Here is a 64,390-nt window from a genome sequence, read left to right on the forward strand (position 1 = left end):
TTATAACAGGGTGTACATGTGCAGCTCCGGTTCAGTCTGACATATGTATGTATGTATATTTATATAGGTGCATATTGAGATATCTCTCTGTATATTTCAAAAGAGAGCATTCAAACCTGAATTTTCCAGATCTTAAAAACAGCACTGTTTTTAGGAACTGGATACCCCGCTCATCTAATATACATCTAGCAGCCATTTTCTTTTTCACTCACCATGATTAGACTTCAAACACAGCATTTTATCTTCATCAGCCTTGATTTGCTGCTATCATAGCACCTCTATGTATTTGCTATAAAAGATCAGTTGAAGGCAGACAAGCTAAAAGCATGTTTAAATGAGAATAATTTTTGGTGTCCCTAGTATTCTCTATTTAATTTTCTGCATTCATTTCTTTGATATATACAGTTATTTACTTACCTTCTCAATGCACTTCAGGACACTTGGAGCTGTGTACCATAAAAGAGAAAAAAATATCTTGTAACTATAATCATGACAGTCCGTGCCAGAGCCAGAGGCTGAAGGAGGTCTAGCTTCCCTTCTTAACTGAAGATGAAATAAACCTCACTAGCTCTTTCTGTGTGTGCTTAGCTCATCGTTTCCTTTTTTCTAGGAAGAAAGGTCTTCTCTTCAGAGACTTTGGAGCAGAGAGGACTCATATGCTTTCCTAAAACCCATGAAGAAATTGTTTATTTGCTGCTTTATTGCTTTATTTGATGCTTTATTGCTGAACCAATGTCTACTGGACTCTTTCCGTTCATCGATTTTTTTTTTTTTTTTGATTTAGGCTGGGAGAATATTTCTGCTGAATAATGAATTTGACAAAAAATGTAGTTTAGAACAAACAACTTCCAAAATTGACTTACCACTGTTTACGTGGTAAACAGTGTTGGCTGGAAAAGAAACAGGAAATATTTGTAAGAACCTAGCTGAGACATTCCATGTTTTTCTTCAGAAACGCTATCTTTGTTTCACATATGGCATATTTTTTTTCAAAGGCTGCAAAGAGGGGTTTGGGTTGGTTAGACTCTGTAGTCAAAGTCTTTTTGTTTGTTTGTTTTGAGATTGGTCACTGAAACAAAGGATTATACAAAAGTTTATTCCTCTTTTTCCATCCTATCTTCTCTATCCGTATCATCTCTGCTTGCTTTTTGCTGCCTGCCTTCATAATTTTAAATCCCCCTCTCTGGCACTGATTCAGCTGAACAGACTCTAAACTATTAATCTCTGCATTTATTGTAAGCAAAAGATGCTGTCAATGGCTGGCAGCAACCTCTTACATGAAAGCTTATGCAAAATATAACAGACAGGTATGCTGCTGTGCTTTCATGTATTGATCTCAAAACACACTATAAAGGAGACTAGAAGTAAAATCTGTAGCCTGTGTGAGATTTGCCAGTAGGCCAAGGGGTTTTTTCCTATTCCCTATGAGGAGGGAACAGTGAAGAGTCAAAAGGGACTGCTGTATCTCATCCGTAACAGACCCTTCAAAGAGTAACCCTTTCACCTGCAGCAAACGTTGCTGCCTGCTAAATCTATAGTATATCTCACATCTCTATGAGCCATTGGGACTCCTTCCGATTGAAGCAAACCAAGTCATTGGGGTTGCATTTGCTGGTCTGTTCCTCATCCTGGCACATATATATACACACATACATACATGGGAGGATGTGCCCATCTCAGACTAGCTCCCATCCTTGTTTTCCTGGCTGGTGCCCAGTCCTGAGAGCTCTCATTGAGCACAAAGACCAGCCTCCACCTCCCCTTGAGTTGGCGGCATGGCCAGGGCGGCTGTGGGTGGCAAGGCTGGCACACAAACTGGGACCGCTCTCCCTTCCCACCTGTCACACTCCTGGCAAGACCCAACCGTTCAGCAGAGGCCAGCTGGTCGCTCCGGCAGGGTGCTGGAGATGGGACCACAAGACCAGCTCCCTGCAAGATATGGATGTGGCGTGTGCTGCCGAGCGCAAGCAAGCTTTGAAGATGGTGGTCCTGTTGGGATTGGCTGGTCGCAGCTGGCTTGTCTTCTGGTTTTGTTCTCCAATAAGGTTAGCTCCCGGAAAATCTGCCTACTTGACCTGTCTGTCTTCCTGAATCTCTTCTGAATTGCCTCATTTCCTCTCTGGTAGTGTGAGAGAGGTGGCCTCAAATCTCTCTTCCCATTGTGCTTTTAAGTGACTTTCCATTTATTTAATCTATCACTAAAATTCAATGCAAAGACTTCCTTTCAGAAAAAAAAGAAAAAAAAATCAAGGAACAGAGCACTCCTTTCCTTTTGTGATGTTGCCTGATTTTATCAACCATGGCCAGATACTTTGTTTTGCCATTACAAGTCAGGAACTCAAACGCCCAAACCAAACACATACAGGAGTTTCCCTGTATTGACATTGTTCTGCTTTTGAGGGGATTTTTTTTTTCATCTGCACAGCAGGACTAAGTGGCATAATGGTGGATAGTGGAAATAAACTCTTGAGCAGTGGAAGGGCCATCATTAACGCTGACAAAAGTAGCTCGTGAGGCTGAGCCATGATCAAATAAATGAGAATTGGTAGAAGAAGAAATGTTTGTGAACAATTTATGAATGTGAGGCCCAAGTTATCACTTTTGGGAATCAATTAACGTTGTGATACTCTGTATATAAATAGGCTCAAACTGAGTATTCCCCTTTGATTCAAGCAGGGGATGCTCTTGTCCTGAATTGTTAATTCTGTTTGCATGGGGCAAGGCACTTCCCCTAATTTTCCTCTAGTGTTTAACTCCATGACTCACTGTCATGGCCCCCCACCCTGTATAGCGCCTTCACCCCAACACCTCTCCATCCAAAGTGCCTGGCATGCCAACCTCACTCCTAAAAGGACAAAGATACAAAGAAACAAAAGAAAATGGGTTTGGACTGTTCATTTCAAGAGGGAATTTGTTGTGTTATTCTTTCCGGCTCCAGAGCCAAAATGTACACTGACTACTAGGACCCTACTTTCACCTTCATCAATTAATTAATCTTTCCATATTGGCAGCTGAACAACACTTCCTGAACAGAAAAATAAATGCTAATTTCCAAAGGTAGTTAACAGTCACTGAATGAGACCAAAGGGCTTTCATCAAAATTACCAATCAGCTCAAATTTGAAGAGATTCTCTCCTCCTCATTGCTTCTTCATCTCATTCAGCCAGTCCTGCTGAATTAGTGCCTAATAGAGTCTCAGACATATTCATATCCTGTCAAATTCCCATCCTCCCAAAGAACTGTCCTTTTCAAATGTTAATATAGAGGGCGTATGATGTGCAATCGTTGCTATTTTGGATTGAACAGCTGGCTGCATCGCACCAGGGGTAGCTGTGGGAACTTAAGTAAGGGATGTGAGCGTGTGTGTAAGCGCATGTGTGCATGTATTGGTAAACGCCTACTCTTCAACAAATGATACCCTGTCTCTTAAATAATGTTTTTCTAATGGCTCCTTGCAAGCTCATTTTTAGCTCATCACAGCTCCTGGAGAAGAAAGCGCTACAGCTTTACAACACACAAGAATATGTTCAAATCCCCAAGAGCCAGTTTTGCAACCCTTTTCTCAATCAAGGCCCTGCTCAGCAGATGATTGGGACCATCGTCAGCATGGGAGCACTGGTGACCCTCAGCAGAAGCTAAGTGTTTACAAAAGTCTCTTCAGGCTCTCCTCACCGTAGCCAAATGCTGGATAGCTTCAGGGATTGCTTGCTATTACAGATATTCTCAACAGTGGACAACTCACACACATCAGGGTGCATCTGTATACAGACATGTCTTCTCAGTACAGATCAGGCAATGCAGTCTGAGAAGAGATAGTAGAAGGCCTCCCATATCATGGTGGAAAAAAAGGTTCTTCTTGTTTTGTTAATTATTTTAGGCCTGAGTCAAAGATCCATGGGGTTAGTATGGAGATTTCCATTGGCTCCAGCAAGCTAGGTACTATAATCCTGTCAACCTCGCGTGATGTTGTGGTCATGTTCAACAAGCAGAATTTCTACTGAATCTTTTTTGCCTGCTGTATCAAGGCCCTTCTGGAGACAGCACTAGATGGGCTCAGAGCATGACCTCAGTTAACAATATATACTACATGAAAGCTAATAATTCTGGTTAAAGCATATTCAAAATAGGATGCTTGAAGCAAAACTAATGCATTATTCACTGCTTATTGGGAATACAAGAACACAGAGATAGACATCTGAGCCTTGGGCCTTTTCTGAGATGTACTGTACACTGGCTTAGTGTGCTTATAGCATTACAGAGCTCTCATGGCCATAGATTTTTCATTACTAACGCTATTTAAAATCCTGCCCAGTGATCAAATAAAGAACAAAAAATGTATGAGTGTTCAGCTTTACTTTCTAGTCATATACAGCAATAAGAGATGTTTACAATGCCATATTCATTTCCTTCTTGTAAAATAAGCCCTCTCTACCTGGAAATTAAATCAAACAAGTATTTGGGAAAAGTCACAGGGTGAAAAAAGTGCAATAAATGCCAAGTTCTTGTAGGTAGCTCAAGACAGTTCTGAACAAAGGGCCAACCTGATCAATTCCGAGACAAAATGCAGACCCTGTTAACATAACTCTTCTCAATATAGAATTAAAGACAGTAAGAGGAGAAAAATATGGTATTTTGTATACTTGCAATGCATAAACACAGATCTTTGTAAAAGATTTCAACAGGCATCGTTACAACAGCGTGTAGAAAACCACATTGGGATTCATCTGGTTGTATGTAGATAGCCTGAATCAGGTACCTGAATCTGAACTAATTGCCTTTTATTCCTTTTATGGTCAACAGGGAAACAAAGACACTTTGAGGGAGTGATTTATCTCTTCCTAAAGTAGATGCCCAAGAAAGGTCAAATGAACTGCATCCTAAAAGTGCCTATTTCTCTCCACTGACCATAAAGGATGAAAAGAATGACTAGCTCAGATGCAAATTAATACATGGCAGACATTACACCCTGTGGGTGGGTGAGGAGATGGAGGACATTAAAATGTATCCCTGGATCCCCATCTGACACAGTGAAAAGAATCATAAAATAAAGATAGAGAACTGTTCTTCCCCAAGGATAGATTTCCAGATTTTCATCAGATGAGAATTTTTGTTCTGAAGTATTTTTCTGTACACCAGCTGAAACAGTATTGTATGTCTAGGCCTGCCCTATGGTATCATATCAGTCACATAAGCAAACTTACTTTGCAATTGCTTCTACAAAGGATCTCACACAATTTTGGACATCAGCACTTCCAACAGGCAAGCCTGATTAACAGCATTGCCGAAGGCTTGCTGGATCCAGAAGCAGCTTGACTAGATCCCAGTGGTAGTTTTACAAGGTATGTCTTGCCTAAATAGTTTTGAGGTCAAGTTCTGATCTTGGCTGATCTTTAAGTGCAACTGCAAGTTGGCTTCAATAGTGTATTTTCTATGCAGCAATCTCTCTTTAAGATGTTAACAACACCTCTTGAGGGATTGACACAGGTCCCACTTATTCCCTGCTGGAAAACAGACTGAACTATAAAAGCAACGCAATTATATGCACTACTTTTATTCAAAATTCTCACTAGCTTCCCCATGATTTATCCTTTTAAAAAGCTACACACTAATGAGGCTGGTTTGCCTGTGATACCATTGTTCATCTCAATGATTGCTTTCAGGATAATCAAATTATGATATGATTTCTAAGGAACATTCATGCGTTCCATTGAAAAGAGAAATAATTGTGAGAGGAACCATTACCTGAAATCAGGGTCCTTGACTTCAATAGCCTTGAGCTTGTATTTTCAAGGTTGAACCCCGAAACAATGTCTTAAAAGCCAGCACTTCACTTTCACATGATCTCAGAAAAAGGCATTTTTAAAATATGAAAGGAAAGACAAAATACAGTCACATATGCGAGCATGTAATCTTATCATAAGGTAAGTTTAAACGTACAGTTACACCAGGCTGATACTCACTAGATCAAAAATCAGAAGGTACTTTGGTCACATTACCAGCAACAAAGCCATGCTGGATGATTTATTATAATGTCACTAAGACCTCTTGATATATTTAGAAAGTGGTAATGGTAAAGGTTATAATTCCTTTGAGGGACAATAGTGATGAAATAAACCATGAGGGTCAAGTGGATTATGACCTCATGAAAACTCGAGTAATGGAGACGGCACTTGGTAAACTTCCTTATAATAGATAATGCCTTACAGAATTTTAAAGCTGGTTAGTACTCAGTTCAGCCCTGCTATGGGCTTCCAGCTGTCTAGCTGTTATTAGAGAAAATCTGGAATTACTGCTGTCACTACAAATCTTGCTTCTGCTCCGAATTTCCATTTTACATACTACGAGCCCTCTTGCGATGCTCTGAAGTTCACCACAGAGAGTACACAGGCACCTGCCTGTGAATACGCTCTATCTAAAATTTATAGCATAGGTGCTTATACAGAATTTGTGAATCCAATTTAGAGTTTGTAATGCATCCTGGATTGTTATATTAATAATCACACCAGACAGCATTTATTTTGCTGCTGCATAGTATTGTCATGGGATCAAAGTATTTCTGAGATCGCGCAATAGGGAAAGATGAATGATACAGCTGACTGTTTTACCTGCTTTGCAAAAGGAAATACTAATAGTTGCTGGTTTGCTTATCTGCATAGGCAATATATAAAGTGCATGCAAATTCTGCATAAACAATTACGTTTACCATCCGACCTTACAATGCAGTGTATTTATACGGGAGTTCACTGGTGACGTATGCTTGAATGCCAATGTAGAAACCTAACGGCAAATGGTGACCACCTTTATGTGCCTAAGTATGTTCTAGTTCACGAGTGCTATAAAGCAGTAAATGGGATCATTCCTATAGTGATTTGTGTCCATGAGTCACTCGACTAAGGCTACTCATGAACATAGTTTGGGCTCCTTCATTTGCATTCGTACTGTAGCTTGCCTCATGCTCTCATCCTACCCGAACAGAGCAAGCCTTTCTTCTTGTGCTATATCAAAATTTAAGCTATTAAACTGGCAGGTTCTGAAGAAATTGTGTGGATAAAACAGGCATACTGAGGCATACCTGTAGAGTTTCATAAACAAATAAAAAAATCCTCTCCTAGTAACATAGAGAAGTGCTTGAGGCCACACACTCTCCGCTTCAAAGACAGCGGGAAAGAAGGAGAAACAAGAAGATGACCTAATGCTTACCCACTTGTGTAATAGCATTGATGATGGCAGGCCTGTGAGAGCATCAGTCTGAGATGTGAACAGGACAATCAGCTGTCATTGACAGGGGTATTTTTGATTGATTTTAAATTAAGGTCACTGTCCTCAGGCCAGAGCTAGATTTAATTATTTCTGGCACGTTTTAGAAAGATGAGAGAAACTTGTTTGCAACCGTCTCTTCAGTGACTCAATGTGTACTGAAGGTTTTTTCAGCGGGCTTTGACACCTCAAACTTCCATAACGTGCAGTGCATCTGTACAACCTTGCCATGTTCCCACTGAAATTAGCAGTGATCTCCTTTAAAAATGTAAATTTGAATAACAGGCTTTTACTACTAAGAATCTGTGACAAATGTCATCTTCTCCACTCTTGCCAACAGTGTGCATAGGGTACAACAGCTTGTCCATAGCCAGGCATATACCAGTCTATAATTGATAAATCACCTAGTGAAATATCAGTCCACGTATCACTTAATAAATACATGTAACAACATCCTTTCCGGTTGTTGACTGAAGGCTGTAATGCAGTCTAAACACTCTTGTGACAGCTGGCAATCCAGCCTCATTCTTCCAAACCAGAACATTTTCACGCTCTCAAATTCAACAGTCCAGATACACTGTTTCAAATACACTGTTTTATTCTTGAGAGACCACCTCTTCCTAGCAGATCTGGACACTGTCCTACACAGTCCAATTGGTTGCAAATGTTCCCAGCTGCCCCTCTATATATTTACAAGACTCCTCCATTTACTTCCACTGTCATCTTCCAGGTATTCACTTACCCTTTTTAGCAAGTGATGGACACCAAAAAATTAACCCAGATATGATGTTAACTCAAAGAGCTGCATTCACCCCTGATGAGTACACAGTGGCTATTAATGGATAAAGGGAAGAGCATAAGAACAGAGCAAGCCCAGCCTTGAACACTTGTGACCCAGGAAACTCTTTACAAGCGGTAGTTTAGCAGCCATCAGTGGATTTCCCTTCTGTACGTTTGTCCAGGCTCTTGTTAGACACACATAACTTTTAGCCTTCAGAGCATCCTATGGCAAGGAGCTCCACAGTTGTATCTCAAGTGAATTACGGTCATTTGAACCTCCATCCACTTAGCCTCATTTAGCAACCTCTGCTTCTTGTACTGGAAGGCACAGCGCTGCATCTCTATTCTCCACCCATGAGAAGGGATCATCTCCATCTCCAGCATGATTTTAGGGACCTCTATCATACCTCTCCTCAATCGTCTCTTTCCCAAGCTGCACATGCCTAATTAGAAAGCCTTTTCATACCATTAGGTATTATTGATAGCCTCCTCTGTATTGTTTCCAGCTCTACCATGCCCCTTGTGAGATGGCGAGATGAGAGCTACAGCGATGTTCAGGATGCAGATGCACGATGGATTGATAGCAGAGCATAAATTCTCTGTTTTCTTCTGCATTGCTTTGCTCACAGTTCCTAACATCTGACTCACTCGTTTGGCCATGGCTGAGCACAGAGCTGATGTTTTCCAAACTGTGCTTGCTCGTGGCTCCTCAACCTGGGAAAAGTGACCATCACAATCTTTCTATGCTAATGAGCAAAAAAGAAATGACCAACTGCATCTACATTTTGTGCTGTTGGAAAAAAAATCAGGAGAGCAACAGAAGTAGATATTAAATCCTGAGATGCTGCACAATACGCAGGCAGCTTGACCTAAATTCCTATGAGGAATGAGGAAGCCACGCATTTTGGGCATTTGAAACAAAACTAGGCAAATGACCATAAATTATACTACATGGGACATTCCTACTCTCTTTGGGAAGACAGATTAGGCAGATGACCTACTAAGTTTTTTTTTTTTTCCTCTAATTCCTACAATGTCACGAGTGCATGTGCTTTAGTATTTCTTAAATCATAATCTGTTTGATCCAGAACCAGTCAAAGGTTTTGAAATGCACATTAAACCGCAAAAGGAAATCTTGAGCAGTTTGTTAATATCTACAGAAATCCAGATGGAATTACAATCATCTTTTATGTACAATTGAGGGCATATTATGTAATACTAGACATGGATTTAGTTTAATGCACCACACCTTCCAATAAGCTGCTGGCAAGGCCAATAGCAATTTGATATCTACGAAACACTGTGTGCCATTGACAAAACCATTTTAAAACTGACAGTCCGTGGCTAAAGGCTCGGATGTTCGGGCTCTTTTGGGAAAACCAAGGACGAGAGGGTGAAAACAACAAATGGAGAAACAGGGTGGAAAAGTCCAGAGAAAGAAAAACAAGAAAGAGGGGGAAGTCAAAAAAAACAACAACAACAAAAAAAAAAAAAAAAAAGAAGAGGGAGAAGTCAAAAACAAAACAAAACAAAAACCCTAATGAGAAACATGGTCCATTTGAGGATACTGGGAATACAGAGGGGACAGAAGGTCAAAACTTCAAGAAAGACACAGAGTAAAATCCATGAGATTTATTAGAAAGGACGAAGTTCCAGCTGCAGTCTCCTCCCAGGTGTTTAGTTGGGTTGTTACCGCAGATGCTGGGGCTGGTACCCGCGACCCTTGCCGAGGTACAGCCTGCCCCAATGCTGGGCCGGCCACTGTGGTGGCTGGGCCCCCTCCAGCCCCCTGCCCAGGGACTGCTTGCCAGCTGCCCCTGACTTTCTCTTGCAGCAGCCTCCTGTCTTACAGCCCCAACAACTCCCTGCAGCGCTGGAACCTTCACACACACCCCTTCACGCACACAACCCCTTGAGGAGACCCCCTCACGCACAGCCCCTTGCACACCCCGCTCACCCTCCATCCGCACAGAGGGGCCCTCTCTCCCCCAACACACAGGCCACACAACCCTCTCACACACACCTCATGCATCACCCCGCCAGGAACAACCCTCCCCACTGGCAACCCTGCGCACACACTCCCTCACAAACACACGCTGTCACCCTTATGCTCAGACACACAACGTACCCCTTCACACACACACTCGTACACAGACCACTCACATGCACAGGGAGGTCGCACCTCCCACACTTCTCTCGTGCACACACACTCCTGACAGACACCACACACTCCTCACACACCCACTCCCCGCACACAGCCCCACCACACCTCCCTCGCATACACCCTGCACACACGTGTGCCAAACAGCCTCTTCATCCTCTCACACACACATGCACATACACCCAGACACCTCCCTGCAGGCACCCCCACACACTGCCAGGCGCACAGCCCCACACTCCCCTGCACCCCCACACACGCACACAGAGACAAGCACCCCCCCGACGCACACACACACACACACACACACACAGAGACATCCCTCCACACACCCCCTACCCCCACACACCGGCACCCACTACTGCTCTACACACGCGGCCAGACACCCCCGCCCCCACGGGTACACATACAGGCACACACATCCACACGAGTACCCCTCAGACACCCCACTCGCACACACCGCTCCTCGCACACATGCACACACACCACACGCACACGTTGACACACGCACAACACACACACAACACAGGCACACGCTGACACACGCACACACACAACACATGCACAACACGCGCACACACACACATGTGCACACATACACCACGCACACACACAACACACACATATGTACACATCCCCCCACACACCCCTCCAACACGCACACACACAACACACGCACACCACAGGCGCACGCACACACACACCACACGCACCCCGCACACCACACGCACGCACACGCACCCCCCACGCACACCACACGCACACACACGCACACACATCTCACACGCATATACACGCGCACACACCCCACACGCACCCCACACACACGCACGCACACCCCACACGCATACACGCGCATACACGCACACGCACGTACACGCACACACACACCGCACACGCACCCCCGCGCGGCGCCTCTAACGGCTGCCCCCGGCGCGCGCGGCCGTTGCGGGCGGGGCGCGCGGCCGCCTGACACTTCTCCCCCGGCCCCGCCCCGCCGCCATGTGCGGCCCGGGGGGGCGGGGGCGCCGCGCCCGCCCCGCCCGCAGCGCGCCCCGCCCCGCCCCGCCCCTCCCGCCGGCGCGGGGAGCGGAGCGGAGCCGGGAGCGGCGCCGGGCCGGGCGGGCGGCTCGTCCCAGCGCGGGGCGGCGGCGGCCGGCGCTGACAGCGCGGGCGGCGGCTGCGCTCTGGCCTCGGCAGCGGCGACAGCGGCCGTCCATGGAGCCCAGCTAGGGACTCCCGCACCCTCCACCGGCGGCCCGAGGTAGGTGCGGGCGGGGTGGCCGCGCCCGCGCAGCAGGGGACGGGGTTGGTGTCGGCGGAGCCGCGGCGGCATCGTCGTCCTGGCGCGGCCGGGAGCGCGCCCGCGGGCGCCAGTGCCGTCACCGCCCGCCGAGCCGCCGTGACAGGTCGGCCGGGGCCGGCGGGAGCCCCGCGGGCTGCGCGGCGCTGCGCGCAGCGGGGCCGCCCCATTGTTCCCCGCGGCGCCGCCGTGCGCTCCCCGCCGCGCAACGGCCCCCGCGCAACGGCCGCTGCCCAACGGCCGCTGCCCAACGGCCGCCGCTTTGTGCGGCGCCCGCGGGCGTCCCGGGAGCCGTTAGGGAGAGGGCTCCCGGGAGCAGCTCCTGGAAGGACGCGCGGGGCTCCGCGCTGCGGGTCCCGCTCCCCGCCTTGCCGGGGCCGAAGCGCAGGACGGCGGCGGCTGCTGCGCGGCGCTTGCAGCCCGCGAGCGTCCTGGTTAACAGCGGTTCAAGTGCCGGGCTCGGGGAGCCGAAGGGAGGCCTGGAGGGAGATTAAAAATTTATGGTGTATTTAAAGGCTGACAGTAATATGATTATTTGGGTGCCTCTCCGTGGCGGTTAGTGAGGGGCCAGGACGACGCAGGTACGCGCGCGTTGGGACATTATGGGGGTCAGAGATTATGTTTTGCAGTGGTGCGGGTCCTGCATGGAGGTTGCCGCTAAGATGAGCTGTCACCTGTGCTTTTGGTCCCTTCGTGAGGAGAGGTAGTTGCCATTTCGGGGGGTGAGGTGGCTGTGGCTCCAGTATCCCTCCCTCCGCACCAGGGCTCTGGGTGTGCGTTGTGCTGGGTGTTTTTTCGCTCAAGTTCTGCGACTGTCAGATGCTGCAGGATGCAAGTGCTGCGTGCAGGAGTTGCAGTGCAGTGATTCAGCTCTCCACCTCCTCCCCCCCTGTTCTTTTTAGGAGATTGGTTTTGCTTAGCTTTTCCTGCTGTTGTTTACACTGGTCTCCTCTGATGCTGCTCTCATTGGGATTCTTTGCCTTTAAAGAATAATTAAAATGCAAGATGCAAAATATGCATGTTGTCCAGTGGGGATTATTGTTTAAAAGGGCAGAGTACCTGATTACCAAAGAATTCTTCATGTCTCGTCCATTAAAACATAATGCATAAATATCCATTTTTATACTAGTAACCTGTCATGTCATTTATCACTAGTGAATTGACTTAACATTTGAAACAAAGGTTTCTTCACATTAAATATGCTACTGAACGGAGCATTCCAGGCATAACATTAGTATGGGAAGGAAAATCTGCACACTCCCATTTTTATTTATATGTGTGATTTTTGGAAAAGCTTTTTTTTCCCTTTTCATGACCATAGGAGCCATTATCTGATTAATTGGCTATAACTTCAGTGAGGACTTGGTCCATGCATGTTTTCCTGCATGATCCTGCTAGGGCTGTGCATTCGATCTGTGCATGCTCACTCTTCTCCCTTGGAGCCTCTGATCAATTTTGTAGCATTTCTGCAGGAGGCTCCAATAGGAGTCTCACTGAGACAGTAAAATCTATTTCACATTGCGATATGATTGAAGCCAAACTTGAAGGGGGAGGAGGGAGGGCTAGCAGCGAGTCGGCTGGAGGGTGATGCTGAGTTTCCATGTGTGTGTAAAATTCTGGAGGACCTCCAGGAGCGAGCACTATCTGGGCCTGGCCGTGCATCTCCGGGAGGATGGTTTTTGCAGCGTCCTGCTAGCTTGCTAGGAGGAACGCAAGCGATGACGAGCATTTGCAGCATGCGGGGACTGCACCATGAGCCGGGGCTGAGGACGGAGCCAGGCGGGCTAGTCGTGCGGGAGGCACGGCACGCGCGGGGCGAGCAGGTAGCAGCGGACGTGCTGCAGCCCCGGGCAGCTGGCGTTCACCAGGAGCCGCGCTGGAAACCCACAGCCGAGGAGAGCCTGCAGCGGCGTGAGCTGCAGGGGGAAAAACGCGCTCGCCTGTAACAAAGAGGGCTGGCGCATCTCCCGCCTCGGGAACGGCTTTTGAGAAAATTTGGCTGCTGCCTCTGCCACAAATTTATGGTGTAGGTTTGGGCAAATCATTTAACCATTCGCTGCCCACCTGCTCCTTGTCTTTGCCTGTGAGCTGCTGAAGGCTCATGTTTGCAGCGCTGTTGGTCCAGGCACAAACTCTAATCCTTTGCCTTGCCCAATTGCCCTGAACGTAGGGGTCCGAGGTAGGTGGTACCTCATTTAGCTGGTCTGAGGGGATGAGGTTTGAAATTCAGATGCTTGAGCCAATAACACAGATGCAGCAGCCTCACCACAATTCCTCAATCTCTAATCCGATCTTTCTTCTAATCCACTCGTTCTGTGCTGCTAATCAAATCTCCATGCATGGCTCGAGTGATGTTTTGCTCTGTGCTTGCTGTCCTGCCGGGTTGACTACATCAAGCGGGGGAAGTTGGGGAAACGAGGGTGGGCCGAATGTCATCTGCTCTTCAGGATGCAGTCTGGCATTTGATGTTTGTAAAATCCATGGCACAAGGGAGGCCTGGTGTGACTTACAAATACAAATCATGACTAGAGGGCGAATTATACCAATGTTACAGAAAAATGGCCAGGAAAATAATGGTGCTGCTGGCATTTCTGTGTAGCCAGTTGTGTGCAAGTCAACAGGGAACGGAGGTGGAAGGGTGCAGCTCCCTTGGCACAACACAGGATTCTTATTTTAGCATGGAAGACAGCCAAAGATAAGCAGTGGTTGTCATCTGGCTGGTCAGAGGATTTAACAAAAGAAAAGCTTTGTGTAAATGGAAATATTTTCATGTAGGTACTAAGAGGAAAAGCAGATAACCTTGCAAGTGATGGGCTGGCCATTTAAAGCTAGTGGTACAAGATTTCTCCCATAAAAAAGCAGAATGATCCTAATTAAGCCCAGACCCTGTTAAATGACACACGGCTTTATTTATTTCAGATGTTTCTAGGTCCCAGAGATGGGGCCAAATGTGAAGAGTTTGATGTGGCAGAGAGTTTAACCCCAATTACTTCTACATAAATCACGTGATTGTTACAGTAGCTAAGTACATGCGATGGTTGCCTCGAAGCTACTCATGAAAAATATATTTTAAAAAAATCCATTAAAAATATTTACTGAATAAAGAATAACCACCCTTCCTGCACGTGAACCTACTTGTTTGCTGTGGCTCTCCTGTTCAGCCTGTGAGACCCAGAAGCCTCTGCTTTGCACAGCCGGGTTGCAGAGGCTTTGGGGAGGCCGGTTAACTTTCTTTTTACAGGCAGAAGAATCAGACTGTAGGAGCTGCACTGGCTCAGTGTGCCCGCCGGTCTGTGTGCTGAAATGGTGGCTTTGTGGAGCAGGCAGCGAGAGAAAGAAGCAAAATGGGAGCTGACAAATATCCCTGTTATGAAGCTGGGATGGATACATGATTTATGGGGGTACTTGCTTTTTTATTTTTAGTAAAAGGACTCAGTTGACAATGTGTGATGCTAGCTGTGAATTGCTTTCTTTTGAGATCATGCTGCACTGGGTCTTGCCTCCAGAAACAGCATCTACAGAATAGCAATACAGTAAAGTACTTGGTAGTATTGCTTAGATTTACTATGTAGTCTACAATAATAACTTCAGGAGGAAGAAAAATTCTCCCTCCTCCCCATCCCCCCAGCTCTTATTTTTTTTCTTTCTCTCTTTCTCTCTTTTATTTTTATCAATTTATTTATTTTTTTTCTTAAAGCCCTTGTTCCAAATCATCCCAGAAGATTCTACTTCCAAAAAGGAGGTAGCCTTATGGGAACTCCTAGGCTAGGGAGAATCATTAACCTTTCCCAACTCTCCTCAGGAGTTTCCATTCCACTGATTTTCAATTTTGTCCTACTTCTCAGGGCACTGAACAGCTTGGTAATGTGGCTACTCTTGCAGGAGCTTCTCTATCAACAACATTTGAATGTTGCTTGTTAGATCTGACTTTCTTTTTTCAAGCAGGTCCATCCATACTCTCCATTAATGTGTGGCAGCTGGATAAAGACACTGTAATGTGGGTTGGGGGCGTTTAGGGATCATCTGTGGGTTTTTGCAGAGCTTCACAGGGGCGAGCGTAGTGGAAGCTTCTTACCTCTGTCATGTGGGGCGCAGGCTGCCGTGGGAGACACCAGCGCTCGAGTGCTGGCTTTGAGCTGGAGTAACTGGAGCCTGCCAGACTGCGTGTACTGCTTCCAGCATTTTTTTTTTGCTGGTTAGTAGTGGATGTAGTTGTTTGGAAAACTCCTTCCTGAGGCATCAAGTTGAGGCTAAATGTTCTCAGGAATTAACCTAAGATCCTGGAATGGCTTTGTGTTGCCTTGGGGTCTCCATGACATGAGCAGTCTCTTGGCTCTGTGGCTCTCTGATCCCTGTACTTGCCACTTCTTGCTGCTTCTTGTGCCACTTCCAAAGCGCGCTGTGACAAACGCGCTCGAGTGCCACTACGGCAGGAGAAGGAGGCCCAACTACTTGGGTAAATTGCAAGCTGAGCTGGGGATGGGCAAGCTCGGCACGGCAAGCTCAGCACAGCAAGTACAGCGATCTCTGAATGAGCTCCTGGGTGAGCCATGTCCGTAGCTTTTCCCGCAAGTCTGTGGCAAAAGTGGCCCAGAAATGGTCATCAGGGGTGTAAGAATTTGTCAGGTGGCGTTACTATCTTGGAGCCAGTCCTTGGATGTAAACGCTAATGGCCACGGAGGCGAGGGAGGTTTGGTGCTACGCCTGCCTGAGTTTCAGGGGCCTGATGAAGTTGGGAACGCCTCTGAACATCCCACACTGCAGCTCCAAACTCAGCCCAGTTCTGGAGAGCAGTCTCTACTCCAGCATTTATGTTTGCTTCAAGTTTTTCTTTTTTTTTGTTTGGTTTGTTTTTATTGTGACATGAAAACAAAGAGGTCAGAGAAACTCAGTGGCCGCCAGGAGGGCCGGGAGAGCAATGGCTCTCACGTGATCTGCTGAACAGCATGGTCTTCATAGCACAGCCAAGCTGTTTGGATGAGTGGAGGTCTTGCATTCCAGGGAAAAATAATTCATTAATAGCCAGAGATAATCACTTCGCTCTGAAAAGCTACTCCAGCTGCATTACACCAACTGTTCTTTTTCAGCCTCTGCATCCGTAATGACAGTGGTGGCTAATTTCTGTTTTTGTGTTTTTCCAACTGCAACGTCCTACTTTTTCTGCGTTTCTGAGTAATAGTAGTCATTGCATAGCTACTTGTCACCTTTCAGAGCAAAAAACTTAAATATACAGGTTATTTCATGACTGCTTTAAACAACAGCAACTTTTTATAGCTTGGCAGTTATCTATATATGCTTAGTAAAAAAGCTATTTAACTAGAGCAGTGTTACTTAACTTACGGTCCATGGCTATCAGAAGATGATGAGTAAAACAGTTGCAAAAAGTATGACAACCACATACATGCATTCACTTACCAACAACGGCAGACAAAAAATTGTAATGGTATCAGGAAGGGTAAACTAAGAAATATGTACACACTTGGTAGATTATTTTTTTGATTGTATGTGAAAATATATGTGACAGTAATGCATAAAATAGTGCTTGGACTTAAAAAAAAATCAGGTGGTGTTTTGATTTAAAAAAAAGAAAAAAAAATGAGTAGCATTGAACTAAATGATCCGGTAGAGCAGTGAGAGTGGGACATACAGAAAATTAAGTAAAACTTGAAGTGTTTTTTTGGTGTGTGTGTGTGTGTGTAGGGTGCACATCTTTCTGGTTGCTGATGGTGGATTACTTGCTCTAGAGCTGAATCCACAAAAGGCTACCACAAAGCAAACAGGAAGGGCAACCCTTCTGTAGGCAGGATTTTCCCAGTGTCAGTCAGTTTGTTGCTCTTTGGCGTTGTGTGTGCAAGATCCATTAGAAGGGGTGTTGTTCTTCACTGAGCTGGTGGTACCTGGCTCTTTATCTTGTGTTTCACCTAGCCTTTCTGCCCAAGCATCCAGTTGTTCTAAAGAAGACTAGTTGGCCCACGTAGGGTCATGCTGGTGCTAAAGAAATGGTAGGCTAAAGAAAGCAGTTGTAAGGAGTTAAGGCCTAATGCATGGAGGGAACGCATCTGCCTTTTGTTTGGGTTTGCTATTTAGGTCCCTGGGGGCTGCTTTTGGTTGCAGTCATGGGTCTACCCACACGTGTTTAGTCACTGAGACGTCACTTGTCTTTTAGGATACGTTTTGGCTACCACCATAACTTTTCCTTTTCTACAAGATGTTACTAAGTTGATGGGCTCTTCTACACACGAATGCTGGCAGGTGCTACAGGAGAGTAGATGGCTGCGTGCTCGTGGATCTTCCCATTCACAGCATGAACCTCAGAGCTCTGCAGTGACTGTTATGAGGGAATGTAATAGTCCCCTACACCCAATTCAAGAGACTGTTGCCTCTGAAACAGTCATGTTGAAATGCCAGGTCAGTGCCACTGATCAGGAGTAGGCTCCAGATATCTTGGATGAGTGTCCATGAATAGAGAGGCTTGTTGACACCCCTGCTTAGCACGTGTTTTCTGGTGGAGCCAAAGAACTCTTTACTTTGAAGCGTAAAGACTAAAGTAGTTGGGAACTTGGTATTTAAGAAAAAATTCTTGAGAAAAAGTGCCGCTGAATTTCCAGTGAGCTAAGGTTTTCAAACTAGAAGCTTATTATTTTCAAAACAGAAGTTTTTTGATTTTTTTTTTTAAGTTTCCAGTTTTGAATCTATTGCTATCTTTGGTTAAAAAATACAAAGTGGTCAGAGGCAAAAGAGATGTCCTTTAAGTCAGGGTTAATTAAACCAGAATCTTGTCTTTTTGTATTTTCATATTTGTATATATTTTGATTTCTTCATGTTTTCCTGTTCTATTTAAGGCTGTTACTTTAAGGAAGTCTAAACAAGATTTCCTGTCAGGAACAGTTTAGATATAGCTGATCCTGCCTTGGGGCAGAGGATGCATTAGGCAACTTCTCAAGGTCCTTTTCAGGACCTTTGCAAGGATTTCAGGCAGTTGTGGAACAAAAGGATTCACAGTAAGTCGTGCTGCTTATGCTGATAGGGTTTTGTTGTAACATTTTAACACAGCTATTTGCAAAAGAAATAATAGCTAACTGTAGGGTAGTTACTGCTGCTTGATATGACAAATGCGAGAGAGGAAAACAACTGATGTTACATTTTTAGGCTAACATCATGATATGGCTATGATTAATTTTTCCAGAGCTTTGTGGGTTTTTTTATATATATCTGTTTAAGTGTATTAACATTTTTAAAGGTCAAAGGTAAGCTTTAAAATGGATGCCAAATGAAAATGGATGGGAGGAAAATGACATTTAGCTCATGTTATTGCATATTGTTTGAATTCGACCAAAGGCAAAAACAAAACAAAGACACCCCCCAACACACAGATGCAGACACACACACATGCACACATATATGTATATACACACAGACTCGTATATACACACACACCACCCGACTTCCCTGCATACCTGGTCCAGCCAAAGCTAATTCATGCAGGGAAAACATCATCCTGGCAAAATCAGTAGTCAGATATCTGTATTTCCAGGCAGTTTAAGTACCTCTTTGCAAAGTCTCTCTCGTTTGACTAGTGTTAGTGGACTTTGTAAATAAATGTAGCTAAAATATTTATATTAGGAAAACATGGCTAATGTGAACCATAACCACATTATCATTTCCTGCCCTTGCTGTGTTTGAGATTATGGTTTTGTCAGGGAAGGAACTGTGCCCTCATTTGTATTCATACAGTTTCTGGCACACTGAGTCCTTCAGAAAACAAAAAATAAAATATAATGGAAATGATTCCTTTGCTTTCAGTGGGAACAGTGGCCAGCTGGAGCAGAAAGTGAGGCAGCAGAGGAACCACTCTTTGAATGCACTAATGGGCAACAGCTCCGATTTTTTGAAGAAAACAGTATAGCTTGCGAGAAGGACCCTATCTGGAGGTTTATGGGGATTTTTTTTGTTTGTTCATTTTTTGGGGATATTATTTCACAAGGCAGATGCACTTCCCTTGCTGCATGTTATTTACCAACCTGCTGTTTCAATAAAATAAATCTCCATCAAATGGTTCTCCCCACCGCTGGCTGGTGGTGTATCAGCCAGACAGTGGCCAAGGTGAAGATGGAGCCTGCCTCCCGCAGGCTGCCTCCTGCAGCAACGTGCAGCTCCTTCGACCCTGTATCTTATAGCCAAACACCTCCGTACAGCCTGTAGGCTACAGAGGCTTTGCCATGCTGGGAAGAGCCGTACCGTGCCAGAGCCCATTCTAATATCAGCATGTTTGAAGACAACTGTGAGTTGCAAGAGGTCCAAACCAATACCTTTTCCTAAACCAGTAAGCTGGGAGTCCTCACATACTCAGGTTTGCCAAGGCCTTTCCAAGCAGCCTCAGAGCCTCCCTGCCGTTGCCCTTCCTCAGACGTGCTTATACCTCAATCCCCACCTGAAATCCTGCTCAAGTGGTCGCTTCAAAAGGGAAAACTTTGCAGTGCAAACAGCGGAATCCCTTTTATCGGGATAAAGGCAATGTCTCTGAGAGGAGACCATGCATCCTACAGTGCACTGGCTGCTGCAGTCAAACATCACCGTGAATTTGGTGGGTGTTTTGGGTTTTTTTTTGTTTCTTTTTTTTTCCTCCAGTAACTTTCCTCAAATCAGTACTGTCTCTTTCCGATAAAGGGGCCAATTGATAGCTTCATTAGCTTTTTCTTTTTTCTTTTTTTTTTTTTTTCCTTAACTGAGGTGATGTTTTGGCCAGTCTAACTGGGCCAGTATAATTTTGATTTGTCAGCTCTGGCTGTACAGTTGAGAACGGAGCAAAGGTAGTGCTGTTATTCTGCTAGTTGTGCCGACAAAGTCATTTTGGCAAGCAGTCCGCTGCTCCAGAGCCTGGGGAATCGGTGGAAAGATTCCCTTTGAATTCCATGGGTCTGCATTTGACATCAAAAACGCTGAAACGCTGGAAGTGATGCCTTAGAGAGAGAGAAAGTTGCAGTTCTTGCTCTTTGCCCATAAACAAAGGCCTGAGATGTGTCTGAGATTAGAATAGGGAATGGTCAAACTCTTCCCCCCTCCCCAGCAAACAGTAAGTTCTCCTGAGAATCCATGCCTGGGAGCTGAAAACACTTGCTGAATGTTCCAACAAAAAGGAGGAAAAAAAATGTAGAATGCTGAAACATTTTGTTTTAGTGTGAAAATGTCTTTCATTTCAAAATAGCTTCTTTTTTTTTCTTTCCTTTTTTTTTTTTTTCCTTCTTCTCTCAAGGCATCACTGTCCTCAGAGCGGAACAAACAAAATAGTTTTATTTTTTTCCTTCTACCAAAAGGGAAAATAAAAATAGTTCTTGAAATGCTCAACCCAAACATTTCTTCTTAATTTTTTCAGTCTGGCCACCAGAGCAAATAATTTCGTTATTTGCATAGCTCTAATTGCAGTGATTAAACAAACACAGCAAACGTTGACCCTTCACAGAGCCTCATCAGAACCCCACAGCCAACGTAGTCAGTGTGTTTTTTCTTTTTTTTTTCTCTCTCTTTTTTAGCAAAGCAGGAAAGAAGGAGATTGGATTGGTTTTGAGCTAGAGTAGGGAAAAAATGAACGTTTTTTTTTTCCTAACTGATATACTTACAGTTCAGAGCAAGAATAATTTTACACATTTTCTTGCCAGCAGATTCAAGGATATCACCATATTGTGGCTCAGATACCGTTTAAAGGCAATCAGATTTGGAATATCTTACTCATGTGTTACTCAGTTAAACGGCAACCTCTGAGGCTGTTAGTAGAGTAAAATGTGGGATTGATACTCTGTTAGAAATAGCGATAATAACAAAAATGATCGAGAAACAAATGTTTAAATGTTGTTTTTCTTGGTTAGAAAGGTGATAGTGACCCTAAAACAGGGGTAAGTAAAATATATCTGGCTCCAGTTTCATCAAATAGGAATAAACAATTTTTTGGACATTTTTTAATGACATTTATTTATAGCAGGTAGAGCACAGGCGGCTGCTATTTCTCAGCATGCTGGAAGAATGTTCTCCAGATGGTGCTTACTGTTTATGCTTTTATTCAGTTCACTTGAACACAGCAGCACTCTACACAAAACATGGAAAATTGGAAAATAAAAACAATTATGTTTTTACAAAGTGCCATGTTATTTGCTGAAATGTCTTATTTGACTGATGAGAGATGCTTCAGGGCAGCGTGGGGGATCACGCCTTTCACAACAACACTGAGCCACAGTCACCACGTGGGTACCAGGCATCTCCCCGGCAAGGGAAACGATCTCGATCCTCTCCCAGAAGGTGGGTTTTAGCACAACTGCTAACATTGCCCTCCTCTGCCTCCCTTTTCCTTTGGAGGGATTGGTGTGAATTTAGCAAAGGGGATGCGATAACAGGATTTTGGTTGAATTTTCTCTGACTGTGCAGCATCAAGGTGGGAACTGGGGTTGGAAAGAAGTGCGACAAAGCACTTCGTTTTTGCCGTGTTTTCCTTCAGCTTTGAATTTCAGTGAAAAATGAAGAATGAAGGCCTTTGATGTTCTACTGAAAGCCGTGACAAAACTGTATGAACTGCTGCCTGAAAGGGCAGGCATGGTCCATGATTTCTGTGTTACAGTAATGAATATGTATAGCTGAATAATATCCGAATGGTGCTCGTACTCTTGTAGTCTTTTGTTTTGCCCCTTCTGCAGAACTACCTGCACAAACTGTTTTCATGCTGGAAGCCTTTAACGTAAACAGCTCAGAAGCTTTTATTATTATTATTAAAATACTTAGAAAAAAAAAAAGGAAACTCTGATTTCTCTCCAGTTCTTTAAATAACACTCCCAAATTATCAGCGCAGATTCTGGCAAACAGGGAAAAAAAGTAATTCAGTAAATATTTCTGTTTTTTTCTAAAAAAAACCTACACTTCACAAAAACCTTATCAATTTAAACCTTCAAATTGGATGCGATGGTTATTTCTTTGTAAACATAGGCTTTCAGTTTTCACCAAAATCTAGCTTAAAGGCAGCAGTACTTTAGGTGAAATTAATTTTCTTAGGGAATTAATGTATAAACAGTCGTTCAACCAGTTTTCAGGATTTCTTAGCTAAATAGCAGGGCAGGGCTGCACAGAGCTTCGATTTTTCTCTGCTGCCCGTTACCCAAGAGACGGCCCTTTTCCAACCAGAATTCTTGCTACATCAGCTACATGCTGTTTATCTTTCGTTGCTCCCTTGGCAGTTATTATTTCTTAATGTGTTAATTGTAGTTCCTGGACCCTAGTGTGTGAGCATGTGTAATATTTGCTGTAATGATGTGGACACATTCTGTATTCCAGGAATCTCGGAGAGAAAATGTTATATATGTTCTGGGCACAGTACAACCAGTAAGAGGAACAAATTGCAAGAATCGAAGAGCATAAAAAGAATAAAATGGATAATTGGGAAGAGTCCTTTTTTTCTTTTTGTGCTTGCTCAGTTAGGATCCCTTCTCCTACTCTTGGTTTCTGTGATATATATACATTTTTAATTAAAACTTGAATTATGTCACTTGCTTTCCACCTTTTAACAATATTTCACAATGAATTCATTCCTAATAGCAAGTAGTCAGGGGCAAGGAATGACTTTGCTGAGCAATGAGGACTGTTAATTATTAAAAAGAAACCTATGGATTTAAAACAAATTAGAACTCATTAAGCCTACGTCTGTTTCCACACAGACATGAAAAAGCATGTGGAAAATTGCGGTTCCCAGCACATATTTCCCTAGCAGGGAGGCTCCCGGGCTAGCAAGGGCTCCCCTCACTGCTTGGGTTTGCGGTCGGGATGGACTATCTCGGACCCACCAGGACGAGTTGCTCAGCCCGTGACTCTCCTGCGCCTTCTCGCCTTCCTTCTGGTTGGCCTCATCCGTGGGGCGGCTGCCCTTGATGCCAAGCCCGTGCGCACCAAGAGGTCCGTCTCGTTCCTGGGAACGGGTGTTGGTGGGGGCCGATGCCTGGATGGTGCAGGTGTAAGAGCGAGCGATCCAGCCAGAAGGATCAGCTGGCCCAGGTCTAGAGGGAGAGGAGCCTCAGGAAATGCCTCTCTCAGGAGGTACCGTGGGGCTCGCTTGCCATGGCCAGGTGGACAAGCCTAGTAGGTTGCATCTATTTGCTGCCACTTACATGAGTTTGTTCTTTATGTGACACAGATGTGACTGTGGCCCTTAAGTTGTCTGTAGCTACAGGCTTCTTGTGGGACTTTTACAGGAAATAATGTGTGTTGAATTGGTTGCTGGGAACCAAATACTTAAATATATGTAACCACATAAAATTTTATGTAATTTTATGAAATTATTTAAGGAGGCAATGGATGAGTTTGTCCTCAGGAAAATCTTAATAAGGAGAGTGAAAGATGACCTATAGGCAACGTCCGGGAGTTTCACTGTACATTCACAGACATGCCATATATAGGGCTTCTTGTCTTGCTCAGATGTCCCCCAGTTTTTCTCTAACCTTACTGAGAGTGACACACTTGTACTGGGAGAAGAAACAGCCCTTCTGCTGCAAAGGAATCGGCAATAGCATTTTGGCGTCTGTGCAACAGTTTAAAATGAATTATTCAACACATAGATTGTGTTATTTGAACACCTAGCGGATCTCTGCCCGTTCTCTGCTCGTTCTCTGCCCGGATCTCTGCTCTCAGTCCATGGTGGAATTATCATTGACAGTGGTGGGAACCGAGCACATGGACTGGGGATAGATTTTGGCCCGCAGCCTGGAACGGTGTTTGACTGCACCCTTGCAGAATAAGATTGAAATAGTGTGTTTTGCCACCAGCAAAGACAGTGTCAATCTGTTCCTTCTTTTAGTGTATTTAAAACAAGTGCTCAAAAAAGATCTTAAAAAATGCAGCAACGATTAATAGCTGTGACTGTTGAGGTTTTGTTCTGAAGAGCAAAGCTTGCCTGTAATTTTGATGAAATCAATATATTATGTACGAATCTCTAGAAACACTAAGCATCTTTTATCCACCAGACCTGGAGCATAAACATGCATCACATCCAGGCCATTATCTAGATTTTGCCAAGTTCAGAGGCTTGAAATGTGGTAGTCACCAATTTGTATCAGAGAAGAAAATTCACTGAGTGAGATCCACTAGGTAATCAGCACCTTGTTCAGAAGAATAAGATAAACTGCTATAAGAACATATTTTGGGGAACTGCAAGAGAGGACACATAAGAAGTACAGCAAATACTACAGTAAAAACAGGATATGTTCAAGCCAGCTGTTCAGGACAGGAGACGGACATTTGTCTTTCATTTAGCTTCCTAGTTCAGCAAAGTGATCTGAATTAAGGCAATATATGTGTTGTAAGATCCAACTGTTAACTTCTAGGATGCATGTTCCCTGTAGTGGCATTTCAAATATAAATGCAGAATGCAGTATGAAAAATGTTCTGTTCTATGGGCTATTTCCATGTCATTGCATTCCATTAAAGGCTATGATATAGCCCTCCACTGATGTTTATTTAGAGCAAAAATTTGGGAGCACTTAAATAGCATTGCAGTGTGCAGCCAAATCATCTACCCATCATTGTCAATGCTCTTCAAAACACTGACTTTAAGAAGCAGAAAAGCCTTCACCAATTTTTAATGTTACCTTGCATTTATGTCTGGTAAATAATGTTCTACAATGTAAGTGCTGTACATATTATACAGGTAACTATAAAACAAATGATTGGTGTACATTAAAGTATACATTAAATCTTACACAGGAGAGCATATCTATTGAGAAAAGACACATAAGCACATAATGAAAGTTAAGCAAATTCTTATGTCCCACTGAAGTCAGTAGAATTTAAACACAGAGTTAGGTCTTTGTAGAATAAGGGCATATGTTCTGTTCATAACACAATAGCTGGAGGGCTGGTCCTAGAGGTTCTTGAATCCTTGTGTGTGTGTATAACTTTATTATCAGATTCCCCAGTGCTTTGCAATTAGCTGAAGGAAGACAGATCTTGATAAATACCATGTAGCCTTTGATATTCAGGTACCATTCCTCAGGGAAAGGTGGGAAGTTGCTTCCTCCATTATTTGACAGTGGGAGTTCTGCAGTTAATATTTCTCAAGGTGTGAGATGCTGTTTGGATTCATGCTCGTTATGCAGTCAGCACCATAAGCGTGTATACGTACGTGTGATATTTTTATAGGAACTAAATTTGTTTTTGCTTTTTATATGGCTGCCATTACCAGAGTGTCTGAACCTTCTTACCATCTTTGATTACACACCATCACTATGCTCCCCTGAGGCAGAAAGATACTATCCCCATTTGGGAGGGAGTAAGAAGACACACAGAGAGATGCTAAGCCTGGTATTAAAAGTTATTTTCATGTGCAAATATGTGGAGACACCTCTGAGGGGATATTTCGAAGTCTCCTGTCTGCCTGTTTTGGACCCTGTTTACCATCACAAGCCTTGTTCAGAGGGGCTCGCTCGACCTCACGCGAGCTGTGCGTGATGGAGGACGTGAACGTTCATCTCTGCGCTAGAGCTGGAAAGAGCAGAATATATCTTGCCAGTGTATGTGTGAGGTGGAGAAGGGATATGCAGTAGACTTCAGGAAAAGCAAAGAACATGGTAAATAGTTAGGTGAAGAATGCAACGTGTTTCTTATTGTCCTTTGATTGGAAGGGTGGGTGTCATTTGTGTGTATCCGTTAATTAGTGATGCAGTTGCTCCATGCTAGTACCAATAAAACCTTAACAGTATATGATACCATACCATATGATACCATCCTGTGATTTCTCCCCCTCCCCCCTTTTTTTTTTCACGTCCTCTTGTGAATATGCGCGTATGCAAGTGGAACTGCATATTGTATACAATACGTATATTTATATATATGCACTGTGGGTGATTACGTACAAAGGCATTATAAAATCCTTGGCAGCTACCTCCTACATTATTTTCAGCCTCTTTCAAAGTATTTAAAAAAGGATCTCTGATGTACAGTGCTTTCTGACATGTACAAAATAATCAATATTGTTTTTCTTTATTTTGCTGAAACATGTTAATCCTTAAAATGGCTTCTGAAAAGTCATTCCGAGATACATTTAGTGACTGCAGTTTGATGGGTTAGCAGCAACAACGCCAGAAAAAGCTCTCCTTCATTTCCTGTATATGCACGTTGCACTTTTCCTGTCTGGTGCACGCTCATAAAGCAGGATTGCTGGTACGGACCATAGCTGCAGTACTGCAGAAAGTCAATAAAGAGCTGACCACCTCACCTCTATCGAAAGCGGTTGAGGAGACCTGCCTCATCTGCCTCATTAAAGCCTGCTTGGCTCCTGCAGAGAAACATAGCTGGAAACTCTGAAGAGAAGGAATAAAAGGGGAGGCAGCAATTGCAGTGAGTATTCTATGTGTAGGTCTTGCGGTAAGGCTAAAGAGTGTTTATTATAAAATAAGCCAAAAAAGGCAGATTCATTAAAACATTGTATTAAATATAGGCATCTTATTTGAACTTCTGACTCTCCCGCATACAGTATGACACAGAGATAAGATGATTAGTTATTGCAGCAATGAGTAGATTTAAGTAGCTCCCTAATGGATTTGTATTTTAAATTTAATATAGATAATGCATATATATATGTGTGTGTGTGCGTGTGTGTGTGTATTTAATCTCTGCAAGAAAAGGTATGTTGTAGGAGTAGATATAAGAAGTAGAGTTTATTCTGCAAAATGTATTTTTGTGTTTGTTTGAAAGGATGCTTACTATTTTTTTATCTTATGTAGAAGTAATTGATTGAACGTTTGCCAAGCTTTCCGTAGTATCCATCAGAAAAAACCCTCCCCATTTTCACAGGGCCCACTAACTTTTTCTCACCTGAAAATGAAAAAAGAAGGAATTTTAACAGAAAGATCGTTGCTTTAGCTTAATATTGTAAGATTTCAGAGATTGAATTTTCTGATAGTAATGAAATGAACCCTGAGTTGCACCATGAATTTGATTGTAGTTAATTCAATTTTTGAGATGTTCAACAAAGCTAGCCCATTAGCTTTAACGTCACATACTTTGGGTTTGCATGAGGTGATATTTATGTGTATTACATACTTCTATATGTGTGCATATATCTATACGCATGAAATGTAAATCTCTCTTTTGCAGTTCAGTTGTTTGTAACAATTGCTGCCAACGAGTAGTTGCTAACTACAGAACTGCTGGAAATGGTATTCAGGGTGATGCTGGCCATTAATCCCACTTTGTTTATTGCTTTGGTGGAACACGCTTAGGTTGCCTTTTCACAAGGGAGAATAACGCTGAACATCTCGGCAGAGACGTGCCCACTGTCCTGCAGCTTTAGCCAGTCCTCACTGATCTTAATGAGACTGGTCATATGAATAGGAGCAACTTGTGTCAGAAAGGATTTTTTGGCTGAAGCTCACAGTTTGTTTTTATCTGATTCGCCTCTGTGGACTCGAGAGCAAAATGCTGCTGTTGGTGTTTGCCAAGAAGCAATGGCTGTGCTGGGGGAAGATTCTACAGGATGGTCGCAGCATTTTGCCTTTTCTCTTTGCACAAGTTAATCGTTGGTGGAAGGCAGACCTATATTATTTTATTCCTATATTGGTATCTAGATATATATACCTGTCATTCACCATTGTACGCTACATATGTGGGTGTATCTTTGTGTGTGCATGCATATTTATGTACAGCTAGTACATACATATGAAAGCAGCTTTGGATAAGACTGCATCTTATGATGTCAGGAAGCTAACAGCGCAAGGCAGCAGATACCCACTGATTGTGCGGGGAAAAACAGAAAGCAGCTTCTGAAGCTGTGAGAAGAGCAGTCACCATGGGAGAAAAATGAGGAGGATGCAGTTCCCAGCAGAGGGGATTAGGAGAGCCGTAGGAGGCGGAGATGCACAGCAGGGCCATGCAAGTCGGCAGCGATACGGGAAGTTTTCCAGGCAGTGGGCAAAGGTTGAGCTGCAAAGCAGATAACTGCCGTGAGAGTTGATCGTGGGAGGTCCCGTATGCGGGGGAGTGCGGAGTCTCAGTAAAGCCAGGGAGTACATGACATAGCAATGCGTAGGAGGGAGAGTGCCCATAGATGGGAAGAAGGTTGGACACACGGCTGGAGGCGAGGCGTTTGGTCTGGATTCATGCCACAGAAATAAGAGCCAGGCACTGGAGTGAGGAGCCAAGTGGCCATGGTGCTGCGGGAGACGCTGTCGTTGCCGAGAACCTGCCAGGAGGGCCCTTCCACGGCCCGGGGAGGCACCTGGGTGTCCACGCTCCTCTGTTAGGTGCTTCTGGCTGCCACTAAGCAAACGGCTCCTGGAGTGAGCTCTGCACAGGAGCAAAGCCATGGCACACACCAGTCACATCCCAAAATGCAGCTGTGAAGCTGGTGGGAATTAGACTAACCAGCTCAGTCATGGATCAAGGGAACGCCATTAGAGTGAAGAAGTGCTGACCTTCTTAGCTGAGAAGAAACCAAGGGTGGCATGCAGCCCCTACCAGGGCCCATTAAAACACATGCCTGGTAGAGTTGCCCCACGAAACCAGCAACAGGAGCAAGGGAGAGGGGAGAGATGGGGATAAATGTGTTATATCTCCACCCATAGGCTTCTCTCTGCCAGCCCGTGCCCAGTGGAGTCGAAATGTGGCAGGTGAGGGGATGGTGCAGCGAGCAGCCCTGTGCAGGAGCTGCATCTCCTTCTGCACCTTCCCTGGGGCGGCAGCTCCCCACACGGCAGAGCTCGGGCAGGGACTTCCCCCATGCTGGAAGGGCTGGTAAGGCTCTGTACTGCAGATAAAGAGGGTAACAAGAGGCACAATGTCGGATTTCTCAGATGATGCTAGCTAGAAAGGAAACAATTTTACACATCAGCAATTTTTTTATGATTAATAATATTATCCTGCCTTAATTGAAAAATGGGCTGGGGCCCTTATGAAAACATTAAGCTGCAGAAATTAGTATCTAACCTCTTAATGATAAATGTTTATTTTTAGGTGCTGTGTATTACTGTTGGTGCTTTTGGAAATGATAGTGCAACGTATTGTAATAAAAACATTGTCCTGTGTTGTTTGTAGTTGTGCGGCACCATTCTGTCTGGCTGACTTGACTTTAACAGCCTGAATGCTTGGGTAGAACCAGTGTGAGGATGCAGAAATCCTTTTAAAAGGAATTTATGTACAAACAGGCGAATGATGCGTGGGCTCCAAGCTCTGCTATCAGTTGTTATTTCTGAGCGGCATTCGCAGCGAGTTAGTGCCAGACGCGGCATTAGCGACCGTCAACCTCGGTGCCTTAGTGGAAAGTCAGCAATAAAATAAGAGAGGGCTCCTGTTTGTGTGATTTTTAAACATCAATGAATCATTCTGTATAGTAACCCAGTTGCTGTTGAGATGATCTTGTTAAAGGGTCTTTGTGAGCCACTTTCTCTACCCAAACAAAGCTGGAGAGACAGAAAAAGACGATGCCAGAGGACGGGGAGATTTGTTATGGCTGTCAGAAAGCTCGTGGCTCTGCGCTGCCAAGGTTCACCAGACGGCACAGAGCCACCAAGGGCTGTCGCGTCCGATGCCCTTGCACCCAGCACAGCCCGGCAGCCCCCAGGGCACTTCTGGTTTGGGCTTAGAGATCTACTACCCATTTCACATGTCTGGCCCTGGATCCTCGTCTGGGTCACAGCAGCACCAGAGACCTGGACGTAAAGACCATGGGGAGATCTGGGCCCCTAGCATAGGCAATCAGCAACAAAACAAGATAAATCAAATTGCTTTGAGGATGCTCTGCTTGCATCATCCACTTTGCACGTAGTGCTTGGATGCCCATGGCTTCAGCAGCAAGTGGAGCCCCTGTTCCGTACGAGACGATGTAAATGTAAGAGCTGTCCGGGTAGTTTGTTAAAGTACAAACACTTTATTCCCCCAGCCTAGAGCTGTTAAGTACTTTCATCAGTTTAAATACTGCTAACCTAAACATTTGAATATTGAGAGTCAAATCTCCCTGGAAACCTCACAGTGAAAAATAAACGTGTTTGGAAGCAGTGATGCTTTCAAATTTCTCTGGCAGCCTAGGTGTGGGAAACCTCTCCTCCTCCTTCCAGCAGAGCTGCCGCTTTCGCGTGGTCGGTCAGCCCCAAGAGCGAGGCCTTTTGGAGGAAAACACTGTGTGGGACTCAGGGCTGCTGGCCGGGCCTTGCCTTCACCCGTGCTCAGCTGGCCAGGAGAGACTGAGTGACAGAAAAGCAGCGTCTTCCTCCGTGAACGACCTGCCCCAGCGCAAGCTGCTCACAAGAGCTCAGCCACGGCTGTCCTCCCGCTCACCTCCGTCCCAAGGACAGCCTCAGCTGCCGTCCTTGTGCCTGCTCTGCCCCGAAGGGAAGCCTGCCGCCTTTCCCGTCTTGCTGATGAAGCCACATTGCGATGGGGGCAGAGAGGTGAGGGCGAGGAGGCCCGGGCGCTTTCCTGCGGCTGTGCCAGGATCCTGATCTGTCGCTGACGTCTGCGTAGACTGGCCCTTGTGCACCTTCACACCCTTTCTCCAGTGTGTCTAAATCTGTAGCAAGGGGCTGCCTTTCCTTTGTATTTTGGCCAGTGCTGCTGTTAAAACAGACAATAAGGAAGTCTGCGTTAGCATGCTTCCTTCCATGCCTCCCTCCGCTTCCCCCTCCTGCCCCATCCTCTTCGTCCCTGGAGGAAATGCTCATCTCTGCCAAGATCCTGGCTTGCAAAAGTAAACAATATGAAATTACAATAAAATGTTTTGATTTGCTGGATCTGATGTTCAGGAGCGGCACAACCTGGAATATTACATTAAAAAAATAAAAAAGTATCTAGATAGCCAGCGTGAGGCAAAATAATCCTTCATTTTGAGTGTTTCAGACCCAAGGTAGCAGAGATGAAGAATGAGGGATTTCTGTTCCAAATCTTAAGGTTCTTAGGAGGTTTATATGGCAGCATCTGTCAACAGCTTTCTGTCTGGTTACTGCCAGTGCTTGGCCATTGCCTAATCATTGCCAATGTTTGGGGCTTTGCCTGTGTGCATATAGATGCCGCTGTTGCTCAATATCCTAATGCTTGGTCATAGCACAGGGAAGGGCCCAGGAATGAAATATGTGAGCTGAAATTTGTTTCCTCATGCGTCCTTCCAATAATTCAGGCTAAGGTGAGCCTGAGTGGAGGTGTAATCCCAGGAGATGAGCTTTCTTGGACACTTGCCAATTTAGCAAGCTGGGTAATCTGCACTGTCATCAAGATTTGCGGATTAGCTTTAGTGAAGCTAGTTGGCTTTGACATTTCATTAGGGAAGTTTTCAGTAGTTTCTCATCCCTGGTCTTTAGGCTACAAATATGGATGATGTGGCTTTGTCATCCATGCTCCTTTTAACATTCGTGCAAGTCAATGCTCTCTATCCATTGAGGATTTTTTAATTCATTGCTTGTTTATGAAAGACTAACCGGGTCAAAGACTAGTTTTGTAAAGGAATTGCTTTTCCCAATGATAACCAGTAAATTTTCATCTGGGTAGTGTAAGTTACCAAACTGTTATCTCTCAAAGAAAGGATAAAAGCAAACAATTTATCCTATAATCTGCAAATATTTTGAAAAGTGAACCAGGTTATCAATAAAATGGCTTTTAGGACACTTGTTTAAAAATCAAAATGGTAAATTTAGAGGAAAGAAAGAACTGTGCAAATGAGAAGGGAATATGTATGAGTGACAGCGTCGTAAATTGTCTGGAGGGTTCAAGGAACTGGGGAAGGACACTGTGTCCTAAAGTCACTTGTTCACAGAGACGTCTCTGCTGATAAGAGCCAGTGGTTGTTTGTGGTGACAGTGATCAAGGAGGACACGGTAAAGGATCACCCGGCGAGCTCCTGCAGCGCTTTTCAGAAATCTGGATGTGGCCTGGTTTATTTATCATACCTAGAAGTGCTTTAACTTTTTGTCCTGCTGTAGGGTATGGACGTGTGTCCTTGGAGTTTCTTTTTGCAGTTTCCGTAGTTCTCTCAATCCTCTCCCAGTCTTCTTTTCATGAACGTATCCACGCACCCTTTCTTCTCCAGACACTGTCCTGTCCTCAGCTAAGAGAAAGCGTGTCCCAGACATGCCCCCTGGACGCTTGCCATGCATTGCCATGGGACATAAGTAGGGCAAGCCCAGTACTGAGGAAAGGGAGACAAATGACTTACCGATCAGCGTGTCACCAGCAGTGCTCTGTGGTCCCCACTCCTCTCACATACTTGGGTGGTTACTGATTCCAGTGCAGGGCTGCAGACTTCATGCAGGGTAACTATGGCTCAAGGCCAGCCTTATGCACTCCCCTTCCTAGGTCCATGTGCACCTCAGAGCTGGCCTGGTTAGCTCGTGTCCCATTGGCTGTAGTCCTAAACAGTTTTGTGGTTTTTCATGTTAAATGGTTCTGTCTGCATTTAGTTCTCCGAGGTATTGCTGAGCCTGGAAAACACTGGGACCTTGGCCCTCTGCAGTGGCCATTGGGAAGCAGAAATGAGTGTTATGTTCCCTGCAATGTGGGGGATGGAGAGGAAGGTAGAGAGGCCATGAGTTTTGGACAAAGCCAAGAGGAGTAGTTATGCAAGGTGAAGGTGGCAGCGGGGACTGCAGGCTCCAGCTTGCAGTGGTGCCTGGGTGAGGGAGCTCCCCTTTGCTCTTTGGCCCCTTTGCCTCCTGGCTTCTCCCTCCTCTCCTTTGCTGGTGCTGACGTACCTCCTTTGCTTTCCATCAGCATCCTCTCCCATGGACACTGTAGGTAACTGCACAGATTCTGCTACCTGTGTTCTGAGTTACAACCCTGCTTGTGCTTCTGGTGCAAAGCCTGCAGAACGGTGAGTGAGAAGGAAAATATAGTAATTACTTACTGTGCTCCACTCGGAGAGAGAGAGAAAAAAAAAGAAATGGAACTAACACACACAAGTGTTAGACTGAATGTTTTGGGGTTTCAGTGATTTATCCATCACTTGCAAACTCTCTGTGGAGTAACACCTTCATATGTCTGGCATAACAAACAGTTGAACTAAGCCTCTATTGAGCACTTCTGCTTGAATTTATTTTTGTGAGAGTAGAGCATACAGTTAGCAGAAATACATCATATGTAAAAGGTCAACCACTTTGCAAAATCAGAGATCTCAATTTGGAATGCAGCAATGTTGTTTTTAGTCCGTATTCTTGGGACCTGAAAGATGGAAGAGAATACAAGGGTGTGTATAAGTGTGCACGCATATGCGTGCATATACATGGATATATGCAAACATGCTGTTCCTGTAGAAAGTAAGTATCACTGTTTCGTTTTCTGAATATTGATCTGAAAATAGCTTTCTGAGAGCCAGTATCTGCACTGTTCTATTTACCAGCACAATGAAATCAGACAACCTTCCAGTCCCTAAATCACAGTACAGTATTCGCCGTTCCCATTTCTGTGGTTATACTGAGCAAGCAGCAATATCCAAAAGAATTTATTATACCAAAGCAGTAAATCTGTATTGACTCTTCTTTGGCTGTTTCAGGTTCTTGTTAATTTGGGCTTGAGAATGGTTTTGTTTGATTTTTTTAGACTTAGTTGTTCAATTAGTTTATTTCTCAGGCTAGAGCCCTACTGTTAAATTACATCCACCCTTGTTCATAAATCTTGGGACGTTTGCCTTCATATTTACTGGCTTCACATTTTCTAGTGGTTTTTGCTATTTTGTTCAGTTGAGAATTTGAGGCACAAAGTAGCTATAAGTAGGCCACAGGAAATTGTGGCTTCAAGGCAATGATAAGAAGTTTCTTAATGGCTTAGTAAATGACAACGTGCATCTGAAGTTGGTCTTCAGTCAGCTCCAGACAGGTTGTCACTTATGCGTGGCTTCAGTGATTTCTTTCCTTCTAGAAGACCAAATGCAAGGGGATTTGTATGTTGAAGTGACCATAAGCATATTTTTCTTCAAGAGCCTTCTATATTGTCCTCAGTGAGAGCTCAGTTTCTGTAATTTTAGCCAAGAGCAGTTTTGTAATCATGTTGTGGAGATCCCATGGTATCTCCACATAGCAACTTGCTTCTGTTGGCCAGCTACGTCCCTCAGGCCCTGAATCCAGAGTGAGATCTTCGTACCCCAACACTGGGGAGCCCATGTAAAAGCTCTCCATAAAAAGGAGACCTCTGCATGATCTGGGCTTTTGCAATGTGACCAGGACACACTGCTGGGATTATTTTGTGGCTCTGTTTCTCCAGCTTTCAAAGTTCTGGAAATATATCACTTTATCAGTTGTGGTCAGAAATATTTTTTATCTGCATTTGGCTACTTTTAGAAAGACCAGTAGACATCCCTTAGTCAATCTGCTTTTGCAGGCTAACTGCACTGCACAGATGACTACCTTTTTATTGCCACTCCATCTGTATCCCTAGCTGTACCAAGCTGAGCTTCCCTCACCTTACGCCTTCAGTCAGCAGCTTTAGGATTCCTGAGTTCTCCCCCTGCTCCTTTCCTGCAGCAGTTGTGCATTTTTTTTCTCAGTCTTTGATGCCCCAAAACTGCTTATGTGTTGGACCTTGCACCAGCTTCTCTTTCTGCAGCAGATGCCACAGCAGGTCCCCAAATCTCCCTGCCACTGCCAGGCCTCCGTGTACTACCACTTCCTCCCATTACAGCGACTCTTGGGAGTAAATCATGAAGAGCGTCAACATAGCGACCTTTCCTGGGAGGATGTGCAAGGGATGAGGTGAATGGTAGTGTTCTGCCAGAAGGCGTTTGGTGACTGCTATCAAGTGGTCCTTTGATCTAGAGACAACGCAGAGGTCCTTGAAGCTCTGCAATACAGATGTCATGAGCTCTGCATCCTGTCCTCCTTCCTTCTCCTTCTGCCCCGGTTTCATTTCTTGCAGATTGATCTTAATAGGACTGGTGATTTAGCTGCTTACAAATAAATCTGTGTTTATTAATACGGGTCTCTAAAGTTATTGCATGAAGATCCCATCAAGTTGACTGGGGGCATTCACAACCTGCTTGACCTGATGTTAGCACGGAATGCATTTTCCTTTAAGGACAAGTAACAGCCATCTGAGATGCTCGAGGAAAAGGTAGTCATGCTTCTGTGCACAAAGCCCAAACCTATATTTAATTATGTCTTACAGCTGTGTTTTTAAGCAAAGGAGTTCCAGTGATTTCAGATCATCTGAAGAGTCATATGGCAGCCTGATCTTATAAATATGCTAAGCAATATTTGTGTTCAGAAACTTGTTTTCATTGATCAGCTCTGTCCTGAAAATAGTTTGTTAGTTTTTTTTTCTTTTTTTTTGCTTATTTTATGCCCAAATTTACTCCCTGATGGAAACTGTGCCTATCACATGTTTAAAACAGATTTTCTTTGCTGGGTGTATAGAGCAAGGTAAAGGAAGTGATAAATCTCTAAAATCAGTATGATAAAATAAAGCTGCCCTAACTAAGGGGCCAGAGACTGTGTCTATTACTCATTCAGTGTCTTCATCTCTGACTGCTCCATTGGCTGCAAGACGCTGCTGCTTCAGTACGACAATGTGCCAGAAGTCAGCTGCTTATAAACAAGCAGGAATGCCGAAAGCTAAACAAGGTGGGGATCACCAAATCCAGTAAATAGGTGCAGTATTGTCCATCAGCCACAGATAGATTTGGGGAACTGAATATATGTATATATATATATATGTTTTTTATATATATGTATGTATGTATTTCCACAACTGAAGAAACACTTGCCATATATGAAAAACCTTAATTAAAAACTGAAGGTTTTATGATGAAGCATTTATGATGTTTCTTTCCAGTAATTTGAGGGAAATCTGTCATCCCTGCTATCTCTTTTTGTTGGGGGAAAGGTTTCTGGATTCGTGTTTACTGCGCTCTCTGTTAGCATCGCACTGGTAACGGGATCAAGGCACCAGCTACACATTCACAGAATCACAGAATCCCTTCCTGCACTGTGTTGCCGCTGCGTGGAGCTGGGAACAGTTAGCCAGACATGACAGTAACAGGACTCCTGTAACTTGCGTTTTTGTGACACCGGTGCCCTGGTAATTGCCGCCCGATGGACATTTTTCTGGAACGAAATTGCGGGCTGGGCGAGGGTGGACGCTGAGCGTCCCACGCAGCCGCCCAGGGCCCTCGCAGCCGCAGCCTCAGGGCCTGGCGGCAGCTCCACACAGCAGCACACCCTGGGCACTGCAGGTCCGCAGCTGCAAGTGGCAGCTCCTGCCTTGCCCGCCCTCCTCCTCCGACCAGAGGAACAGGCAGAGGGGAGGAAAGCTTTTGTTTCTGGGGGATGAGCTCCTCTGGAAGCGGCTAGCGGCTCCGCACGGAAGCCGCCTGCTCGCAGGTGGTGCCGGCTGCACTGCAGATCGGCCTCCGCTGGGTGCTGAGGTGCGAGGCTTTGGAGTCCGTTCATCTTTTCTGGGTCACTTCCGTATTGGCTGCCTGCTGCCGTGATGCTATGGGCCGCTGCTCTCATGTCACAAGCGCACTTGGAGACTGTCATCACGCAGGGCCTTTCAACCCCCTACGTCATTTCCTGCACGAACGGCAGCTTGCCTCCCGCCACTCCCCCAAAATGACCTTTTTTTTCTTTCTTTCTTTTTTTTTTTTTTTTTTAGTATTTTCAAAAAAACATCCAGGAAAGACAGAAATGCATGAAGACTATTTAGTTGCCTTTCCAGTGTTCTGAATATCCCTCATTTCTTTTGTCTAGAAAGAACCAAATTGTTTTTTAATGGAAAATGTGAGAGTATTGGAGTAGAGCTAGCAAAACAGGTTTGCTTCTCTTCGGCTTCCCATGGTGAATGCTACATGGCAAAGACATACTGCCTCTCTGGGCAATCTGGAATATAAGCAGCTGTGCTCCAGCATGCCAAGTGCACCAACATCATCAGAAAACAAAATCTTTTATGGCTTCTGGTTTTGAATGTTATCATGTAAAAAAAAGCATCCTTGTTTCTGGTGCTGAAATTACCAATTACACTAAGTTGTTCGTGACAGAGACACCAAAAAATACCCTAAACTGCTTTCAGATGAAATCTGCATAGAAATCCATTTTAGTCTTGAATCAGTTCAAAAACTTAAGAGTGAAAATGTTCATATTTTTATCCACCAAGCAATATAGTTCTTTTTGTTTTAATTAAAGAAATTTTTCCTTTGCACCAGGCTGATGTTAAACTGGATTCAGTAAATCTTCTTACGCTGTAAGTAGCAGTGACCCAGATAAACACGTTTAAAAAAATGCAGCTACTAACTAGAGTAGGCTTGCCTTGTAAGCTGCAGCAAGGGAAAGTCTAAAATAATTCTACAGATTTGCATGGCTAGAACTTAGTATTGGGTCATTACGAGGAGATTCCTAGGGTAAATTAATGCTTTTAAATTGCATATGCAAATCTGCATGAGGAGAATGTTACTTAACTTGGAGGAAGGCACTTGCACACTACAAAGATGCCTATGGGGGGGGGGGATGCTGTCTGCATCTGTCCTTTTTGCAGCATAAAAAAAGGCCTTTTAGAAAAAAGAGGGGGAAATTGTGTGTTTAAGAATGTATTATAATGCATATTGAAGTCATATAGGCAACTGCAGAAGTTGCATTTCCTTTCTTCTCGGGCCTGAGTTTGCAACTTTAGAGGTGATTTAAAGTAGTCATCGGGAGCTGGTCCCAGGCCAACCCACTCAGGGGCTGCTCCCCATCCTTATCCAAGGCCCAGAGGAGACACCGGCTCTCACACCTGTTCATTCAGCTGCTTGACGCCGTGATCCAAACGCAGCCTTATGGGGTGCTCTTCCAGGGTTCCTCTGGCTGTAAGAGAACGCTCTTCCTCTCCGACCCTCTTTCTGCCCTTTCTTTGTGCGTATTCACAACGTCCAGGACACTTGGGTAGCAACTTTGCTTGGCCTTTGGAGCATACTTAGTCAAACTATCTCTTTAAGCTCTGGTTGCATATAACTGCTACTCGGAGAATGAATGCTTTGGCAAAAATCTCCACACTGTAAATATTATCCTGATCATAACTGGCATTTAAGAAAGAAAAACCCAGGCCTTGGTATTTTGTTGGCTGGGGGTTGTTAATGCTCGTGCACTCCGCTCACCGCGGGCTTGGCACCCGGCTCCGGAGGGTCCCCGCACATGATGGGGCTCTGTGTTTGTGGGAAGGGCTGCATGGCATCTCTCACACTCTATAACTTGCTCAAGCACGGACGTTCCCATCCATTTGGTTTTGTGAATTTTTAGACCAAACCGTCAGCTCTGTTTACGCAAAGAAGAAATATGCGCTATCAGGACCAAGCTGATAATAAACAACCCTTAATTAGAGTGCGAGCCATCGCAGGGCCTAATCCCTCAGTGCCTGTTTAGACAATTAAACCCAAACAGTGAGGCTGCTGCGCCCTGCCTGCCGCGTCCTGCCACGCAGAGCTGCCCAGAGCTGCCCCTCGCGCGGCCGTCGGCGCATGGCCCAAAGCTGTCGCACTGCTGCCATCCCCGCCCCACGCGCTGCCTCCCGCCTGCTGCGCCTCTGCTGCCTCGGCGTGCCTGCTTCCCTTAACGCTCTGGCCTCCACTTTATGGGGAAAAGCACGTGCCGGACCAAACCGTCAGCCGAGGGTGATTTGTATCAGATGAGGGTCCCGATCCTTGGATTCAAAGGATGTTTCAGGATTTGGGTTTTCTCTCTGATTTCCCTGTAGCTTAATTCAACCTGTTCAAAATTGCCAAGGGAGAGGAGACACTATGGAAAGACAGACCCTTGTCATTATTTTAATGACCTTCCTTAGGGTGCACTGTGCAAGTTCAGCTTTGATCATGATTATCAGGACAGAGAAGGGTTTACCAGGCATTTATAGTACTGGGCTACTTTGGAATCTTTAGAGGATTTTTTTCCCCCATTTAATTAGTTTTTGGTAGTAGCGTGCTCTCCTGCTTACCCTAGTTAGCATTAAGCCATAAAATTACTAATGTCAGGCAAAGAGTCGATACAGCCTATTGATTTTTCTTGCTTTGGCCACATGCTGCAGCAGCATTTCCGCTGAGCACTGAAGCCGCCTGGCAGTGGCGAGGTGGGTATGGGAGAAGTCTCCAAGGCCATGTGCCCTGTGAAGACTGGCTGGCCACATGGCCTTGCCAGTGTGCAGACGAGTCCTACACCCAGCCACCAGCCGTAATGCCTTAAAAAACATTACTAAAGTTAGTGTGCCCAAAGTATTTTCTGAAAAGTATACCCAGTAGTGATCTCCCTGTAGCTACTTGTGCCATCGTTGTATGAGGGAGCCAAAGAAACTTAGGGTGGTCATTATGGGCTAGGCCCGTTGGGAAAATGATGGTTCTCCACTTTGGTCACAGCAGCTCCAGCTCGCTCGGTGTCTCGTCAGAAAGCTCCTCTCGGGGCTTACAGCTTTTGTGTCTCCTGTGGCACCCTGCCTTCCTAACGAAGACCGTTGCAATGGGCCGGGTCAGCAGGGTCTGTGCAATTTCTCAGACAATGCAGTTGTGCTGCCTTTCTTGGGAAGATTCAGATGGGGTCTCGAAGGGCTTGCGTTTTAGCCAGTGGACAACAAACGGTCCAACTTGGTTTGAGTTTTGCTCGTCAGGGGTTTATTCAGGTCAGCCAATGGTTTGTCAAAGTAGCGTGTCCGCCAACACAAGAAGCAGCAACTTTCCCTGCATTCATAGCCTCCTGTGCTTGTCGGAGCCCTGCAGTAAAAACAGAGGTTTTCTTGGTTGCCTACTTAGTTTGCTTGGCTTTTTTTTTTGCAATCCTTGTTGCAAAATGGCTTGTTCTTGCTGTGCCTTTTGTATTTCAGACTTTGGATTTCTTTTAGCCATAACATTAGCCAAAGATGCTGTCAGAGGGAGCGGGTCACCACTGCTGTGCCCAGGGAGCCACTGTGATCCTGGGCGTTTGCGGGAGGCTGGGGCAGGAGCTGAGCCTCATTGCAGGCAGCGAGGGTGACACTGGTCGCTTCGAAGGGGCACTGCTGAAGGCTGGGCTTTGCAAAATGTCAGGAACCTGGCTAACAAACCACTGCCACCAAAAAGCTCTTCCCAAAATGTCCTCATGGCTGCTGGTTTTGCCCTTCACAGCTTACCCCGGGTAGGTGCTGGTGCTCAACCTGGAAGGGACATTGCCCGGGAGAAGAAAAGCCTTGGGTAGCTTGGGCTGAGCAAGTCAGCTGAAGCAGCTCCATGAAGGTCCTGTCCATGTTAGAGCGGAGAGGATGGAGGGGGGACTGCACAGCTTGCAGGAAGGCCAAGTGGCATCAGTGCCCCCCTTTGCCAACAGCAACTTCTGCAGTTAGCACAGTTGCTTTCTGTAACTCCACTCTAAAATATATCGACTGTTTTGTACTTCACAGGCACTCCTGCTGTTTTTATCTGCAGGAAAGGTATGATTTTTATAGCTGAGCATGCCTTCCAACACACAGATTTGCCTGAGGCAAGACAAGCGAGTGCGGTTTCCTAGGGCTTATACAGGCTGTGGACAGGTTTTATTCCCTGCAATTATTATGTAATTAAAACTACTTCCTCTTTGTTTTGCTAATCTCCCTAGCGCCGCTGCGTTTTGCTCAGCTTATAGGTAGACAGTTGCTGCCACAATGTTTGCCGCGGTCCGTGCCCTGGTAGGAGTTGGCTGTGCTTTTGCTACCCGAACTTCGGAGCCTGGGAATGAGGGAAAAAGGCCCGAGCACGTTGCTGTTTCTCTCCCAGTTGGCTTGGGATGGGAGCACCCTGGAATGAGATGCATTTTATGAGGCGAGGGAGGGTTTGAAATGGTTAAACCAGGGCACTGAAATGTAGCCAGAACTCCCCACCCCCAATACTGTAGGAGGCAAAGCTTAGCTCCAGCCACAAGAACGGCATGTCAGGAAAATATGTCGTTGCCTGCAACGGAATATACACAAAGTGCAAGAGACAAAAGTGCCCTCGTAGCCACTCACTCACAACTGCCTCACAGAAGGGCTTCTATGGAACTGACCTTCCTTTCAGCCTTTTCTTATACAGCTCCTGGATTTGTATTAATGTGTAAGACAAGAGAATACAGCCTCAGGTCTTACTCTGTTGTTGTTAGGAGGACAAGCCAGGACATGGTACCGCCAAGGAGACGGTTATTTGTGTGCTATTTCTTTGACTTTGCTGAGGGAAGGATGCTCTTCGGCAGTAGGGTAGCGCCTTACATTTTCGTAAGAGACAAACAGATCCGCTGCTTGTGCCAGGTGGCCTGAAGAGTAAGAAAGGAGCAGGGGGTTTTTTGCTGTCAGAATCACACCAATTTGTACCAGCTTATAGGTATTTTTTATCTGTTAATTTTGTTATTATTTTGTATTTTCTTTTTTTTTGTTGTTGTTACTGTTAAATGAATAGAGCTGTGCCATCAGCTTCCTTGGTTTATAGTCTACAGTCCGTGTACCAAAATCCATGTATTTATTGGTCTGTGGAAAACTGAAAATGTAAGGAATTAGCACAGAGCTTAAATTCTTTGTGCTCTTTTGCACATTTTCATGCAGATGTGAGCCCTGAATTTCATGGATGTACAACAACTGTACTTCTCTGGGAGAGCCAAGCCATAATCACACCACTGAACATGTTTCTGAACTACTTCTTAAGGCTGAGCTGAATAGCCAAATACAAAATCCAGCAGTCAGATTTATTGGAGTGGCCCGGTGACATTTCCCAGAGGACTTACAATCTATGATGATGGATTACACTGATCCATTAATGTAGTAGTCTCATCTGGGAAAGATGTAATTGTCGTTCTGTATCCTGCAGTTTCCATAAGTTTTTCAGACCACGTAATAGCACACATCACAATGGGAATTGCTTGTGAAGAATGTTGCAGTAAATATGTCAGGGATGCAGTATCGTACGGTGAGGTACTTCTGCGCCGGTGCCACGCAGCCATCATTAAGACGGGGGAGTGATAATAACAAAATTTGGTATGCTGCGTTCATAATGATGTATGTGGTCCCCAAAGGTTCGGCTGGAAGAGTGTGGGTTGTACTGATTTTGTTTCCTCTCACAATGCATGGCTGCAAATATTCTCATGTTGACTGGTTCATAGCGTCGGGAAAATAGTATTTGCTTTTACCTGCAATAACAGTGTTATTTCTACAGCACCAGTTGTCCTACCAACATTTCCTGAAATAACCTTTTTTATGAATTGTCAAAGTCTGTATCTGTGGTTACACAGAGCATTACTTCCCAGTTATATATTCTGAGCAGAGTGTAGAATAAGCACACGGTTGTGCAGCATCTAAGCCCGGACCAGGATATCCTGGCCTTTGAGTGGAGGCAACTCAAATGCGTTTGAGTTGGCTGGAAGGTTTCTATTAGTAGAGCATTAAATTTTGGACGATAATGTTCACGCTTAGGAAGCCTGTAAATGCTTCGGCAGCAAAGAAACACGGTAAGGCTTGGGGCCTGAAAAAGTTAGGGTGTACTCTAAAAGATAAAATAAAAATAAAATAAAATAAAATAAAATAAAATAAAATAAAATAAAATAAAATAAAATAAAATAAAATAAAATAAAATAAAATGTAGGAGCAGGCATACTGAAGGAACAGAACTGCAAATAGTGGCAAAAAATAGAGTGAAAGGGAAAACAGCTCCATAAGCCCTCTGTAGAGGCGGGGTTGTGTATGTGTACACCCTACTCACAACCGGTAACCAGTGTATATTGCAGCAGTCGCTGGAGTCCTGGCCGATGTCTCGGCTTTGTGCTAATCCCAGGCCAAAACAGTCTCTGCTCAGAAGAGCTCACAGTCGAGCAGAGAAGGGAAGAGGTGCTGGAGAGGGGGTACTTGGACACTGTGGTACATTTGCACCTGCTGCCTTTGTAGGTAACCTGGCTGCGGAGCTGAACAGGGGATAGGAGCTCGAGGGCAGGCAGGTCTAGCAGGACAGATTTTCAGCATTTCCCTTTGCTAATGTATTATTTGTGGTGAGAGTCATCTATATTGCACAGTTAAGCTTCTAGGAGACTTCTTCTAAGCTTCTAGGAGAGCAAAATTGGTCTCCGTGGGTGAAAATGTGTGGAAAAGTTGTGAGGTATTCTCATAAGATCCGTGAGCACTGTAATGCTGCGCTTCACACTGGCGTTATCTTGAATTCAGTCAAAAGGCTGACATCTCGTGCATCGCAGCACCACAGCAAGAGTGGGTCATTGGTCTGCCTCTCAAAATGAGACCTAGAGACGCTCTGTACAGCAGGCAGTGATGAAAGTGAGCTCGTGGAGGCATATCAAATTAAAAGAAAAAAATGCTGCATTTTTTTGTCATGTTATAGGGATCCTAAATTTGTCTTGCTCTTTTAAATCGAATCACAGCAGCTGCTTACGAATTTTGCCATGATGAAAATGCAGGGATTGAAAGCTTTTCCATCCTCACAATTTTTTAGATAAAATGATGCAAGAATGGGGCAGGTTTGAAGTTTAATGTGGACATACTCTGTACTGACGATCAGTGCCACCACATAGCTGATGAAACATTGAACTTGGTTTGCCAAAGTGATGAGATGGGGGAATCAGTTTAATAAATCTGAGGCTGTGGATATAAAATGCGATCTCCAGTTAGCTGAAAGGCAGTTTGGTTACTAATGTCAGTGGGAAAGGATGCAAGTATTAAATAGCCACATTTTGTGCCAGAGAGGGAGGAAGTGTCTACCGTTCGGCTCTCCAAATCACACCTGATCCTCCTGTGTCTTATTAGCTGCTGCTGTGTGTGCTTGCCTGAGCCCTCAAGCTGCGGCAGGGTCAAGCCTCGGCCGTCCTGGCTGCCTACAGTGAGGCGGGTGGCACAAGCCACATACATGGAGCTAATCGTCTGCCCAGCCTCATCTGTGGGCCCACTTGTTCACATTTGAGGTGGCTAAAGCATGAGCTGTGAGCCGGGTGGTGCAAGCTCTTCCTCGATTTTGCTTTGCTTCTGATTATTTATCTCTTCAAGCAGGAAGGTATATTAGGTTATGTGAAGGTTTGGATTTGGGTTGTTTTAAGATCAGTTACAGAGGTGTGTCAAGATTTGCTGTTCTAACCTCCATGACTTGAAGATACAGTCAAATGGGGTTTTGCTTGTTCTTCCTGTGCATCTGAAGAGGGTCTATAAAGCAAGAAGAGCTTAGAGGCAATCCGCCCAGCAGTGCCGAGGCTATCCTTATTCCAGCCTTGTCCTCGCCAAGAGAAAGGGCCCTTTAGCTTGAGTTGCAGGCTGGTCATGAGGAGGGGCCGTGGAAAGGCTTGCAGTGTTTACCCTGCCCCTCGGCCAAGCTGAGAGCTGGCGTCAGTGCTGGGTCTGTTGATCTGTGCGTGGTGCCAGCGGCATCTCTGCAAAGTTCGTGGGGTTTTGGCTGGGGAAGGGATTTTACCCCTCTGGGAGTGCCAGGACTGCTCTGTGTAGAAGCCAGCTGAAGCTGTTGAAGCTACTGGTGAAACTGGGCCTGGTCACATGTTTTGCCAAAGTGCTGCAACAGTTCAATTAAGTTTGCCACCACGAACTCATCAGCTGAGACTGGGTAACTGCTCTGGGAGGGGAGCTTGTCCCCTGTAGTGCGGAGTGAAACGGGTTCGCGCAAGCAGGGGCAAGAGGGAGCGAGCGGGGGACAAAGCGCCTTTGTGGAGTTGGTGCAAACGCTCATCTGGATATTGGGAAAGATCAAATGGATTTCAGTGGAAATGTCTGGGAGTCTGGGATCAGTGAAATGGGTCAGGAGAAAGGAGTGAGCCGAATGTTTCTGTGCTGAGAATAAACCTCCGTCATGGAGCTAATGAGGCTTTGAAGTCATTTAACTGACATGAAACTTTGAAATTCTTTGTAAGAACGGCAGTGCTTTAAGGACTGTTTAATAAAGCCCTTGACTGGAAGAGAAGCAAATATTTTATCAGGCTGACATTGAGTGCTTTTTGTTTCAGGTTTGGGGGGAAGTGGGACTGGCAATTACATTTAATTGGTGTCCCTTTCCTCCTGTTATCATTGGTGTATCGATTGCTGGGAAAACAAAATACATGTTTTCTAAAACTGACTGTAAAGTAACGGCTCTTTTGTTTGTTTTCTTTAGCTCTGTGTTCTCAAAACAGCTCATTTTGCTTTGCTTTACTGGCAAATCTAATGTTTTGATTGAAAACGATACTAAATAATCAGTTAAATGGGATATTTAATGGCAGGAAAAAACTGTTTAAAATATTTTTTTCCCATAGGAAAATCATACAGTTTTCTTTTGAAGCCTCAGCAGGCTTTCAGTGCTAGCGTGAGCCTTGCTGCGAGCTCAGTGGAAAAGCAAACCCGCAGGCACAACCACACGTGTGAAAACCATGGAGGTCAAGGTGTAGCGGCTGCAAGGTGCTCCCCAGCCTGCCAGTGCAGGGCTTAGGAACAGCAGGAGCTGGGATGTGCTGCAGAAACAAGGAACCTGAGCGACTGGGAGTAGCAAGATTAATCTGCAGTAATTTCAAAGTCGTGGTGTTTTTATAGCACCTGTTTATGTGCAGTACCACAGACCACGTGAGCAGCAGCTGTTGGGAGAGCGGGAGAGCTTCCGTTGGCCGCCTCATCCAGGTAGGAGCACCAGTGGCAAACAGAGCAGTGGGAGGGAGGATGCGGTGGCGGCGGCGGAGCGGTGTGCACCACCTCCACTGTAGGGCCAGATACATGTCAGGGTGTCCCCTGGAAATGTAGTTTGTGCAAGGTTTTCAGACTGGGTATAAAAATTCACTACAGGTGGAAATTTATCGGGCAAGTGCTCGGTTCCTTCCTGTGCATTTATAGTCTGCTGTGTATATTTTGCCCCTGGGAGTAAAGACACCGGTTTCAGATCTGTGTCAGGATTAAAAAAAAAAAAAATGGCTTGATTTGTTTTTAAATGAGAAGGGAGTGAGTTCTCTCCTCCTCAGAATGGATTGTGAACCACGGGCTGCTGACAACAGCAATATAGTTAGCAAATACATTACTGCGAGGCAGCTCTTTGCGGGTGGTTAGCCTGTGCGATGGGCCGGCCGCCTTAGTGCTTCTCAGCTGGGCTGTTCAGAAGATGGAGGTACCATCAGCCAGTCCAACTGCCGCACTGGGAAAGTGCTCGTCCTTTGTGTCTAAGAAGCATGTACATACCGTCAGTGCCCTTCTATATGTGCCGATTCGTGATGCCCTAATGATTTCCTTTCCCCTGGGGATTAATGGCCTGGATGGGAGCCTTAGCACAAGTAGGTTTGCCTCCTGCAAGGATCCATGATGCCACCACGGCCCTGGGAATATAAAAGGGAACCTGTTGCCTTAAGGGCGTCCTCATTCCCACCACAGCTTCTGAGGCTGTCTGGGGAGATGCTCTGGTTTTACTGCCCCTCAGCAGCCGCTGTCTCATGTAACGCAGCTTCCATGTAATGGAAAACACCACAGTGTAGGCTGCAGGGTGAGTGTGGCCATCGTGCAGTGATATGGGGAGCAAAGATGATGTGTGTGTGTGGCTCTTACACCTGAGGTGCTGCTGCTGCGTAGCTCTCGCTCCGCGCTCTGGGCCACACTGGAGTAAGTTCTGCCTCTCAGGCGCGGGTCACACCTTCCTTGTGAGTGGTGCTGCCTCACTGGGGATGGTGGGGACCGAGGACTGGGCATGGAGAGCAAGCGCAAAACTGGGGTGATTCCGCGGTGCACCTGGAAAGTTCAGAGAAGCGCAACCCTCAGCAAGCTGGGCTGACATCCAGCCCCATGCCCAGAGGTGCTGGGGCCGAAATTGGGGTCCATCTGTCAGCCCACCACAGCAGCAAAGGCGACTTGCCTTGGCACATGTCCTGTGTGTCTTCTTGGCTCTGTCTGTCCCCAATCTTGGAGTGGTCACCATCCTACACAGGGTGCCAGGAGGGTCCCCCCACCCCTCCGCACCCGTGTGCCCCAGGTGCTGGAACGGCCGCACGCTGGCACCAGGGTTTGTGAGGGAGTGCTGAACACGGTGTTGCCAGTGGCGCAAAGAAGGGAAGTTATTTTAGTGTTAATAGTGAGTTGGCTACAGGAAAAGGTTATTTTAGTGTTACTAGTGAGTTGGCTACTCTTTTTCCTTTGGTGCCCAAGAAGTACGCCGGAATTGCCAGTCTCAGGTGCTTTAAATGGATGAATGGATGGGAAATTCAGGAAGCGAGTTGTTGATCAAATGGGTGAGCAGGCACCCTCCGCGCTGCCCGCGTGCCCGGCCCCGGCAGGTGAGACCACACCGACAGTGGGGCCCAGCACCAGGGCCTTGAGAGAGGCTCAGGACATGAGTTCGTTGCAAAGCCTGCAGCAAGAGCTGCAAAGAAATACAGGAATCCTCACCAGCCTTTTAATGGCACCCCATGTAGCTAACATATCATTTCCTGTATAGTCACGCACGTCACTGCGTAGTGCCATGAACTTAACTCTTACCACCACCCCAGTGGGAAAACCAGTGTTACTCACAACAGGTCGCTTCTCAGCGCCATACACTCATATTCAATTAGAGCAAATAATGGATTAAATATTAAAGAAGGAAGTGGAGAAAGTGAAATTAATTGTTTTTCAGACACGGAGGTGTGGTAGACAGAGGAAATATAAGGCATTTTCACTAAGTTATGTTGCATTCGTCTGTCTGGATTACATGCATGAAAACCGGGTAACTCTTAATATATTAATGTGCGGTGAAGCAACGACTTAAGTAAAGAGAAGGGCAGCAAATACTCCTGGTTGATTTTTATTAAAGTAGGAATATAGTACAGCAGTAACAGCCATTACTGTTAATACTGGCATTATAGTTTGTCTTCTTCATGGCTTAGGATTTTGGCGCCTGCAGCCAGTTCGCACCATACAGAAAAGGGAGCGCAGGAGCCGCAAATATTTCACTGAGCAGCAACGTCAGGATATGTCCTGGCCCCGCATCTGCCCGCATGTGTCCTCTCCCGAGGCCCCGCTCTGCTCCCGGCTGTGGCGGTGCCTGTTCCCCACGCTCAGGCAGTTGTGGCAGGCACCAGGGCCACGGCTGCCCCTCCATCCGGCCTCGCACGCGGCGGCAGCGGCTTAAGCACCACATGGCCCTCCCGGCGGGTGCCCCGCGTCCCCGGCAAGTGTCCCCGGTGGGAAGCGCCCCGGCCACGTTGCGCTGGGGCACTCGCGGGTGAGGCCCTTGCGGCTGGCAGGGGAGCGCGCAGGCCTCTCGCCGGGTGGGCGGCCGCGCGGGCGAGCTCTCCGTGCCCCCTGCGCCAGCCCTGCAGCGCCGGGATGCGGCAGCGGGGGTATTGCCGTGTTTCATACTTCCCTCTTCTGAGGCTACCTGTGTCTCCCCCTGGGTCTGTACAGCGTGCTGAGCCCTCACAGCTCTGAACACAGCAAAATTTTCGTCTTAATTTTTCTGTTTCTCAGTGTTAAAATGAGTTTATTTTGGGAATAGAGGGTCATTTCCTGTCCCTACTAGATCATTAATTTTCTGTGAAAACACAAGAGATCTCACGCTTTTCAAACAATCAGGAAAAAAAATCCCAACCAGACGATCTAATTTGCAAAATATCCTCCAGAATATTCACCCTGCAGAACCAAGCAGGGTGAAGATGCATGCATAGGCTGCAGGCACGGGAGGATTTTAAAATGGGGAGTTTTTTAAAAAGAGAGGGAGCTTGTGTGAGAAGTATAAAAATGGCTTTTTAATTCATAAGCAGAAATGCCAGCGTTTTATTTTAACTTGAATCGGCTGAGAGTTCCCTTCATTGTCTTTATTTTTAGAAGCATTTGCTCCTTATTCTTCAAAGGAAGATGGGCTCATTTATTTTATTTTATTTTATTTTTGGTTCAACTACTTGTCACCTTTGGAATAAGTGATTTATTTCCTCCTGTTTTCTGTGCTTGGGAGGTTTGGGAGCCCTTGGCCCTCTGTGTTCTGGCTTGGCCAGAGCCGAGCAAGGACATGAATCCCCTCGAGCCTCTGTTTGTGGGTATTTTCTTGAGAACATTTTTAGGGGACGAAAAAAATTGTGAATTATTCTCTTCAGGCTGGTGGCAGTAGTGGAAAATAAATGACTAATCTGTTTACTTTTAAAAATCCTTTTAAAAGAAACCAAGCGGCTCTGGTGAGTTACTCGCGTTGCCCCCTCGAGCAGCCCCAGCTCTGGATGTGGCCGGTCCCGCGGACTCGCGCAGGCCCGGGCATCGTGCTGCCGCACAGGGCTGTGCGAGCCCCGCGAGAGGCGCCCAGCGCCCCCGCTGCCCTCAATCCTTCCCCCAGGGACACGGTGCCAGCGCAGGCCGCGGTGCCGGCCCCGCTCCCTTCCTGCGTGTTCCCGCCGCACGCCCGGGGCAGGGCCTGGGCAGAGCCTCCGCGTGCAGCGCCGCTGCGCGACGCCCTGTGGGGCAGGCGCCTTCGGCCGCACGCACAGGGGAAAAAGGAGCATTTGGGAGGGGGCCCCAGTGCTTCCCCGTGGAAACAGAGTTGGAGAAGGCCAAGCTTCCATGGTGATGGCTGCTGCAGGAGCAGGATGCGCTGCCGCCGCCGGAGGGGCAAGCGTCCCCGCGCGCGTGGGAGTTCCCCCTGCCTCCACCGTGAGGGGGGATCCTGGTAGGAAACAGGCTAGATGTTTCAGAGAGCTGCCTAACAGACATCTCTGCCTTTTATTTTTGTTTTTCTCAACCAAGATTTGCCTAGTTAAGATAAAGGATTAGGCTGTCAAAGTGAATTTAAAGTTGCTTTGATTTTTATTAACCAGGTGTCTGGCTCTTATTCCTGTCCATATCCAGCTCAGGAGCAAGGCAAGCATTGGTGGGCGGGGGGAGGGTTGGCACTTTTGTGTTTTGTTCCACATTTTTGTTCCCCAGGGGCAGAGCAGAGCAGAGTGGCCGCACTGCCGGAGGTGCTGGCGGCTCCTTTGTTACCCTGCGTGCGGCGGAGATGCCGGGAGAGCGCGCGGGCACCGGTGCGTCACCTCTGCAAGGACAAGAAAGGGCTGCCGGTCCTGGGGGCACAGGGAGCCTGAGCCGCCCCGGCACCTTCCTGGCTGTTTATTTTTGGCCCCGTTTGTTTTTGTGCTGCTGTTGAGCTAAAGCAGCTCCCTGTCTCCGGGCCTGCCGCCCGCGGCCGTCACGCGAAGCCGCTGTGTTTGAAGATGTCGAGCGGGCGGCAGCCCGGCACTGCGCGGCGCAGAGGAGCCGCTCCATCGCCGCACGCAGCTCTCCAGCCCCTTCACATTATCTGTGTTTATGGCTAAGTACAAGTTCCTGAGAACTCTTCGCGCACCACTCACCGCTGTATGTATATACAGCATGCGCATGTATGTACCGTATGGTACTGTGGAGCCGTTACCCTCAAGTGTGGAAACATTTAGCAGGTTTTCTTCGGCGATGGGCTCTTTAAAGGCGATCGCAAATATTATTTTAAGGAGGAGATTTATGCGGTGCCTGAAATGTGTTTCTGTTTTGCAGGCCAAATTATGCCTGTGCAGATGCTTCTGGCAGCGCAGAGCCCCCAGCACGGATTCTGGTGACAGCGATGTAAACGTGGAGCCAGCCGAGCCTCACGAGCCCTGCAAAATGGAGGAGCTGTACAAGGACGGCCAAAACCTGCCCATGGACGTGACGAGCTCGCCGCCGACCATGGCCAACAACAAGCTGGAGAACGGGGTGGCACAGCTCATAACGGCCGAAGCCTGGAACATCAATTCCACGGACCTGATGAAGAAGGCGCTCTCGCCGCTCGTGACGGTGCCCGCGCCCTCCATCCTCACGCCGCCAGCCGAGTCGCAGAGCGGTGGCGTGGCGCTCAAGGTGGCCGCCACGGTGCTGCAGCCCATCTGCCTGGGCGACAGCCCCGTGGTGCTGCCCATCCACCTGCAGGTGGCCGGCAGCGCGGCGCCGCAGCTGGCGCCCGGCGGCAGCACGCCCTACGTCATGACGAGCCAGGGCCCCGTGCCGCTGCCCCTGCTCCTGGAGCAGCACGTCTTCCAGCACTTGAACTCGCCCCTGGTGCTGCCCCCGGGCGCCCCCTGCACCGCCGGCCCCCTCCACAGCAGCCTCTTCCAGGGCTCCTCGGCCCCAGTGGGGCAGCCCCAGCTGCTGGATCCGAAGCCGTCGAGCCAGGCCCCGGAGCCCGTCCTGCCGCCCGTGTTTCAGACGCCCGGCTTCGCCGCTGTCCTGCAGGACCTGTTCCCCTCGCAGGGCACCCTGGGCTCGGGCCCCTGCCAGCCGCCCCCCGACTACGCGTCCCTCCCGCCGCAGGCCTTCAGTTCGCCGCTCTCACCACTGGTGCCGCCGGCCACCCTGCTGGTGCCCTACCCTGTGATCGTGCCCCTGCCCGTGCCCGTGCCCATCCCCATCCCAATCCCCATCCCCGTGCCTCACGGCACCGAAACCAAGGTGGCCCCGGACTACCCCAAACCACCACTGTTCACCCCGCATTCCTGCAAGGGCACCCAGACACCCCTGGAGAAAGAGGAATCAAAGCCCTTCGACTTCATCCACCAGCGGGAGTTTTCCCAGCTCAGCCGCCACACGGTCATCAAGATGAGCAACGAGAACGAGGCCCTGGACCTCTCCATGAAAACGGCCCCCCTGCTCAGGGCTGGCGAGCCCAGCCCGCCGGCGCCGCCGGAGGACGGCGCGCTGGACCTGTCGCTGGCGTCGTGCCGCAAGGCGGGCAGCAGCACGAGCCTTGCTGAGGCCGCCGGCACCGCCTGCTCGGGCCCTGTGCTGGATGGCGCCGCTCACGCCGCGCTGGACAAGCTCCCCGGCACGCCCGCCCCCTTCGCCCCCTCGAAACCGCACGAGAGCCCCGGCAAGGCCGAGGGCAGAGGCCCGGCCAGCAGCTCGGCTGAGCTCCTGCGGCAGCAGCAGAAGTGGCTGGTGGACCAGGCGGGCCGAGCGGCCTGCGAGCCCAAGGGCGGCAATAACATCGAGATAGTGAGCACATCCCAGACGGCCAAGGTGATCGTGTCCGTCAAGGACGCCGTGCCCACTATCTTCTGTGGCAAGATCAAAGGCCTCTCGGGAGTATCCACTAAAAACTTTTCCTTCAAAAGGGACATGCCCCAGGACTCTGTGCTGCAGTGCTACGACGTGAAGAGCCAGCCGGAGCCGCGGGACAACGCCGAAGCTCTTAGGAAACCCGTCAAAAACAGGAGTGTAAAGTTAAAGAAAATGAACTCACCAGAAATACATATTCTTCCAATCAAAAAGCAACGGCTTGCTGCCTTTTTTCCAAGAAAGTAAATTATGGGTTTTTAGAATTTTAAGATTATTATGGAAAAAAATAATAAAAAAGATGCACTTGGTTTTAAACTCATTTAAAACTTTAAACTATCTTTGTAAGTTATTTTTGGGGGAAGGGGGAGAGGATCAAATGTAGATTGCCTATAAGCTGGGCGTTTTTCTTTTGTTTTTTTGTTATCGAATTTTGACTTTTCATGAAAATACTGAATAAAAAGCAACCTATTTTTCAAGCAGATTGCACATTTTGCAGCTTTAATGGAATAACGGATGAGTCAGAGGGGTAAGAGCTATTTTCACTGCCATAAAGTGCTTTGATGATGTAATTCTTCATAACGGTTAGAATGGAAATTTCAAAATAAATGTTTGTACGTGCTAATTGGTTGCGGCATTTCTGTCGTTTCTGAATTGTTTTCATTATATGGAAAAGGTTTGGCAAAAGTCTGTAAACTGTAAAGCGCTACAATTGATTTGTGATGATCCTCAAATGCTTTCAGATCACCAGGCTAAGAAAAATTATATTGCCCAAGCGCACTAGGAGAGAGCACTGCTGAGCAGCCGCTGTCCTCGCGCAGCTCCTGTAAAAGCGAGAGCAAGCGGGCAGCAACAGCTAATGCCAGTTTCCTTCCTAGAGACACACAGGAAACAGTTTGAAAATATTAAGTCATATTAGCAATTACTTCAAAAAGAAAACCGTAAAAGTCAGGGGAATTCGGTGGCCGGAGGGTGAGGAAAAGTCACATAATTTTTCCCAGCCTGACTCTAGAGCTATGGAAAAGTTGTTCGTTGTTAGTTTCATAATTTTCTTTGATGGCTGAAATCAATGCACATACAAGAGTAGAACTATGTAACTTTATTACTTGACAGTGTACAAGCCACCCACATAAATGGAGAAATGTGAATGTATAATTAAAATAAAAGTTCTGGTAGGTCACAGCTTTGCACTGGTGTGTGGCACGCAGCCCGCGGAGCAACGAGCACGAGAGCGAGAGCGCTGCTTGTGAGGGACGCTGTGCGTTTGGGAAGACTCCCTTGTTTTATATGATGTGCTGCCAAAACAGCACCAGAATTGTTGTAGAAGAAAACAGAAAAGAAAAAGAAATAGGCGGGGGGAAGCCAGCTTCGCAACGTCAGCTGGAGCACCTTCCTTTAACTATTTGCAGCCCAACTACTTCCACGCTGCCTCTTGGGCAGTTTGGGGAAGGCTTTTACAGTAGCTCTTTCAAGGAGAAGCCGTTCAAACAAGCAGCTTCCAGTTAGAAATCTTGCCCCGGCTTCAGGCAGAGCTCTGATTCTGAAGTGTGTGAAACTCTGGCTGCAAACATAGGTATAAATTCACTGTTCAGAAAATGCATCCTCATCAGGACGTTAGGAAAGGCCTCCTGCTGTGGTTGGGCTAAAGAATTGCTACCGTGGAGGCTTTCAGAGGTGCCTGGGACGGCCACCCCCAGGGTCGCAGCTCTTCTCTGTGTGAGCCAGGCCCCTGCCAGCTCTTCCGCAAAGGTGGCAGCACTGGGGCTACCACATTATTGCAGAGGAAGGAAGTGACAGACTCATCTGCTGTTTCTATTCTGAATAAACGCGAGTAGGTTTGAGGAAAGGGTGATGGATCAGGGCACGGAGTTCTAGGGAGGCGGTGGCATTTTAAAGCACAGGCTGCTCACGTGGGTGCCGCGCTGGCCTTGATGCCCATCCTCCCTGCGTGGCATCAGGGGACGCAGTGACCCACACGCTGCCCATGGCCCCAGGGACGTGCAGAGGTGCCAAACGTGGTGGCAGCTGAGGAGCCTCCACAGCCAGGAGCCTCCCTCCCTCCCTCCTCGCCTTGCTGCCGTTGGCGCTCCCAGCTGGCTGCAGTTCCCAAGCAGCTCCTGGCCGGCTCTCTGCACACAGCGCTACGGTTTAACCAAGTTTAGACCACAAACTCCCTAAGAAAGGCAAGTGAACGGCAGCCTCCCTGCCCCCTGCAACGGTGCTAAGGAGAAAGCAGAGAGGATCCACGCGCCCCCTCTCCGCCCGGGGTTGCTTTCAGAAGGGCCAACTCTTGGTCGGCGCTGCCTTGCCCCAGCTGGCATCCTGACTGTACAGACACCTCCCTATAAATACATTAAGCTCATGGGCTTCCTTGGCTCGCCCACCCTAGTGCCTATTTTTTTTTTTGTGGATTGCTTAAATTGCAGTGGCAGGAGGGCTATTTTGAAGAGCTGCTTCCCTGCCAGGAAGGCGTAGGACGGCCCAGGCAGCCGCGCTCCCGTCCAGGTGACTCCCGCTGTAAAGGCAGCACTGTGACAGCAGCAGCCCCGCACCACCACCACTCAGGACGCTTGCGCTGGATGTGAACTACACTAACTAGGTACCATTTGCCTCCCACCGCCCCTCACACGTTTACAGCGCAGGGCCCACGCACTGTCTGCACAGGGGAGAAGCGGCCACAGAACGAGGTACTTAATTACACCAGGACCGAGCGCTTCCACCTCCCCTCACTGCTCGCAGCAATTACAGGTTTTGTACCCTGGGCCATTAATTTTCTACACGGCTCCCCTAACTGCTTCTGAAACTTCCGAAGAGGGAGAGGAAAGCAGGGCCGCGCTGGTGATATACTGCTCTTCCCCTTCCGGGGGCTGCTAATGGAGATGTTAACACCGCTCGTGAAGCTGAGGGAAAGTCGTTAAGCGCTAATGGCAGGAGCAGGAGGCTGCTTTACAGTGGTGGGCAAGCGCACAGGAGAGAAGAGCTGTACAGTCCGCGAGGGCAACCCCTGGGAGCTCCAACCTTCCTTGGACTTGGGGTGCAGCCGGGGGAGACACTGCCAGCGCGTGCGGCAGGAGGGCTTGAGTCACCTTCCCCTCTCTTTACTCTCTTCCCATCACCAGCTAAAGGGTTTTGCAAGGAGCCCCAGATACCCGATTGATGGGGGGCAGCAGGGCCATGGGTCTCAAGCGGAGGCCACTACAGGAGGTAACCTCGGGGACAGGAGAGCTCCAGGATGTGACCACCAGGAGCTTTTCTCAGCAGGCAGCTGAACCACCCCACTCAGCACGCAGGTGCGGCCCATCCCCTTCTCCAACACGTTGCACAAGGCACAACCTGTGGCAGATGCTCACCTAAGATTTCTGCATGCAGAATTGGCAGCTAACAGCCCAAACTAGTCAAAAAGAAAAAGGAACAGTTTCTTGCTCGGAAAACTTACTTGGAGGAGGTGATTTTTAGGCTGAGAGAACAGAGGTCATCAACTAGAAAGACCATGAGTGCAAGAAAAGAGTGGAGAAAGGGGAGATGAAAGCAGAGAGAAGGAAGCCAAGCTAAGAGCTACCTCCAGGTCTGTTAACATCACACCTTTATTAAAAGCTAGCAAGCACCCAGAAGGGAGGAAACAAAGCTGCAGCCCTTGGCCCCAACAAGATGACAACCAGAGAAAAGGAAGTTATCAAGTTGAAAGAATTTGCTCCAGGGAAACTTGGCTTGGCAAGAGCAGGAGAAAAGATGAGCATGGAGAGACGGGGGTGCAACTCTTCCTTGGGCTGAAGGGAACTGAGCAGCAAGAGCAGGGTGGGCCATGTAGCAGATCTTACATCTGTGAGAGAGTGGGTCCGTCCGGCCCCTTCCGCGCTGTGGTTGAGTGGCCCTGGCTGGGCAGGTCATGGGGCGAGCAGCAGCCAGCAGCAAACAAGCAGGACTATGGGAGACCAGCAGTGAAGGCGTCAGCTGCTGCACGTCATGGGTGTGAAGTTATGGTGCCCGCCAAGCAAGGCGGGGGCCCCAGGCCTCCTACCACACATGCTCCTACCCCCTGCAGGCTGAGGCTGAGGCACCTCTTGGTCAGCGTGAGCTGCTCCTTTTTAACCACTCTGCCCACCTGCTCATGTGGGACACGTTACACCCCCCTGCACCTTCCTGCGGGGCTGTGACCCACAGGGCTTCACAAAAGGGCCTTGAAGAAGCTCTTCCAGGCTCACATGGGAAAGCGGCTGGCCCTGGAAGGGCTGCCGAGTGCAGGAGGAAGCGCTCCAGAGAAGCCTGGGCTCCTTCACTTGCATGGAGGTGCCTGGGAACGGCGATGTGACAACTGTGGACGACTCGCTGCCAGCCCTCGTGCTGAACCCGGGACAACGTGAAGGGCATAAAGCAACATCACATAGTATCCTGGTGCCAGATGTTTTAGGCTCTTTCTGTACTCAAGCTCCTAAGAACATGCTGAAGCGCCCGAGACCCTGACTCCATCTGCCTGGGCTCAGCTCCTGCCCTCCTGCACGTAGCCAGGCTGCCACTGCCACGTTAATGATGGGGACTTGTGCGATTTGGGGTTTATCCTCACCCCTCGCTGCTTCAGCGTTTCCCACCCACCCTCATTCAGTGTTTCTTTTCCCTCCGAATACAGCCAAGTTGTTGCAGCTAAAGTTTACAATTCAGAATAGTCTGGGACTGTCCTAGACAACACAGGCGTTTTAGTGCGGATAACGTATTTTCCACAGTTGTTAAAATCCTGATCGCACACTCCTCCTAGGAAAATCCATTCTGTTGTTGAATCATCTGAAACATTCCTGCATGTTGGGAGAGAAAAATTACTAAACACTAAAATATTCAGCAGTTGTGCCTGTATACCCCAAGTTCTCCTAAAATAACAGCATAACACCCTGGTATTCAAATTATGAGGATATTTTCAAGCTAAGTGAAGAAAACTGAAGGAGCGAATAGCAGGATACAGCCTAGCACAGTATCTGAAGGGAGCACTCTTTCCCATGCAAAAGGCACGGCGTGTGCGCCCGGCTCGCAGCAGTTTTCACTGCTGAGGAACGCGGCAGCTTTCGCTTCCCGGCTGGTCAGCGCTGCGGCCTCGCCAGCCTGGTGCCCAGCGCCCCTTCGCCCCCGCGACCGCCGGTTCCTCCGCTCACAGCTGCCTCAGAAGGGCCACGCGGGGCTTTAGCCTTCCCGCCACGGCCTCACCATGGAATTCCCGTCCTCAGTGGCTAAACAAGTGGGGCTGGCCAGTAATTTGTTGCAGTCTGCAACCTCACAGACCAGGGTTGTGTCACTAAGTAAGGGGTAACTGCTTCCCGCTTATCACGCACTGCAAGAAAAAACCCAAAATCTCATTGGAAGGCACAGAAAAACTGTTAGGCATTTTTTTTTGAGGTTTCTGACATGCAAATTGCTTCCTGTGAGACCACATCAATTAAATGGAGAAAAAAAAACCCATCTTACCTGCATTCACATCTATAAAGGTGCCAAATGGATTCTCTTTACTTTAAATAACAAAATAAACGCCTTGAGGACTTGACCCCCAGCGAATGGGAGTGCTGGGCACACACAGCACCAGCGCTTGCAGACCCTTTGCAGACCCTCCATCACCCAACCCCGAGGGCAGAGCTCGGTGCACCCCATTCACCCAGCACCTTCCCCCTACCTCCTAAAAGGGGATTTAAAAAGCCCTGCACACTGATTAAAGGAGCCAACACTGGCTCCCACCTTTTGCCACTTTAAATAGGAGCTGTGCTCATTGAACTAAGTGAACGACAGAGAGGGTTCAAGAGCAGCCTGAGCCTCGCAGGAACATCCTCAGCGCTCAGGGACTTCGAGGGACAGAAATCCTGGGCAAGGGGACTTTTGAGCAAGACACCCTGTGTGCTAGACCGTGCATTTTGCTTGCACTTCTTGTAATAAAGTAACTTTTTTTGACAAAACATGCACCCGAGCATTTCTGCCCGAGTGCTGATGGGGCCTTTCCTGCAGGACTCCGTCTGGGCTGCGATGGAGAGAGCTTGAGGTCGGAGAACAAATGAAGAAGGATATTGAAGCTCCCGCAACAGAAAATGAGGATCTATCATTAAAACAAGGAGTCAGGAGACCTGTACAAGCATCTACTGCTTTACATGATGAAACACCTCTCATCTGGTCAGATCACTCCTACCCTCAGCTCCAACAAAGAGGCCTCCAAGGTATCACAGGGAGAGCCTGGATGGCGATGCTATCCCAAGTCAAACCTAGCCCCTACTCCCAGGTTTGGGCTCCTAGACTGGTCTGGCTTTGAAAAAAATCACATCGGTAAGAGTTGGCGGCAGGAGTTTTTCTTTCATAAAATAGGAGGAAAGAAAGAGATGCCCCCAAACTCAAGCAGAGAATAAGGACTCAGCTTATGTTTCCAGATAAAATCACATCAAGATATCACTAGCATTAAAAATTATTCACCTCAGAGGGACAGGTCCTGGAATCTTGCTTTAACCAAAACCACTGGTGCCCATGTTAAGAAAAGGGCAGATTATGAATTTTGGTTACCTCTGAACAGTAAAATGGACAAAAAAGGCCATTTTTGACACAAGACAAAGCACCGCACACTACTGAGATACTTAAAATGTAAACCCAGTTCAACAAAAATGGCCAAAGACATTGGTTATGACTCAGCAGTCAATGCATCCGAATCTGAAACAGTGCAAGTCAGCGTCTCCACCCAGCTTCTGGTTTTCCGTTACTTCACACATTTTCTTTCCCGTGTTTATTGCACGCAAACCGTATCACTCATCTCAGGCTTCCATTTTTGTTTTCTCTGAAAACATTTGAACTTTCCCCAACCAGTTCATTTCCTGTAGCCAAACACTACCCAGGCAAAGACAGTTTGCAGTTAATACAGGACGATGAATGCAAAGATGTATGGGAGCCATACGCTCCTCTGGCTGAGCCACGAACACACTGTGACGGGCCACTGAAAGAAAATAAACAGTGGGCAACATGATTTCAGATAGAAGGAAAGAAAGAAAAAGAGCCGGGTGCCTCAGGACCAGCGGTGTCTTGGTGCGTTGCTCCCGCACCCGGCTCGCACGCGCCGCCTTCCACGCGGGCCTGGCTCCTTCCAGGCCTCCGAGGGCTCCCTGCTGGGTCTGAGCCACCAACACAGGGCACAGACGCTCCGCAGACCTCCCTTGCAGTAACACTGCCCATGGTGAGGGGCACCTCTAGTGCGGGAGTAGCACCAGCCTTCCCAGCAAGAGGAGTCAGTGACAACAGCTCGTACGTGCATCACAGGCCAAGCAAGGAAGCTGCGTGGTCCTTATTATTTTTCATTACGTGTGTGAATAAAAAGCACACGCAAGGATCCTGCCATGAGAACAGAGGGTCGCAGTAAGAGAAAGTCCTGCCCGGCAGCACTGGTTTGGAGAGCTGGAAGTGGAGGGAAGGAGAGTTCAGTCACTTCCCAGACCTGTCTGAAAACTCCACTCTTGGGCATCTGAAGAGCACTGGCACTGCTGCTTGGCACTGCTACTATCTCCAGAGGTATGGGAAAAAAATATGAGAAAAGGAGAAGTTTAGGGAAAATCTGGTCTTTCACCTTTGAACACCTGCTACCATTCGGTGAGACTGTCCCAGTGCCGGCCAACCTGCTCAGCTCCCACCTGGGAGGGTGGATGAGCCTGTGTCTTCCCAGTTCTCGACCTCACGCTGCCGAGGCTGCCGGGCCAGGGTAATGGCAATTACCACGGTGGTTTTGTGGTGCGTTCGCTTCCTTCCAGCTGTCATAACTAGGCAGGAGCCGTTGGCAGGAGCGCGTTTCTGCCAGCCTCAAGCTGTACATCTGTTTGCATTTGTCTGTTCACGCCACACGGATGTGATCGCTCCTGCGTCCTGTGCTGGCCTCTGCTCGCTCGTACTATTTGTCCTGGAAGGGTGTTGATTTGGGAGACTGAGAAAAGACCTTTGGTATCAGAAAAAGTCTTCGTGTGTTTTAAAAAGCAGCGGGGCTGACTGGCTGTGAGCGCTGATCAGCTCTGCTGCAGGCAACGGGAGCCGAAATAAGGCCATCAGTGTCAGGAGCAGAAGTGGCTCACACAGGACCCCTCGCCTTGTGCAGCAGCACGGGGAGATTTGGAGCTAGTGGCGGTTGACTCAGGTGGGACAAATCACAGCTAATCAAAACGATCTGCTAGGGCAGGGATGGACCACTCTGTAAGCGAGGGATTTAAAGGCCTCCTGGGCCTGTGTAATGTCATAGCTGAAGTGCTTGTAGAACTCAAATCATTTACACCACCCACAGCAGCGAGAACTGAAGGGAAGCCCTGAGAGGAGGAAGTTTGGAAATACATTTTGCAGCTACTAAACCAAGAATCTCAGAGATTTCCAGTGTTAAAGACAAAGGGGCAGAGAAGGGGCAGGGGCACTGACAGCTGGGGAACCAGATCCCAGGATTACAGACTAGCTAATAAGATTCACAGAGCCAAAGATCATATAATCAAGGCTTGTGAAAGCAGCAGCAACCGCTTCACCACAGAAAGGGATGTGAAATCAGCTTCTGCCCCCTGCATCACTATAGCACTTGGGCAGTTCCGGATGAGCATCTCTTATTCACTCCAATAGTTTTATATGCAGTAAAAAGGAGAGGAGGAATACGTGACCTTCAAAATTGATCTCTAGGGGCCTTAGAAAAATGCAAGTCTAACTGCACATGAAGATGCCTGCACCTTTTGGAAGAGGATCAACTATCCAACGTTGTAATTGGATGCTCATTTTTCCCTATTACATAACTAGCTAACCACCTGAAGAAAAGATACAGCTATCCATTTTTCAAAATGTGCTTAGATAACCTGCTACTGCACTAGAGCAGCCTGCACTTCCCAAGGCCTCCTTACAAAGGCTGCAGTAGGGGCAGAAAACCCAGAAACACAAACGGCTGCACACACAGCCTGAAAGCTTTCGGGTCTCTGCTCAGCAGTAACGTTGTTTTTCTCCATACTACGGCCCTCTATTCACCCTTATATGCAATTACTACTTTCAGTTACTAATTTAAATCTATGGGAGAAAAAAATCCACCTACCTTCAGAGTAACTGGCAATTGGTATAGAAAGCCATGCATAAGGGTTTCAAAAGCATTGCAGCTTATACGAAAGCATATATGAGGGCTTTCCTTCCAGTATTTCCTCATACTTAAAAGGAAACATGATCCCAAGTTGGCACACTGGAATATTATATGAGTAGGAAAACGTGACCAAGTCCCCTGAGTCCGGCAAGACACTGAACTCTTAATTCAACAGTAGACCCATGCTTCAAACCTCCCAATATCACCTCCAATGAAAACAGAGACAATAAGTATGTTATTTCATCTGACCAAATTCAAGCTTGGGTATTTTGGCCACCCTTGCTTGAGGCTTTGTTTTCCACTACAAGGAATATTTGAAATACCCAAAGAGGAGTTTTTATACCACATCCAGGACACACACGTCTGCAGACTCCCGTACCACTGTCATCAGAATTACAGAGAAAGTTCACGCAGCTCCTGAGAAGATTTTATCCCTAAATGGAAAGGAAGCAGTCTTTCTACAAATCATGTGAGTATGCAGAAGAACTTGCTTGAGGAACATCTTTCTCTCTACGACCTGCAGTAGAAAATGGTGTGTGTTTGTTAAAAGCAAAAAAAAAAAAAAAAAAAAAAAAAAAAGGGAAGACTCCCTCAGCCTTTGAGTGAAAATTTAAAACGTGATGCTGCTGTCTTCCACAGTCCCTCCTGAAGAAGTCTTGCAACGTGTCTACCGCTGCAGAGAGCTTGTCAGCACTGCAGTGATGTATCTGTGACGCTGCAACAGCCTGTGCTGCCCAGCACTCATCAGACCTGGCAGCGCTCAGCTCTGCTGCTGCAAGAATGGCAGGAGAGCGGCTACTTCTCATCAGCAGCACCTCTCAATCTGAAATGGAGGAGGTCTTATGAAACACTCTGGAGTTACAGTCTAGAACCACTTTAGCAGATGAAGCCCTGCAGACAGAAAAGCAACTTAGAGAAACAGTGAGAAAATACTATGCTTTTTTGATATGTATACACCCAAATAACAGAATATTCAGCATCTTGTGACAGAGATCAGATGCAAAATGTCTCTGGACTTCTGGTGCTTCCAAGCTCCATAATTTGCCTACAGAGGATTTGAGGCTACCGTTAACCCTACTTAAGCTTTCAAACGCAAGCTGGTCACTAGGAACAGGCATGAGGACAAGCAAACTCCTTTAAAACCTGATGTATATGAAGTTCAGATGGGTGGGCACTAACAGCTTTGCTTTGAAGTACCTCAGGTCTCCATGCGAACGCAGAACAAGCGTTTGGTAACGCTGCAAGACCCAGAGCCGGAGATGCGGAAGCCCTTGGCAGGGCTCATGACACGACCGCGGGAGGATCCTGCCCCGCCGCGGTCTCAGCGGAGCGGGACTGGGGAGGAGCCGAATCCTGCAGGAGCCTCTGAAACCTCGAGGCTCCGGGGTGGCTGCATGAGCAGCCAGAGCCATCTCCACAGCCAAAATGCAGCAGCAGCTGAAAGAAAGGGCACTACGAGCAGAAATGAAAATGCTTTAAGTTCTACTTACAAGTTACAGCCTACCTGCTGCAATCCAATGAGACAGATTGAAATTCAAGCATAAATCTACAACTATGTTCTGCTAAGATGTAACCAGTTCTGATATGCCAGTTCTGAACCATATTTAAATCAAGTCAAATACCAAATTATCATGAAAAAAAAGAAAGGTACTCTACTGAATTTTCAGTTTTTGTATAGAAAATACAAGTAGTGGAAAATCATAGTTTTTAGTGGTCTCTTCTCCCTTACCGATTACAAGGGAAGGCTGTAAACCAGAAGAGGCTATATACATAAAAGCTCTATGGAAAGCTACATATCTGAATACACTTCTAAATTGTTATTTTAAAAGCACAGACCACCCAAGTTCCAATATTAATTGCATTAGATAAACATTGCTGGAATTATTTTGTGCTATGGATTAAACCTTCCTTACCTCGGATGTTTGCATGAACTGCCAGGAGCTGCCAGATAAGACAGCAGCCCTTGCCTACACGAACGGTGCTCCCCATACATACACGTCAACACAACGGACAGTTACAACAATGAACAAACTGTTTTATTTTTGTTGATAGATAAGATCATCCCATTGAAAATAAGCAATTCAGAATATATTCTGCTACAACTGTTTGCAGGCTTGAATCTCATACTGTGGCACAGGATGAAGTTCTGGCACTGCAACATCACAGTAGACCTGATGCCCGCAGGCTCCCACAAAGCCCTGAACAGGGATTTCTACCCTTAACACTGCCATGTACACACAGTTCATTTCATAATTCCCCAACAGAAAATTTAAACATCTTTGTTTCTCTTATGGCAATTATACGACAAGCTAAAAACAAGCAAACAAGAAAACTCCACACTTTTAAGTCAATTACATTCAGATAAACAGTACAACTGGTCTTCCTTTTTTATACTAAAATTTCCTGAAATTCTGCATAGTAAAGCATGGAAGTATAAGCAACATGGTGAACACCCAGGGAATGATGCTTTCGTGTTGTTAGACCAACACTCACCACACAGAAAAATCACATTTTCTCCAGTCAGGGCGCTGACCTTTTCTTTCTATAAAGATCGCATTTGTATTATTCATCTAAGCATACATGCACCACAAAAGATATGCATAACAAATCAATGCAGATAACCTTTAGTGTCAAATGTCTAATGACAGAGTAACAAAAACAATCCTCAAAGTCCCAATGACCTGCTGAATTAAAATTGTATTGCAGTCACGCAAACTCAAAACATACCTGAACACTTGTGAGTCACAACATGCAGCATTCAGCAGCATCTCTGCTGAAACCTGAGAAACATCAGACTCTTGGCAAAGCAAGGCATTTTTGAACAAGAAAATTGCAAAAAAATACATTTTTTACTATATTTCATATAAAAAGGCAATAAGAAATATAATAAAACCTACCATTTTAGCAC

The 64,390-nt window shown here is 46.8% G+C and overlaps 1 protein-coding gene across 1 annotated transcript; it reads left to right on the forward strand.

The window, feature by feature from the left end:
• The first annotated feature begins 11,339 nt into the window (after positions 1–11,339).
• On the forward strand, positions 11,340–53,019 carry RAI2 (retinoic acid induced 2). Its single transcript, XM_088532739.1, has 2 exons — positions 11,340–11,459; positions 50,862–53,019. The coding sequence occupies exon 2, from the start codon at positions 50,970–50,972 to the stop codon at positions 52,641–52,643; it is 1,674 nt and encodes a 557-aa protein (XP_088388865.1). The 5' UTR covers positions 11,340–11,459; positions 50,862–50,969; the 3' UTR covers positions 52,644–53,019.
• Positions 53,020–64,390: the final 11,371 nt, after the last annotated feature.

This window comes from Tinamus guttatus, unplaced genomic scaffold, assembly GCF_059628265.1.
Source record: "Tinamus guttatus ecotype Peru unplaced genomic scaffold, ASM5962826v1 Tinamus_guttatus_pri_ptg000470l, whole genome shotgun sequence".
Taxonomy (NCBI): domain Eukaryota; kingdom Metazoa; phylum Chordata; class Aves; order Tinamiformes; family Tinamidae; genus Tinamus; species Tinamus guttatus.

Coding starts and splice junctions, on each gene's coding strand:
- RAI2 (XM_088532739.1), top strand. CDS start 50,970: ATGGAGGAGCTGTACAAGGACGGCCAAAACCTGCCCATGGACGTGACG.